The following is a 72089-nucleotide window of genomic DNA, read 5'->3' on the forward strand; positions in this document are numbered from 1 at the left end:
CTTAGTTTAGGTTTAGTCAGATCCAGTAATGCAAATGTAGGGGTTCAAGTGTTGGGTAAGTTGAGAGGAGGTTGTCACTGTAAGCCTTTTATGATTTAATCTTCTAGGTTGGAAATCTTCTAGGTTGGAAATTGCAAGGTTGGATCTTCGGATCTGTAGTTTGGGTGACTTATTTCACTATAGTTCACCCTAGGTTCATGTGATGACTTTCGGAGTCATCATAGTTCAAATATGCATACTGTGGGAGACCCTTTAATTTAATTTGGGGCAGTTTCGACCTGTACCCATTTTGAGTTTTGGTCTTGTGAGACCAAACTCTGGTTACCCTTGCAGATGGTCAGAAGTAACCAATGAACGTGACTTTTTTGTTACTTCAATCAACAGAATACCAGGGTGCAAGCTTTTTCCGTTCAAGAACCTTGGGATTTATTATCTAGCAGACCTTGGTGTCTACTAGATGAGATGTGGCAATCCAGTTCTGATGATTTCTGATGATTGTCTCGTTTTCGTCTCTCAACCGATTCTCTCTCATTTTATATCTTCTAAAACAAGACATTCAACCAAACACTACCTACCATCGGTCGCAATAAGCTTAAGTTGGAGTGAAATGTAATATTTTGTTTTTTTCATAGAGGATGTAAAGAGCAAATGAAGCTCATTTAATTATGTTTGCTTTGGTTTATGTTTGATTATATTTACCTTAATATGTACTTCCTTTTTTTTAATTCATGCAAGTTTTCTCATTGTCCAAAAAAAACTCATAATTACTTTCCCTCTCAATCGTATGCAGACCTTAATTAAAAAGCGAGATAACAATTCATCGGTACAAAGGCTCTCTTAAGAGTCAAACAATTGAAACCTAACAATCTAACATACTAGATCCTCCTAATTGAGTGGGCTGTTGCAATATACTCACATTCTAAGAAGATCTTATGTGTTTGAAATCAAATACGGACTATTAATGCTGGCGCACTATCTTGCATCCAACAAAATCAAGAAGCAAATATAATTATCTTAGAACTTTCTCTCAAAATCTTACCCATTTCTTAGACAAAATAATATGAAGCAGCTACCTATGTTGTTATGTAGGATTTGAATTTACATCATTTCTACAATTGCACTCTACTAGAGTTAATAGGCTTTTACTTAATTGAGCTAAAGAAACACTTCTAAAAGAAAAAAGAAAAGTAGAAATTCATATTATCATCAAACCTAATTACCTAACTTTATGCTTTAAATTGCATTATAGCTATATTTAAGAAAACTCATTGATGAATGCGGTAAAGTTATAGATAAAGATAAAAACAAGCCATAATATATATATATATATATATATATATATATATATATATATATATATATATAGAAGTGAGTTCATATGAGGATGCATACTTATATGAGAAATGAGAATGAATTTTACATACTTTAACTTTTATAAATAAGTGATGTGCCTCTAATGAAAAAGTGATGTAACTCCAAAAACAAAATATTTGAAAAAAAAAATTCAAAAAAACAATTTTTTTTTGAATTCATAATTTTTTAGAGGGATATAACTCTAATGAATAAGTGTTGTAACTCTAAACCAATCGTGCGTTTGAGATTCATTCTCATTAGAGGCAAGATCACATGAGAATGATCCTTACATGAGAAATGAGAACGAATCTCAACCACACGATTGAATTAGAGTTACAACACTTGTTTATTAGAGTTATACCACCTAAAAAATTCAAATTTTGAATTTTTTTTCTAATATTATTTTTTTGGAGTTATATCACTTTTTCATTAGAGTTTCATGACTTATTCATAAGAGTTATAGTGCGTAAATATCATTCTCATTTCTCATATAAGTATGTATTCTCATATGAACTCACTTCTATATATATATGGGTACATTTATGGTAACTGTTTGTTATCTCATTGTGACACATTGAAAAAAAGTGGAATAATCATACCAATTGCCAAAACACGAACAAATGCAGTTTCAATCACAAAATTGTAGTCCATAACAAGTTGCAATATACTAGTTCTTAAAACATAACCAAAATTCACGAGGATTGTTAAACATCGCCCTAGAATTACTTAAAATCGTCATAAATATATTTTTATAGACCATTTCACCCTTTCCTCTTTTCCACACCACCCACCACCCCCACTACCACCAACCTACTGCTATTTCACCTTCTCCTCTTTTCCCCACCACCTACCTTCTCACTACCACCGTCGACCTCCACGCCATCGCCTAACATCCTCCATCGCAGCCACCTTCGCGTCGAAATTTTTTTATACTGGCGAACGTCCGGCCAGGACGTTCTGCCCATGGGGCGATCGTCCAGCCGGACGTTCACCAGTATAAAAAAATTTCGACGCGGGGTTGTTTTGTGCAACGTAATGCGAAGGTGGTGGTGGTGTGCGACGTTACGCGAAGTGGAGGTGAGGGTGAGGGTGGTGGTACGTAAATAGTGAAGGAGAGAGAGGGGTAATTTCAATGGAGGTGAGGGTGGTGGAGTGAGGTGCGTGGGTGGTGGTGGAAGGAAGGAGGTGAGGGAGATGGTGGTGGTGGTGGTGGCGGCAGCCAGGAGGTGAGGGGATGGTGTTGATTTAAGAAAAAATAAGGAAGGTTATAAATATAATTTCAATGTTTTTTTTGGCGATTTTAAGTAATTGTTGGACGATGTATAAAAGTTCAGAAATTCACGCCTCAATACCAAAATACACAGTTATGAACACACAACTACATAATCACAATATCTTTTTTCATGCATGGTGACCCTAATAATAACTACTCCCTCCGTCCCAAAATATAGTTCCCATTTCCCTTTTTTCACGGTAATTTATGCAAGTTGGGATAGTAAAATTTTTTTGTTTATTTAAATAAAAGTTGTATGGGAAAAGATGATTTTAGGAGAGAGAATGGAGATAATTGGTGAAAGAGCATTAACTGTAACATTTTGGTTGAATAAACTAAGGAAAAAACAAAATTAAGAAGCAAACAAATGATGGGACACGGTTTTTCTAGACAAATTACGGAAAAATGTGGAACTAAATATGGAAATGAGAACTATATTTTGGGACACCCAAAATGGAAATGGGAACTATATTTTGAGACGGAGGGAGTATAATAATGCAATTTACATATAGTAACTTAATTGGTAGCATAGTAATCATCAATCATGCCAGAATAAAGATCACGCGTGTCAATAATTATCACGAAAATATATAATTGATGCCAAAGCGCCAAGAAAGTTTACAACGATCGCGCAAGTTAGACCATAAATTGAAGAAAACAACAAATTGAAACTCCAATTCGCTATTTCTAACAAATCACACAAGCTCCAGCAAATTACGAAACCTTAATTGTGAAATTGGATTAGAGAAAACATCAAACAAACCTGAATTTCAAATTTTTAACAAGTTCATCCATTAACATTCTATCTCTTTCTCTTTCCTTCTTCTCCAAAAATTGACACTTCATAGCCAAAGTTTTTCGTGCCAAAAGAAATCACTGGGGACGGATTGATTTGACTTTGGAAAGCTCCCCCATCTTTTCGTCTTCAATTTTACTCTTTTGATAGTACTAGGGTTGAGCTGAAAAATTGAGTACCCGTTTCATACCCAAAACCAGTTGGACCAGGTGGGTCTGAAACTGGTCCTGCTAATTAAGATCGACTTTGGGTCCAAATCTGAGGATCCGGTTGTAAGTGATTCCAATTATGGATGGTAAAATTTTGGACCCAATACTCATTAGGTATCCGTTAAATCTAGATACTTGATGAAACAAGGTCTAGGACTAAGTGTAACACCCCCAACAATTCTCTATTTTCCAAAATACATTTTTAACATAAAATTTAGAGAATTAACAAAGTATTATCTCCCGTGTGATAACATAACAACTTATTTTAGAATTTTGCAGCGGAAAACATAATAAATAAATTTTCAGAAACAAAATTTAGTCAACCAAAAAGTCAACTCTAAAAGTCAAATTAATAAAAGTCAAAGTCAACGATAATAGTCAATGGCAAAAAGTCAAAAGTCAAATAAACTATATAGTCAACACAAGCTCTCCCATCCCGGACCGATGATGCATCATTTTCAAACCTGTAAATGACGATGCACTATTGATCCCTAAACACTGCTTACCAAATGGGTCATCGCAAGATCAATAAGGCATAGTCATGATCAACATACACACAAAGCACGTAATCAGCAAAATTGAGTACTACATACTAAATATATAAATAACAATCTTAACATGATACTAATAAATAATAGATAAATTTGTCAAAAACCACCTTTTATAATCACTTTTTTGTGAGAAACCACCTTTTAAAAAAATTTGGTTAATTAGCCACCTTTTTGGTTCTTTTTTTTTTGTTGGAAGCCACCACTTGTCGGAATCTGACGTTGACCTTGATTTTCCGGCGTTGACCATCAGATTTTCGCTGATGGAAACGATGGAAGGGAGGAAGACGACAACCTAACCTACAACGGGTGGTTAAAGTGTCGCGGAAAACATCGGCGGCAAGTTCACAGCAACCAGCGACAACCGGGAAGAGGGAAATGGGAAGGCGGGGTGGGGAAACCGGGGAACGATGCAAGGGATGGGGTGGACTCGACGCAAGTAGACGGGTACGGGGAACACTGCCTACACGAGCGTGACGGCGGAGGGTGTTGTAGGCTCGTCGGTGACCTGCGGCCACCAGCGAGCCTGCTGAGCGGCGGATCTATTTAGGGTTTTGGGGCTTTCTAGGGTTTGGGAAGTTGTGGGGAGCGTTCGAGAAAGAGAAAAAATAATAAAGAAATCAGGTTTTAGGTGGTGGAGTTAAGGAATTATGCGAGAGAATTAGCCGAAGTGTAGAGAATTTGTGTCGTGGAAGGTGAGTTGTTCCCTGAGATTTGTGAGAGACGAGTGTTATATAATGTATGTTATTGTGAACCATTAGAAAGAAAGCACGCTAGCCTGAGGTGAAGGGGAGTAGACACAATCTCATTACCCTGAAAGTATCAAACTGCTTAATTCAATGAGATTATGATGGTATCTGAGGAGCTGGATCTGAATTTCTTAAATCTTTCTGCTCTGCTAATATGGTAAGTGTGTTGACTTTAATTAACTACCGCAAGCGTATAGAGGACCTTCATATATATGAATAATATGTTGTGCAAATCTGCTAAAACTTAAACCCGTTACCTATACTACTCTAGGTACAATGCTTAATATTCTACATCTACACTGCTGATATCACTGATCTTTTGACTAACTGTAGTCTGTAGCTGTATCAAATTAACTCCTGGAAAAATGAAGAGTCAGGGGAGGAGTGCTTTTGAGGCATAGGTGGATGTTTTCACTAACATAATGAAACATGCTGCAAAGTTATCAGCTATCACCCAGTTTGACGAATTTTTCATCTTTTGGGGCGAAGAATTCTGATAGTGGATGATGGCTGAGCTTGGATGTGGAGGTGGGTATTGATATGTCCTTCCATTCAATGTTTTTCAAACATCAAGGTTTAGTTACGAGTCGTCTGCCATTGTGGTTTGAGCTACTTCAGTTGCGCATCCGTGAGATCCGGAATAAGGCATGCTCATATTGCAAGTTGAAATATTTGGGTCCATCTACTGAATCTGTAACTATAGGTAAATACAATCTCTTCACTGAGTATTAATAGCTATTATTCTAGTATGCTGGATGCTTGCATTTAGTATGTAGCTCTTTGATAATGATACAAAACATGATGTCTAACTAAGTTGCGCCTATTGTGCATTAGAATGTTGGAATTGAATTTATTGTGAGAAGCTTTTTGTAAAATCAATCTGTGATGATATTATAGATGAAATCACCCAGATGATACCATATCTTTCTTGCATGATAGAGCTGCAGACACTATGAAGGCCTTGTTGTGGAATGAATTATTTAGCAACACCTGTACTACTTCAAGATATGAAGCTTTTGTGAGGTGGTCGACTCTTCCCCTTGGATTGGTAAACTTAAACACAGACGTAGCTGCTAATGATGCACCTGAGTCAACAGGTGATGCGGGATAATTAGAGATCATGACTGGATCCTTATATTGGTGCAGGCTACGTGCTGCATACTGAGCTACTGGCTCTAACTAAAGGGAACTTGGATTTCGAGAAGCTAGTGCAAATGGATAGTGAAAGTGTAAAAATGCTGATGAATGAGGATGGGTGCTATGGTTAGTATATCCACTTAATCTATAACTGCAAGATGTTTCTGAAGAAGCAATAATGGGTGGGTAGAGAGGAAACTTGGCATGGATTGATTGGCTAACACTGGAGCGCAACAGGATCGCAAGATCACCATTTTCCAGCGTCCCCCACTGGAACCTGGTAGAATTCTGGATGATATTGTGAGAATGGCTAGACCACGTTTTGTTGGAAAATCTTTACTTACTTTTCCTGGATCTGCCCCTCGGATACACCAAAGAAGTTGAGATGATTAATCTAATCACCTCCTCCTGTTTTCTAGGATTCTTAATTTTGTAATGGATGGATAGAAAGAGAAAACTTAACCCACAGAACTTGGTTTCCACCACTCAAGAATTTTTGCCCAATGAACCTTGACGTTCATCAACTCCTTGAGATTCCATACTGCATGATCGGTTCTTGTAGCTATGCTGCATTCTTCTCTGTTTAAGTTTGATTTCAGTTGCTTCGCGGAGTGATTTGAGAAAACTGACCTTGATTATGTTTTTGCTGATCAATTTTAACAAAGGGATGAGTGGTGTATACTCTACTATAGCACCCAGGTGCCTCTAAATCACTTCATATGTGAAATTTCTTCTGATCAGCATCATTTTTTTACGATCCAACTAAAGTTGATTATCCTTGTGTGTTTTTTTTGTTGATTTTAGAAATATATTGGAGGATCTAATCTTAGGATAGATTATTAGACTTTTTATGCGTAGAGAAATAAAAAGTCAATAATAAGATAAATTTCTATGTGTAGAGAAATAAAATAATTTTAAAAAAGAAGTAATTAAATAATAAAATATTTAATCAAAAAGTATTAGAGACTTATGTGGCTTCCATCAGCTCAGTCTTTTTGGTTAGGATTAGCCCCTTGAGAATATTCTTCTATTTTGTCTTGGAATAAATATTGTTAAAATGGAGGCCAATTGCTGAGCTCAACTTGGCCTTGAAGGGCTTTGCCAAGCTAGTGTTATATTCTTACTCTTGTGCACTTTGAAGTTCCCTTCTCAATCTTCCAACACCCCCCAAAAGCCCCTCGACAGCTGCCTGAGCCGCCTCGGGCTCCTCATGGCGACTGTCGGACCCCTCCCCCTCTTTTCGGTTTAGATCTTTATTTTGCGGATTAGTTAGTTTAAATAATTAAGCGCCGCCTGAAGTGGTCCTTATGGGAATCAGTGAAGAGTACCTCTCTCCTTTGCTGCCGCCGGATAGCTAGTGCTGCCGCCGTATAGCTAGTGTTGCCGTCATTCAAGTGTGTGTTCTGTTATGAGTTTGGCGGTTACTTATTTAGTTTGTTTAGTTAACGCCCTTTGAGCCTTAGTTTAGATTCATCCAGATCTAATAAGTTGAATCAGGTCCAATCAGGTTTAATAAGTTCCAATAAGTTCAGTTCAGGTTCAATAAGTTCAGTTCAGATAAGTTCCAATAAGTTCAGGTCCAATAAGTTGAATAGAACGCACCCTTAGTAGTGATTGGTGGACAATAGGAGGATCTTTGTTTCCTATGACAATGGAAGATCTATGAAATTCGGACAATATGTTTGATAAATGCAACTTTAGGGGTTCGATTGTTGGATAAGATGAGATGAAGTTCTCAATTTAGGTTTGTTGTGTTTTGATCTTCTAGTTTAGAGTTGCAAGTTTGGATCTTTGGATTCATAGGTTGGTTGGATTACATCATTATAATTTGCCCTTATTTTTTGTGATGATTCTAGGAGTTTTTTTTTTTTTGGTTGCCCACTCGGTTCACCGGAGCTTTGCTCCGACTACATCCGAGTCCGACCCGGGTCGCACACCTAGCTTTGGTGGGTGAGTCTCCCAACAAGAGTTTCTGCATACGGTGAGACTCGAACTCGAGACCTCCCTTAAGCGACATCAAGCTGCTTACCACTTGAGCCAACTCTTGTTGGTGATTCTAGGAGTTATCGCACTTCAATAATGCATCTTGTGGGAGGCCCTCCAATTTGATTTGAGTAAGTTTTAACCTCCACGCACTTTGAGATTCAACCTCTTGAGGCAGAACTCTAGAAATCCTCGCAGAAGGGTCGTATATTACCAAAGGACGTGACTTCTTTGTTAGTTAAATCAGTAGAATCCCAGTTTGAAGTAATCTGTTTAAGGAGCTTGGGATTTATCATATTGTGATCGTAGGATTCTACAAGATGAGTTAGGGTAATCTATCTCTGAAGATCATCTCGGTTTAGTATCTCGATTTAGGGTTTGCCCTAATTCAAAAGTGGTTCTCAACAGATTCTTCAGAGTTTGGGCGCACAAGATCCGTTATGATAACACTAAATATAACTTAGGTTAATGATTAAGACATCAGTATATAAGTTTGAGGTCATGGGATCAAACTTTATATAATACATTTACTAATTTTTTATTGTACGTAGATACATGTAGTAAAACATTATAAGAGAGCTATGTGGCACTATTATTTGTTTAGGAACGCTATCTCTTCTTTGCATGTACTATTTTTAACTTGCTACATTTTATTTTGACACAAAATATAAGGAGCTATTGTTTCCATAAATTTTTTGTGAGGAGATTCATGTAGGAGAATTGGAAACCATAACTTTATTTGTAGTTGACGAACTTAATTTGTTTGAAATAACTCAAAATAAGTTTAGATAAGTTAAACCAAAAAAATCCCTTATTCTTATCTTGAAAAAACAATATCGATTGCATTTTGTATTAAATAAAAGAATTTTTATTATATAAGGCAACACATGGGGGACACCAAAAAATAGAAAAAGGAAAAAAAGAAAAAAAGAAAGAAAGAGGATAACTAACTGTTTCATTTTAACGAAAAAAAGGGGGGGAAAATAGGACATTTAAACTCAACATCAGTTTTTTGAGAAAATAAAATGTAAAGATAGTTTTTCTATCCAATTAATTTTATTTTTTCTACTTTATTTGTTATCACACATTCGCACCCATTGCGTGCATGTAAGACTAGTAAATTCTTGTATAGGAACCCATCTTCTGTTTACACTGTCTTTTATCTGTATTATCTCATTTTCTTGAATTTGCATCTCCTCCATATTGCAATAAAAATATATAAGAGCAGAGTTTTGCCCTTTTATTGACTTAGGCTATGTTTGGCAAAACTGACTGAAATGGAGCTGAAACTGATAAGGTGGTTGAAACTGATTAGGTAGCAGCTGAAACTGTTAAGGTGTTGAAACTGATAAGCTAGCTGATTGCATAACCTGTTTGGTAATATCATTTAAGACTGTAGCTGAAATATCTTTTTAGACTTAAAAACATAAAAAGAAAATATCTTTTTAGGCTTAAAAAGATAAAAAAAAAAATAATAATAATAAAATTTCAGCACCTGATCTCAGAAGCTATATTTTACTCCAACTCAATTTCAGTCAGATTTTGGACTTAAATTTTATTTAAGTTCCTCCACCAAACACCACTAATCATATAAGGTTACTTAAAATTGTAACACCTTATCATTTAAGTCACCTGAAATGCTTCCCCAAACAGAGCCTTAGTATTTTACTATTCTGTATATCTGATAGGCAGTCAGCGTGATTGTCTCTTGCTCTAGTATGGGAGAGTTGAGTTTGTCTAGGCAACCAACTGTTTGAGTCTCTTAGGGGACTCAAACGGGGGCAATTTGGTCATTTTAAGCCTTGGAAATTTCACACGCGTGTTGTTTGGTACCAATGCTAGGTTAGATTGGTACCATTGTCCGAAAATTTTGATACCAAAGTAAGGTTGCTTGGTACCAATCCTGATAACAATGTGATACCAATACCAGGTTATAATGGTACCATTATGTAACTTTTTGAGTGTTTGAGTCTTTTTTGGACTCAAACAGTTGGTTATCAAGACTTTCTCGGGAGAGTTTAGACGGTGATTTGCGATGATAACGTTATATTATAACAACAAAGTTGTTTACAAGTTCAACAGCAAACAAATTCTCTACCTTAGATATTTCGACAGAGATAGATCATAGAAGGGGACAGGATAGCTTATCCGTTCTTAAAAAAAAAAAAAAAAATACTTGCTTCATAAAGGAGAAGCTATCATAAAAAGTTGATCTTTATCCTCCCACGGCTCCCAGCATAACCAAAATTGAACTTTAGTAATATATATTCAGATTGGTGATAGAATACTGAATACAGAATACTGAATAGTGAGCATCATCATTTATAATTATCAGGCATGGCAGCTCGCAGGGTTTCCTCTTTACTTTCACGTACTTTGTCTTCTTCTCTTCCTCTTTCTCTTCGTAAGTTCCCCTCTTTTTCTTTCTTCGTACTTCTTTTCATTTCTGCTTTTTGTCAAACTTTTCATTTTTCCACCCTTTCTTTTGGATATCTATACCAATATACATAGGGAGTTTTAGTTCATGTAATTCATGTATAATAAAAAAAAAATTAGAAATTGCATAGTATAGGTTTTGATCCCATGACCTCAAGTTCATGTACCAAAGTTTTAACCATTAGACCAAATTGTATTTAGTGATATCATATCAAAGTACAATATTAATAAATGAAATTTTTCTTACCCGGGGCATAGCCCGGGCCTAATAACTAGCTTTTCTGAAATCTAGGATTTTTTTTTTTATGAGTGAAGAACTTCTTCGGACATTTTCAATAGAGAAGAACTTTGTAAGATAGAAAGCTGTTGAATAATTATAGGCCTATAGTAGTATATAGTTAAATGTTCAATTTTTGGCAAAGCAGTGTAATCAGTTCCATACATACTTGTACAATACTCCATCGATTTGAACTTCATTTTAGGGAGAAATAGAGAACCAAGAAAAAAAAGTGGAAAAGGATACAGAGGGAAATTGAAAAGGTGGGGGGGGGGGGTGAAACTGAAAAAGGAGAGCGAAATAACAAAAATGGATCAAAACATTAAAAAGTGAATGGTACGGGTGAAAAAAAAAATAGACGCGATATATTACCATCAATTGAAAAGCAACCTTCCAAAAATAACAATTGTAAAGCAATAGTGTATAGATTAAAAAGAAACAGAGTAAAAAGGTAAGTGTGTAGATTAAATGAAATGGAGGGAGGAGAAAGCTGTTGAATTAGGTAATCTGTTAGTCTGCTAATGGAGTTAATTGAATCAAAGTTGCCAGGATGTTTGTCTGTTAGTAATTTAAGCTCCGTTAACTTTAAGTTCAACAAAAAACATTTTCAATAGATAATAACTTTTATAACAGACAGAAAGAGGGTCAATAATGCCGTAATGAGGTGAAATATATGGGGTCCTTCCTTACAACAAAACAACAACAACTAAGCCTTATTCCCAATGATTTGGGGTCGGCTAACATGAATCGTCAACTGGAATTGTGACCAGAGGAGATGGCATCGTCAAGAGTGATAAATTTTTTTTTTTTTTAAGGTTTACACCAAAAAGTGTTTAGAAGAGGTTTTCAGCAAAAGGTTTTAATACCAACACAATTGAGAAAAACAAATAAATGCAGTAATCAGATCCATTCCTCCACATAGATACTGCCCCTCCACCCATTTCTATCCAACGTCATGCTCTCCTCAATCCCAAGTAACCTCATATCACTTTCAATTACCCTCAGCCAAGTCATCTTAGGTCTTCCCCTACCTTTTACAATTTGATTACTCCTCCACTCTTCAATTCTTCTCACCGGTGCATCTCCTGATCTCCTTTTCACATGACCAAACCATCTTAACCGATTCTCCCTCATCTTTTCTTCAATGGATGCAACTCCAACTTTTTCCCGGATCACTTCATTTCTTAATCAGTCCTTCCTTGTGTGGCCACACATCCACCGCAACATACGCATCTCCGCCACGTTCATCTTATGAACGTGGCATTGTTTCACCGCCCAACATTCGGTGCCATATATATGGGGTCCTTCCTTAAACAAGGAAAAATGTTTTTCACATTGGGGAACTGAATCCTTGAAGACTAAGATTCAACCTTTGTAAACCAAATAAACGAAAATGGAAAAACCACTCATGTAAGAAAATGTTTCCCTCCCAACAAAACACTCTTTAGTGGGAAAAGTTTGTTTTTGGAAGAAGATGATTTGATTTAATCTGATCACAAGCTTTTTCTCCTTGCTATTATTTTTTTTTGCTATAATTTCCTAAATTTAATTGTATACAACAGAAATTATGTGATGATAGTAGAATAATACTGATTGCTTATGTTTATCCTTCCCCTGCATAAGTGACATGCTTTTTCTTTTTGCCAAGAACTGTTTTAAAAGCCAGCCTACCGATTCTCTATTTGTTTAACACTAAAATGTGTGGATCAGGCAAAGGTTCAAGCTGTGGAAGAGGCTTAAGCCGATTTAGCAGTACCGCTTCTGCAATTGAAGATCCTATAATTCCGAATGTGGATATTAAGCACACCAAACTTCTCATCAATGGACAGTTTGTTGATGCTGCATCTGGTAACTACTTGTGCTAAAAGAACTAAAGCACTATTATTTTCTCTATGTCGGTTCATTTGTTAAACTTCTATATTGGTTTTTCAAGTGTTTGGCATTACATTAACTTGTTTCAGGGAAGACATTTCCTACATATGATCCTCGCACTGGGAATGTGATAACACACGTTGCTGAAGGTGATGCAGAGGATATCAATCGTGCAGTTGCTGCTGCTCGTAAAGCCTTTGATGAAGGTCCATGGCCTAAAATGACAGCTTATGTAATATCCTCTACCTCTTATTCTCTTTCTTGTCCAAGTTTTATGCTCAGTTTGACACTAGAACGTTGTTGATTTGACAATTATTTACATAATTTTGCAATTTGATTTTGTTGGGTTTTGTAGGAGAGAGCACGAATCATTTTGAGATTTGCTGATTTGGTTGAGCAACATAGTGAGGAGCTTGCTGCTTTAGAGACTTGGGATAATGGAAAGCCTTTTCAACAGGCTTCCAAATCCGAGTTGCCACTGTTTGTCCGCTTATTTCATTACTATGCAGGTATATTAGTGGAGCATCATTTATGACACCCTACTCTTATAAATTTTTGTGTGTTGAATGGTCAAATTTTAAGATTTTGTCATCCAAATCAATGTAGGCTGGGCAGATAAAATCCATGGTCTAACTGTTCCTGCTGATGGTCCATACCACGTGCAAACGTTACATGAACCAATTGGTGTAGCCGGGCAAATTATTCCATGGAACTTTCCCCTCATTATGTTTGCCTGGAAAGTCGGGCCTGCCTTGGCATGTGGCAACACGATTGTCTTGAAGACTGCTGAGCAAACTCCATTAACTGCTCTCTATGTCGGGAAACTCTTCCATGAGGTAGGCTAGCAGCTGCTGTTTGTTAGTATGCCTCTGTTACATACTGTGATCAAATCTTACTCAATTGTCATGCCTAATCATTTTTCTGTGCCGATTTTTGATATGATTCCTGTGTGCATATCAGAACTTCACGCCATGACTCATGATAATCAACAACCAGTAAAGAAATATTCTGATATCTATACATCCTGTTACGTCACTGGCTTGCAGGCTGGTCTTCCTCCTGGTGTGTTGAATATAGTTTCTGGCTTTGGTCCTACAGCAGGGGCAGCTCTTGCAGGTCATATGGATGTCGACAAGGTATTCTTTGGCGTTTGTTTATGTCCTCAAGGGGAATCCAAAAGAGGAAATGATCTATAATACTAATAATACTGCTGATGTAAATCGGAGGTCATGCTCAACAAGTGCAATTTTCTTCACAGATTGCTTTCACGGGATCTACTGAAACTGGGAAGGCTATACTTGAACTAGCAGCAAAGAGCAATCTTAAGCCAGCGACTTTAGAGCTTGGAGGTAAATCACCTTTCATTGTATGTGACGATGCTGATGTCGATAAAGCAGTTGAACTCGCACATTTTGCTCTCTTCTTTAACCAGGTATTTTCCAGTCACCCTTCTTTTATCAGTTGCGATTTAAAGTATGTTATCTTCTTAAGTTCTTAGGTGTACGTAATAGGGCCAATGTTGCTGTGCTGGCTCCCGTACCTATGTGCATGAGCGTGTGTACGATGAATTTGTGGAAAAAGCAACTCAACGTGCCAAGAGACGTACTGTTGGAGATCCCTTTAAGAGTGGCATTGAGCAAGGTCCTCAGGTATATTCCCTCCCTCTACCTTTAAGACCTATCATTTTGAGGAAGTTATGAGGTACATACAAATGAAACCGAGTCCTCAAATCTGGAAGTCATTGTTTTCTGTTGATATAATATGATGCTGCAGATAGACACAGAGCAATTTGAGAAAGTTTTGAGGTATATAAAGTCTGGTTCAGAAAGCACTGCAAAGCTCGAGTGTGGAGGTCAGAGATTTGGATCTAGAGGTCTCTTCATCCAGCCCACTGTCTTCTCAAATGTTCAGGTATCTCAAGAGTCAAGACTCAAGAGTCATCTCCCTTAAGTTGAGTTTGGGTTAACAGCAAACACACTGCTAATAAACAAAAGAGAGAAAAAAGAGGGGGGCACAAAAGGTTCAGTTATCAAATTGTTCTTCCTCACTCTCTTGTTTGCCATCCAAAAATTTGCTATCTAGTCTTTTTCTTTTAAGTGAACATTTGAAAGTACCTTACCCATGGCAGTTCTGACTCTCAGTGTTCTTGTATCAGGATGACATGCTAATCGCGCAGGATGAAATATTTGGCCCAGTACAGTCTATTTTGAAATTCAAGTAAACCTAAAATTTCCCTTATTACATCTTAGAATTTGTTACCTAGAGTTTTATCAACTCTTATAAAGAAATTAAACATGCTTTTCTGCCAAGGCAAATACATTTATTGTACTAAATATTTACAAAAAAATCAGTATGAGTCCATTTTTGCATTCTGCACTATCTGATTGATTTCCCTACATTAATTTATATCTTCTTCTCACATTGTAGGGAGCTTGATGATGTTGTTCGTAGAGCGAACACCACTCAATATGGGCTAGCAGCCGGAGTATTCACTAACAACCTCAACACCGCCAACACATTGTCACGGGCACTGAGAGCTGGGACTGTGTGGGTGAACTGCTTTGATGTATTTGATGCTGCAATTCCTTTTGGCGGGTACAAGATGAGCGGTATAGGAAGGGAGAAGGGTGTTTACAGTCTGAGCAACTATCTGCAGGTGAAAGCTGTGGTTACTCCTTTGAAAAACCCAGCTTGGTTGTAACTTGTAACTAACTTGTAAGGACATTTATGCAGTCCTTGATTTTCCGTCTTCTTTCATTTTGTGAAGAATAAGGAAAGAAAATAGTCTCTTGTAACTTGTAAGAATGCTTATTCCCGTTTTCCTAAAACAAAATTATAGTTTTTCTCAAAGATAAAGTTCATTAATGGTTTGATGTTCATATATGCAGTGAGTATTCAACTCTCATAAGCTGTATAAATGGTCCAATAAGAGATTCCTTCTGAAAACTATTTACGAATAATAGATACTATCATAAAAGGTTACAGATTCAGTGAACAATTAGAGGTGTTGTATTATTAGATTTGTTCATCATTATAGTAATTGTATTTTAGTTATTGTAAAAAAATAAATTTAGTTTCCTTGCGGTATGGTAGCAAAAAAATGCACGCTCGGTGGGACTCGAACCCACAATCCTTTGATTAGAAGTCAAATGCCTTATCCATTAGGCCACGAGCGCTCGTTGTATAATAAATCACATTTTAGATTCTTAATTAAGGAGGCAAGCACCACGGAGGCAATGTGGCATTCATGCATTCTTTTTGCTTAAGAAGTTGTCTTGTGTCAGAACTCAGAACATTCAATTTCCCTCCTTATCTTAATTTTGAGTTTTCTATTGATAAATATTCAACTCTAACAAATCTAATACTAATATTTAACTAACCTTTTACCTAATTATATTTACAACTACAAGAGCATGGCCAATGGATGATCCCAAATTTGACATTACCAATTACTTTATTTTTATTTTTTATTTTTTTTGAGGGGACCAATTACTTTATTCATTTCTCACTCTTTCACCTCATTCATAATCTAGAATTGATTTATGATCTCTTGACCCCCAGTTGATGATCTATAATTTTAGATCTTCACATTCTCTTTCCTACTATCTACCATACTCCACCATATATTCTCTCTCCTCAATCTCCTTCCGATCCCATCTTTTTTATTTATTATGAGTTATTTAAGAATTAATTAATAATTATTGAATGTAGATAATTTTTATGTTAGTGATTAAAAACTATTAGTAAAAAATAATTTCGTTAATGTTGTACATAATTGGATACGGTAATTAACTTAATATTATCGATTCAAGTATATAATCAGAAAAATGTAATAATAATAAAATATTGCATTAAACTATAGAAATCACAAATACATATAGAATTACATTACATATAAATCATATTTTGTGAGTTGTATCCCATACGAAAATTTGGATCAGTTTGAGAATTGAGATCAATTTGGGAATTAGGCGATTGAAAATTTGGATTAATGTGAGGTTGTTGAGGTCTTTTGGAGGGTTTTTTTTACTGGTTTTGGGATCCTTAACTAATACTCCTTCTGTTTCCTAAAGATCTTCCCTCTTTCTGTTTAAGTGCGTTTCCAAAAGATCTTCCCTCTTTTACTTTATTCCTTATTTGATTTTTTTTCCCTTTTTTACCCTCTCATGTCCCTATCATATGGTCCACCATTACATTATTAATTCAATTTTACTCTCTTTCTCTCTCATACTTTAACCTCTTTTTATTTGTTTATTTATCTTAACCTATTTCTCTCTCCTACTTTACCCACCCTACACCCCACACAAATTAATTGTCATTGGTATCCGTAGTAACTAGTAACGGTAACAGGGAAGATCTTTAGGAAACGGAGGTAGTATTTATTATGAGAGAATTTATTTTTGTGGGATGGTTAAATGATGAAAAGAAACAAATATGACTTTCAATAACAAAATGAGCTCAAAAATAAGATGTCTGCCATTGTTAGATTGGAGAAATGAGGAATTCTGTCCGTTGCAAAAATTTGCAACTTTAACAATTCTGTGCTATCCTAGCCATTATTAGATTGGAGAAATAAGGAAGGTTGGATGTCTGCCATGTAATAGAGGTGGGCCCACTTCATTTTCATCCCCCACTCCAATTCTTGTGCCATGTGGTGATGAACTCACATTGGCCAACTCCAATTGAGATCATTCTCACGGTCTGTGCATCCATCCTCTCTCCTATTTTTTCTCTCTCCTATTTCTTTAATGAATTTTATTACCTCTCTCCTCATGATCTATAAATTAGATCAACCATTGGCCAAACTCTTTCCTAAAACTTTGTCATCATCAAGATTGACTTGTCTCTTTAGACTAAGTTTGACAATATTAACTAATACTTCTATATATGAAGTTTAAATCAAATTGTTATAAGTTTGAAATTTGATACCTAATCCCATGTGTTCGGTCTTATTTGGGAACGAAAGTTTTTCTTTTATTTGATACCTAAAAGTATTTGTAATTTGATATGAGTCATACCCACCTCCCCTTGACTATCTAAACCCCATACCTTATGAAATTGAGGTATGAATTTTAAATCCATCAATTTATTAAATAAATATTAGGTATGAGTTCTTATCATTCTAAACCCATACCTCATACCAGAATCATAGTACCGAGGGTGTTTGAATTTTATAGTGAAGTAAACACTTTAAAAAGTAATATATACAATGCACAAGTAGAAAATTAAAAGAAAAACAATTTGGCTTAGAGGGATTTTTGTGGTTATAGATATCAACAACGCATAAAGCTGGGATCGGAGTACTGTTTATGCATATAGATCTTATATTAAAATGTATTAAGTTCATTAAATAATATATTAAGTTCTTTGCTAAACATGACTATTCATTTAAACAACTCAAAGATTTTATCATGTTATTATTCAAAGTTCCTAAAATATATTTACACAATGTTTTTGTCAAATAGAGTCTTTTCATAGATATATATTGCGTTTTGATATTAAGATATAGGGAAAGGAGACCGTACTCATTTTTTTGTTTGTTTTGGAGTTAATATAATCAAAATACTAAAATTAAAGTTGAAACAATCTTGTGTCAGCTTCGTCACCATAACCAAAAGATATATAGCTTATCAGAAAGCAGTGCCAAATTAGGGCCAAGACAACCTCAAACATGTAAAACAAAATTTATGTCTTATTTATTTCTTTCTCAATAATAACAAGCTGTAACTTAAACAAAATTAAACTACGTAGACTTATAGCTAAACCTTCCTAAAATTTAAAAACAATTAAAAAAAAGTTCTTGAGACTATTACATAATAGATAAATTAAAACTGCATGCGATCGATGAGGTCAACAGCGTTAGTAGCAAGCTGAACAAGTAATTTAGTAGCATCTTGAACCCTACTGATGACAACATCTCTAGCCTTTGCTCCTTGAAGATTAGTGATGCATGTGTTGGTAGCACTCACCACTGTTTTGACGTTGTTTTCCATGCTTAGCCTCTTCGACTGCTTATCATTCTTATCACCACCACCCAAGTGATCACTTGTGTCCATTGCAGTGTTCAATGCTGTCACCGTGTTAGCGATCGATGTATCACAATCGTTGAGCGAGTCGAGTTCGCGACTCCACATCTGAGGCTGTTTTGAGAGTTGAGTGATACCGTCAGTTGCCGATTGAACTGCTGTTATGGTGGCCATGATGGCGAGGCGAGTCGACTTTTTCGGGGTGCTGTTTATGCGGTCGACATCAGGCAAGAGGGTTTGGAGGCATAAGTCACCGTAAGTTGCGTCGTTGCAGGTGGAGATCAAGTAATTTGTGGCTGGTGGGTAGCTTGCTAAAGAGGAAGTTATCGAGAGAAAAAAGATGACTGATGTTAAGAGAATTTTATGATATGCCATTGCTTTGCTAGAATTTTATGACTGATGTTTTCTAATTATTTGATGGAAAATTGAGATGGTATGGACCTATATTTATATAGATTTTGAGGAGGTGGCTAGTGATTTCGTATTGGCGTAGGATTACCAACATAAGTCGGATCGGATTATTATTCCTCGAAGAGAAATAAGAGTCATTAAAAGAAAGGTTCCGACTGTTTCTTGATTTCGGATTCTATGTATGATAGGAGTCTAAGACTATAGGAGTTCGTACATGAATTCGATAATCAAACTTCAATTTGCGGGGAACCAAAAATCAATCAAAATTTTAAAATTTTTTATGTTATCAAAATTTATTTTAATTTTTTATGAAAATAAAATTTTAAATAGATTTAAATACACCTAAGAAGTTCTAGATAAGCTAAAATTAGAGTTTGATTTTGCATGAACAATCTAAATTATTATATTATGTAAATTGTGTATAACTTTTGCTACGTAATTCAAAATATTATAATTTTTGTTCTATTGGATAATGCTCGAATTATGCTTTGAAATAAGATCCATTTACAATATAGTTCTACAACTTATGAAATAGAGAGTGCCACATAGACTTGTCATGTCATTAATTTTGATTTTAAATATTTTTAAAAATAGAGTTTTACTTAAATTTAAATACACATAAGAAGTTACAGATAAGCTAAAATTAGAGTTTGATTTTGCATGAACAACCTAAATTATTATATTACTCCTTCCGTTTTCTAAAGATCTTCCCTCTTTCCGTTTAAGTGCGTTTTCAAAAGATCTTCCCTCTTTTACTTTATTCCTTATTTGGATTTTTTTTTCCTTTTTACCTTCTCATGTCCTTATCATATGGTCCACCATTAAATTATTAATTCAATTTTAGACCTTTTCTCTCCTACTATTAACCCCTTTTTATTTATTTATTTATCTTAACCCCTTTTTATCTCCTACTTTACCCAGGCCACCCCACACCCCAAATAAATGGATCCTCCTTGGTATTTGTAGGAACAGTAACAAGGAAGATCTTTCGGAAACGGAGGGAGTATGTAAATTGTGATAATTTTTGCTACGTAATTTGAAATATTATGATTTTTGTTCCATTGGATAGTGCTCGAAATATTCTCCGAAATAAGACCCATTTACAATATATTTCTACAACTTATCAAATAGAGAGCGCTACGTAGGATTGTCATGTCATTAATTTTTATTTTGAATATTTTTTTAAAAAGTCCTACATGTATTTAAATACATAAAAGGAGTTGTGGATAACGAGAACTCTCTTACAAAAATAGAGTTCTACATAGATTTAAATATATAAGAAGTTCTAGATAAGCTAAAATTAGAGTTTGATTTTGCATGAATAACCTAAATTATTATATTATGTAAATTGTGTATAATTTTTGCTACATAATTCGAAATATTATATTTTTGTTCCATTAGATAGTGCTCGAAATATGCTCTAAAATAGATCCATTTACAATATAATATTCTACAACTTATAAAATAAAGAGCGCCACATAGAATTATCATGTCATTGATTTTGATTATAAATATTTTTAAAAATAGAGTTTTACATAGATTTAAATACACATAAGAACTAGATAAGCTAAAGTTAGAGTTTGATTTTGCATGAACAACCTAAAATTTTATATTATGTAAATTGTGTATAACTTTTGCTACGTAACTTGGAATATTATAATTTTTGTTCCATTGGATAGTGCTCGAAATATGCTCCGAAATTAGGTTCATTTACAATATAGTTCTACAACTTATGAAATAGAGAGCGCCACGTAGGATTGCCATGTCATTAATTTTTATTTTAAATATTTTAAAAAATAGAGTCCTACATATATTTAAATACATAAAAGAAGTTGTGGATAACGAGGAATTAGAGTTTCGTTTTGAACAAACAACCTAAATTATTATATTATATAAATTAAATATAATTTTTGCTACCTAATTCAAAACATTATACTTTTTCACCATTTGATAGTGCTTGAAATATACTTCAAAATAAGATCTATTTACAATATAATTTTACAACTCATAAAAATATATTTAACTCGATGAATGATAAGGCATTATTTATTCTTTATTTTAGATAAATATAAATAATAGTTATAACTATATAGTGTACTGTATGTGACTATAGCATTTTATCATAGGTTCAACTTACATGATTAAACATATTATCTTTCAAAACCTCAGTCTTACGAGTCCGGATCCTCTAGAGTTTTAATAAAACTGTATAAGGTAGATTTGTATATGAAGCATACATTTTAAAATCAAGAGCGTATATTGGTGAAAGATGGGAAATAAGGGGGTGGATTTTGATGAGAAAAAATAGAGTGGTCGGGTTTTGGAAAGATAATATATGAGCTATTGATTTTTTTATTTAATGTTGATATTGCTCAAACCTACATTGTAGAGTTCTTTTATAACTCTAGAGGATCCAAACACCAGCTTTACTCAAACTGATGAACCAAAACATACAATTTAGTATTCCAACAAAAATTATTAAGGAAATTTTGTTGTTACAACAAAAATTAAAATCTATAGCGATATGATGAAAAAAAAATTAGAGTATGATTTTACAAAAACAACCTTAGAATATTATAGAGAGCTCCACCTAAGCATGACATGTCATTCTTTTTAACTTTTATTTTTTTTGAAAATAGTGTTCAACACAGATATAGATACATATAAAGTGTTTTTTATAAGTGAAGATTACACTCTTAATTTGAATAAACAACCTAATTATTCAACTATGTAAATTGAATATAACTTTTGCTACATAATTCGCAATATTATATTTTTTTTACCATCGAGAGTGTTTGAAATATGTTTCGAAATAAGTTCCATATACAACATAATTTTATAACTTCTGAAAATATATTTATTTAGATGAACAATTATATATTATATATTATTTATTTTAAATAAATATAAAATTAACTATAAAGTTGGTCCCTCTAATTTCTCCTATAATTTACTTGCAAGGAAACTTCATCTTATTATACAAAGACTATATATATATATATATATATATATATATATATATATAAAATTGAGTTCATATGAGAATGCATACTTATATGAGAAATGAGAATGAATTTTACACGCTATAACTCTTATGAATGAGTGACGTAACTCTAATGAAAAAGTGATGTAACTCCAAAAACATAAAATTTGAAAAAAAAAATTCAAAAAAAACAAAAAAAAATTGAATTCAAAATTTTTTAGAAGGATATAACTCTAATGAATAAGTTTTGTAACTCTAAACCAATCGTGTGGTTGAGATTCATTCTCATTTCTCATATAAGGAGCATTCTCATGTGATCTTGCCCCTCTCTCTCTCTCTCTCTCTCTCTATATATATATATATATATATATATATATATATATATATATATATATATATTAAAACTAAAAAATGTATAATCATAATCTATACTAATAAGAAACCACTCTCACTCTTTTTTTTTTCTTGGGGGCACATCAATTTCCCAGTTTTTCTCTTCCAGAGCTCTCGTTTCTTCGTCTTCTTTTATGGGGTTTTGCTATCATCAAAATAACAAAAAATCTATACTAATCTATATATACTTCTATACTAATATATTAAAAGGTATTCATAATAAAGTTTGTGTGTCACGAGACACTCTCCTCTAATGCTATAATACAAATGTTTTGTTTTCAAGTAAAACCCTCAACTAAAAAAATAATCATGTTGTACAAGATATTGAACACGTGACCTTTGAAACAAAAAGTGAAAGCTTAACCATTAATCCACCATAACACAATTGTTTAATTAGTATTTGAAAATAAAATATCATAAGATCTTATAATTATATCTCATTAAAAGATTTGCACAATTAGTTAGATATCTAACCTTTTTATGATAATAACAAGAGACTATTAATGACATAAACTCTTAATCTAATTCCTTGTAGAAAGAATTAAGCGATTGCTGTCATCCCTAAACTTTTAAGCTAAGCGTTTATTTTTCAAAAATCATGCAATACTTATCATGTCATTACGTCAAATTTTCCACACTTGACAAAAAGTAACAACCAGGGTGATTGCTCGGGAGACTCACTAGTAATATATTAAAAGGTGTTCCCAACAAGGAACTGTGTCACGTGGCGCTATCACTTAGAGTATTGACTTCATGTACTCCACTTACAACAAAAAATTATAAAATGCATAGTATAAGATTGATCTCATCATGACCTCAACTTGTATACTAAAGTGATCTAACTACTAAACCAACTAATTTTTGGTGTTATAATTTCAATGTACTAATAAATGAAAATTATGATTACTCGAGGCATAATCCGGACCTAAAAACTAGTTTTTATATCAAAAAAGGTCCTGAAATCCCTTTTAACCTGAACTATACTTTAGACCTAAATTAACTGAAAAAACCAAATATACTTTTTGAAGCTACAAAACTTTAAATTTTTGCCTTCTTATGATGATAATAAATATGATTATAAAATTTAATGATTTAGAATAGTTTAAGCCCATAATTTAAGACCTAAAATTATATATATATATATATATATATATATATATATATATATATATATATATTATATATATATATATATATATATATATATATATATATATATATATATATATATATATATACACACACACACTAGGTTTTAGGCCCGTGCATAATGCACGGGAACAATTGAGTATAATAACAATGTTTATATATCAGCTACAATGAAAACATGTAAATGATTCTTACGTTAACTTGATAAAAAAAAACTTTGTGTTTAAGAGATATGCACCTTTATATTAATTATAAAGTTGTTTAACATATACATGATACTCATATGTTTTGGAAGACTTCTTTTTAATGCAAAACGAAATTTATTAAGAAGTTACTTCCTCCGTTCTATTTCTATAATATTGCAAAATGAGATTTTTACACTGTCCATTCACCATCATAACCTTTCACTATTTATTACGATTTTTATGTAAGGAAAAATATTGTCATGTGGGGTCTTGTTAGATTCGTCTCGATATATATACTTTCATAATATCAATTTTGTATAATTTTACTAAAAAGTAATTAAAGATATTAATAGTTAAAATAGTGCATTGGCAAACGTGAAAGCTCAATTGTTGCAGTAGAAAAAGAACAGAAGTTGTATAACATAGTCATAAGCAAAGTCAACAACACCTTAAGAGGAACTTTAGAATTCCATATTTTCTCCACACTTTCGATGTAATTGAACCGCTAACAACTTATGTATGGGAATTCTTTGAAAAATTAATAAAGTGATGACATGATTTAATATAATATACCAATTTTGGAGTACAGCCCCACAAAGCCATCATCTAAGAGTTGAGATGACAAAGGTACATTAATGATCTCAACTGCTTCAAAAAGGGAGAGAACTTGCACGAACTTGGTCTTATCCCAGTAACCACTTAGGGGTCAATTGTCTTAAAAACCCTCTCCACATTACAATCTTCATTTTTTACTCGAAATGGCCTTGAAGTGTTGGACTTTCCATGTTCTTTCTCATAAATTAATAAGTACTATTAGGCAATTTTTACTCGTGATTGAGAGATGGCTACGTAAAATTAGCCATGACTAAGAACTGGTTTTGGGAGATAAACCTACCATGTAATAGGGATTGTCCTTGACTTTTAACACAGGGCCGAAAAAACTGTCTTTTTTGAAACATCATACGAAATTAAAAGGCGTGTGTAAACCAGAAACGGTGCCACGTGGCGCTCTCCCTAGAGAGTTTTAGTTCATGTAATTCATGTACAAAATAAAAAAATTAGAAATTGCATAGTATAGGTTTTGATCCCGTGACGTCAAGTTCATGAAGTAAAGTTGTAACCACTAGACCAAGTTGTATTTAGTGCTATTATATCAAAATACAATATTAATAAATGAAATTTTTCTTACCCAAGACATAGCCCGGACCTAATAACTAGTTTTCATATAAATCTAGAATGTTTGAAATAAATGTACACATCTCTATTAAGACTAGTAGATTAGTAGTCCGGTAAAATACCACTTGATGATACAGACCACTCCCATAAACCAATTTTTTATTTTTTTTAATAGAACACTTCCATGAAACACTGGCAGTGACTTCACAATCAATGCGACATGAAGATAAGAAAGATGGAGACACAGCCATTAGCCAATCGGCATGTGCATAAATACAAATAGCATGGTTATTAGTCCATGTGTTCACACAATCACACTAGCTGGTGGCTGCTTCACAAACTTTGTCCGTAGACTACAACCGACGACCATCACATCACATTACACAAAAATCTTTCACAAACTTTGATTACTATTACGCTAATACAAAAATCTTCATTCTTCCATAGATAAGATTAAGATTTTAAGTTAACGTAAAAAAGAAAGAGTTTAAGCTTTGATGTGAGCAATGACTATGAGCATTTCTAAAGGAGGAAGAAGAGATGGCGGGTGGAGCTTAGTTTGAGGCCTTGGCTACTCCTTGAGATATAAGCCCAACAGATTACTTGTACCCCACCGTAAAAAAAAGTTTTATTTTCACTAGTTTTAATTTTATAATTAGTAATTAGGTCCGAGTTATGTTACACGTAAGGAAATTTTTTTATTTATCAATATTATATTTAAAAATTATAGTACTAAATATCACTTGGTTGAATGGTTAAAACTTTAGTATGTAAACTTGTAATTATGGGATTAATTAAACTTTATATTATGCAATTTATAATTTTTTTTTATTATACGTGAAATGGTAGATTGCATGGAGTAAAACACCCTTAAAAAGAGCATTATGTGACACCGTTCTTTGTTTAATAACTCCTTTAATATATTAGTATAGATCTTATACTCCATCTCTTCCTTATTAATGTACCTAGTTTCACTTGCACTTCTATCAACGCAATCTGATTATTAATCATAAGTAATTATATGATAATAAAAGATATAAAAATGTGAAACTATTAAAGTATTAATTCATTGAAACGAATCAAATAAAACTCCATATGACTATATTTTTTTTTATATATTAGGAAAATTTTAGAAGATTCCACATAATTTTAAATAGTACCAATATTTCTAGTAGAACATTGTTATGGACGGAGAGAGTAGTTATTTGGCTTACAAACAAATATTTCTACTTTCTTTCTTTCTATTAACTATATATCCATCTTGGTTATAGAAAATCCCAAACAAAAAAAAGGGTTTTTTTCACCAGGTACGAACCTCTGTGGTTTTTCACTAATTTTTTTTATGCACCAAGTACCCTTATCATTTAAGTAAAATGCACGAAATGCCCTTAATGACTAACAGTGTCAAGTTTCCGTTAGTCATTAGGGTTAATTAACCCTTCTAACTCTAATTAAACCCTAATTAACTAACTAAACCCTAACCTAACCCCATAACTTGAAAGCCTAACCCCACAACCACCACCCACCCCCACCCCCACCCCCACCCCGACAACATCCCCCCTCCCCTAGCAGCAACCACCACAACCTCCCTATGCTGTAGACCGAACCACCACCACCTCCCCTCTAAAACTGATTTCGAAAATCAATTTCAAAATCATTTGCGAAAATCATTTTCGAAAATCATTTTCGAAAACATTTTCGAAACCATTTTTGAAAACATTTTCGAAAACCATTTTCGAAACCATTTTCGAAAACCTTTTGCGAAAACCATTTTCGAAAACCAATTTTGAAATCATTTTCGAAAACCATTTTCGAAACCATTTTCAAAATCAGTTTTTGAAATAAAAAATCAATGAGGAAGAAGGAGAGAGAAAAGGAAATGAAGAAGAAGGAGGGGGATTTGACAGGGGGTGGGGGAGGGGGGATTTGATGGGGGTGGGGGAGCTACTGGAGAGGGGAGTTGCGGCTACCTGGGTGGGGGAAGGGTAGAGGGGCTGTGGTGGTAGGGTTTAGGGTGGGGGTGAGGTGTTAGATCAGGGGTTAGGGTTAGGGTAGGGTTAGGTTCAGAGGGTTTAATTTGGGTTAGAGGGGTTAGAAGAGTTAATTAACCTTAATGACTAACGAAAACTTCATGCTGTTAGTCATTAAGGGCATTTGGTGCATTTTATTGAAACAGTAAGGGCACCTGGTGCATTTTTTAAAATTACGGGTACCTCATGAATTTTGAAAAACCACAGTGGTGCCTGGTGAAAAAACCGGAAAAAACGAAAGAATAGAAAAATGTCAGGTTAGCAGTCGATCTCGTAATTAACCACTCCTATGCAGATTTCCTAATCGACCATGGGACTACTGTGCTACAAAGAAACTGTAAAAAACATAAAAACACAGAAAGTTTTACTATGATATAGTGCAAAGACTCAAGACATATAATGGTTAGGTGTTATTTGATATCCATGTCTCTTTTAATTGGTACTAAAAATAATACTATTAAGTATTGGTACTAATAGTTGGATGAAAAATATTTTTTGAGTATCAATTTAGAGAGATGTGAGTACCAACGAAAAAGTGTCCAATACACTTAATTCTTATACGCGTATGAGACGCGCGCAGGGCCGGCCCAATACCGGTACACCCGGTTCTGTGGAACAGGGCCTCACAAATTTGGGGCCCAATTTTGGTTGACTAATGAAAGGAGAAAAGGAAAAAAAAAAAAAAATTTACAACTGTACAATCTACACGCATGCAGCAAGTTTTAAGAAGAGAAAGATTACTTTCCATCTTCTTCATTCTTCTGATCTTCTCCACCGTTCTCTCTCCTCTTCAATCTTCATAAATCAAAATCTCTAAAATATTGCTGAAATTATTCTAACTTCCCAAATTATAATTAAAATACACTCTCTTTATTCAGAAAATATCTCATTTCCATAATTTTAGCCAAAAAATTCTGAATTTCATTACTCCTTCCATCAAGAACACCACCTAAAATGGAGATATCTAACGGGAAGAATTTTTTTTGCTATTTATTTGCGATTCATATTCAAACCACTCAACTCCATATCCAAGAATTCAATTTCTTTTATCCTCAAAAAAAAAAAAATTCGAACAAAGTCGCGAATTTGATAGTGGGAGTTCGTCAGTTCGAAGGTGAAAAATCAAGAATTTGTGGGCTAATTTATCATCAAAGTCTTCACTTTTAAGGTAAATTAACTTTTTTATGGCATTTTCGATTTCATGATTTATGTGCTTTGTTTGCAATTCTGATTTCTGCTTGCATTATGTAATTTTCTGGTTCATTATGTAATTCTATAATGCGTAGGACCTCAATTCTGTAGACTGTAATTCAATTCTGCCACATTTGATTTAGCAATTCTGAATTTTTATAATTTGAAATTAAAATTTATAATATGTACTTCTTAATGTTCTTATAATTTTAATTTTCTGCAATTTCCGATTTCATGATTTGTGTGCTTTGTTTGCAATTCTGATTTCTGCGTACATTATATAACTTTCTGGTTCATTATATACTTCTATAATGCGTAGGACCTTAATTGTGTAGAGTGTAATTCAATTCTGCCAGATTTGATTTAGCAATTCTGAATTTTTATAATTAAAATCAAAATTAATAATATGTACTTCTTAATGTTCTTATAATTTTAAGTTTCTGCAATTTTCGATTTCATAATTTGCGTGTTTTGTTTGCAATAATTCTGTAATTTTCTGGTTCATTATGTGATTCTATAATGCATAGGACTTTAATTCTGTAGACTGTAATTCAATTCTGCCAGATTTGATTTTCGGTAGACTGCATTGTGTATATTCTGTTATCGGTAGACTGTAATTCAATTATGTGTATCAGCGTATTGCCGTATTTGATTTTTCTGTATTGCCGTACATTCTATTATTCTATAATGTGTAAGACTTTAATAATTTCAATACAATCTGAAATTAGTTTGCTTGGTTTTTCTTGCTAAACCAGATTTTTTTTCCAAGAATGAGATTGCAAAAAGGAAATTGAAAAGATTGGAGTACAGGTTGTTTCTTTCTTTCTTGTCGCATATCATTTAATTTAATTATTTCTATCATGCCTCCCAAAATTAGGAAGTATGATTGTGGCTATGAAAAACGTAAAAAGAAAAAGAGAATTGAAGAGCTTACTCAATCACAAAGAGGAGCTCTTGATAAGTTTGTTGTGAAAGAATCACATGTAGGTACTCAAAGTAATAATAATGTGGTTGTGAATGATGAAGTAGCCTTGGATGATTGTGTTATTCCTAATGATAATGTGCCTTTAAATAGAGATAATGTACCTTTTGATGCTAATGTGCCGAATGAGAATGATATTGGTGGTAATGAAAATGATGTTCATGCTAAAAGTGATAATGGTCCGAATAAAGATAATCCCATTGAAAATGATAATGTTGTGAATGAAAATAATCATGGCTTCAATGAAAGTAATGACAATCAATTTGGCCTTGATGTATTCGATCCACGAAATTGGGATGCTCTTAATTCTAAAATGATCGAAGTGTTAGTAGAAAAAAGGACCCAAAAGAGACTTGTCTATTATAAAAGGTCCTAAAGATAAGTTATCTAAGCGATTTTCTATGACTTTATATACTAGAATCTTGTCCAATGGAGAAAGATGTAATAGAGAATGGCTTGTTTATTCAAAAGAGCTTGACAAAGTTTTTTGTTTTTGCTGTAAAATTTTTAAAAAGGGTCATGGAAGAGGTCAATTAATTAATGAAGGTTTTGGTGATTGGTCTCATATTAGTACAAGACTTAAAGAGCATGAGACAAGTATGGAACATTTTAAGAATATGGCAACTTGGTATGATTTGCGTGTAAGACTTCAAAAAAATGAGACTATTGACAAAGTGACTCAAAAACAGATTAAAAAAGAGAAAGAGCATTGGAAAAAAGTTTTAGTAAGAATAATTTCAGTTGTAAAATTTCTTGCAAAACATAACTTAGCCTTTCGTGGTTCAAATGAGAAAATATACCAAAAGAGTAATGGTAATTTCTTGGGCTTAATTGAAATGCTGGCAGAGTTTGATCTAGTTGTTAATGAACATGTTAGGCGCATTAGCAATGATGAAATACATATTCACTATCTTGGTCATAACATTCAAAATGAGATTATACATTTGCTTGGTTCTGCCATTAAAACTGAAATCATTAAGAAAATAAAACAAGCAAAGTATTTCTCCGTAATCCTTGATTGCACTCCTGATATTAGTCACCAAGAACAAATGTCATTAATATTAAGATATGTTGACTTTGCTTCGAGTTCTATTATAATTGAAGAGTCTTTTTTAGGGTTTTTGAATGTGAATGATACAAGTGGTCAAGGACTTTTTGATGTTTTACAAAATGAGTTGAAAGATCTTAATCTTGATATAGATAATATTCGAGGACAAGGCTATGACAATGGATCTAATATGAAGGGAAAACATCAAGGAGTACAAAAAAAACTTTTAGATATAAATCCCCGGGCCCTTTATACTCCTTGTGGTTGTCATAGTCTTAACTTAGCATTGTGTGATATGGCTAATACTTGTGTCAAAGCCAGAGATTTTTTTGGTATCATACAACGTATCTACACAATATTTGCATGCTCTACAAAAAGATGGCAAATTTTAAAAGATAATGTAAAAGGATTGACTCCTAAGTCATTGTCATCCACTCGTTGGGAGAGTCGCATCGATAGTGTTAGAGCTATAAGGTTTCAAATGCTCGAAATAAGAGAAGCTTTAATTCAAGTAGGAGAAAATGATAATGATTCTAAAATAAGAAGTGAAGCTAAATCTCTAGCGACAAATGAGTTGAGTGATTTTGATTTTTGATGGCAATTATTATCTGGTTTGACATATTATATGCTGTTAATTTGGTTAGTAAGAATTTACAATCAAAGGATGTGCTTATAGATGTTGCTATTGAAAAAATAAAAGGGTTGGTTTTGTTTTTTGAGCAATATAGAGAAAGCGGTTTTCATGATGCCTTGGAAATAGCAAAAAAAATTGCAATTGAAATGGATATTGATCCTATTTTTCGTGAAAAGCGTGTCATTAGAAGAAAATGTTTTTTTGATGAGAATTCAACTAATACTTCATCTGTTGCTTCTCAATCTTCCCAATCTCCAGAAGAATCATTCAGAGTCAATTATTTCTTATATATTGTTGATCAAGCTCTTGTTTCTCTTAATAAGAGATTTGAACAATATCAAGAATATGAAAATATTTTTGGATTCTTGTTTAGTTCTAAAAAGCTATATTCTTTTGATGATGAGAGTCTAAGGTCTTATTGTAGAGGTTTGGAAAAAGCAATGGAAAAAGATGGACAATCTGATATTGATAGGGTTGAATTGTATTTCGAGTTGCAAATGATTAAAGAATGCTTGCCCAATGAAGACTTGGGTCCTTTAGATATGTTAAAGTTTGTAAAACATCTTGATTTTTTCCCTAATTTAGTTATTGCATATAGAATCATGTTGACTATTCCTGTTACTGTTGCATCTGCAGAAAGAAGTTTTTCAAAGTTGAAATTGCTGAAATCCTATATGCGTTCTACAATGTCACAAGAAAGACTAAATGGACTAGCCTTGATAGCGATAGAGAACGATATTATGGAAAAAGTTGATTACGAAGATTTGGTGGACGATTTTGCTTCAAAGAATGCTAGAAGGATGGCTTTGTTTAAATAAAAGATCCTACTAGATTTTTTTTTTAGTTTTGGTTTATTTATCAAATTGTAAGGAACGATTTATGATAAATAATAATAAAAAAATTATAATTTCTTCATTATAATTTTTTTTGAAGGGCCCCATTTTGATAAATAACACAGGGCCTCCATATTCCATGAGACGGCCCTGGACGCGCGCTCAAAACTTAGCTTGTTCATATAACTCTAAAGAAATATCTAGCGCCAACTTAGACTTTGATAACAAAATCCAAAAATTCCATGACTTCATATTTATTTCTTCTTCAGCAAGCTAGTATTAGAATTATTGGAACACAAAATTCCTTGGGTATAAAATGCCTCTTATTTCCACAAAACTCACCCATTTCGTCTGATCTTCTTCTCGTATTCTTTAATCCCCGAGTCCCTTTGAGCTAGTTATTAACCAACTAGAGTACGTTCAAGAAAATGTCGGACGATAAATCCACCCAGAATATAAATAGAACCCCGTCTAAAGCGTATGTTAAGGCCACAATCTCAGTACAAAAACCATCTCTTCTTGAAAGCCTGACAACCAACGTTGTCGACAAACTACGTGATACTTATGCTGATTGCATGGAAGAAGCCGTCCTTGTTTTGGACCTTGTTAGCGTTGATGAGCTCCAACCAAGTAAGCGTCTGTTCTCTTCAACTTATTCAATAAATCCTAATTCGTATGTAAGAAACTTTCTTATGCCTAATCATTACTACAAGTTCATTTTAGTATAATCTTTGAGACGAGTATATAAATAACTAAGACCTACCTTTTATATGTCTCACGTTTATATTTTTACCCTTATCGAATTGAAGATACAGGATCCAAGAAGCTGAAAACCAAATACGCGTATGATTTTGATGACAGATCTAGTGAGGGGCTTTGGCGGTACATGTCCCACCAATTTAAAAAGTTTTGGTATAATGTAGTGAAGATTCATTCAATCTTTTTTAATCAGACATCGTCTGCAAAGGTTGAGTTGTTGAAATATGTTGGTTACATAGAAGTGGAGGCAGATTTTGGAGAGGTAGGTGCTGTTCTTGTTGAAAATGAACACCACGTAGAGATGCACCTCATCGATATAGTTCTAGAAGGCTTACCTTCTGGTTCTGGCTCACTTAATATTAGCTGTAATTCGTGGGTGCATCCCAAAACCATCAATCCGGACAAAAGGGTCTTCTTCACTAATAAGGTACAGAAACTTCATAAATGTACTTGCATGTTCATTCTAAAAGTACGTACTTGTAGTCTTGCTTGATCATCAACAACTTGTATTTTAGAGCTTGTCTTGGCAACCAACCGTTTGAGTCTCTTAGGGGACTCAAATGGGGGTAATTTGGTCATTTTAAGCCTTGGAAATTTCACGCGCGTGTTGTTTGGTACCAATGCTAGGTTAGATTGGTACCATTGTCCGAAAATTTTGATACCAAAGTAAGGTTGCTTGGTACCAATCCTGATAACAATGTGATACCAATACCAGGTTATAATGGTACCATTGTGTAACTCTTTGAGTATTTGAGTCTTTTTTGGTCTCAAACAGTTGGTTACCAAGGCTTTCTCTGTATTTTATACTAGTTTTTGGCTCGGATGATACTGCATGTACCTTTTTGGTGTTATGTGTAAGTGTTCATATGTTCAAAACACTAAGGTTATGTGTACTTTACCTTATTTTTACTGATATGAACTTATTTGAACTTATTTTTCTGATATAATCTAATTTGATCTGATCTAATCCGATCTGAACTTATCTTTTATAAAACATATTATTACAAATTTTATTATTACTTTGTATTTCATTACTAGCATTACTATTACTATCATTTTATTACTATGCACAACTTTTAATAATAATAATAATAATAATAATAATAATAATAATAATAATAATAATAATAATAACAATAACAATAATAATAATATAATAATAGTATAAATAAAATAAGAATAATATATTATAATATATAATAACAAATATTAATATAAATAATAATATAAAAATAATAATAATATAATAATAGTAGCATAATAATAGCATAATTAGTTTTTTCTAAAGAAGAACACATTAGTCTATGAACATATAATTCAAAATAAAAAAAACACATATTTTAGGTTAAAAATAAAACATATTGTTCATGGTAAAGAGAACATATAATCCATGTTTAAGGTTCATTTATAATAATAATTTAGATAGTAATGAAATGAATATATAATGGTAATTAAAAAAAATATTGAAAGAGCATACAAAATCTATTTAAAGAACGTATTATAAAAATAGAATATAGATGTTATTTTTAGATTGATGACATGTTTGGAGTTAATCAACAACATGTTCTTTGTTATATCAATTAATTGTTTTTTTTATTATAAATAAACCTATAAATACGTATAATCATATGATTTTGAACAAAATTGTTAAATACTCTTCTTATATTGTTATCTTGTTTTATATAAACTTTTTTTAAAAAAGATAATTAAGTTGAAATTCCTTGTATGGAAAATTTTGAATGTGATGCCAACACTAGTAGGTTATCCCATGCTATTCATGTTTTATATAAACTAGTAACATATACTTTATATTATTCTACCAAAATTGCTAAAAAATAAATTAAACATCATATCTTATTGTTATATTCCTTACATGTACTCCCTCTGTTTTTTTTTATCGTTCTCACTTAGAATCTTGACACTATTCATACTTGGAGAGAATCTTCTCAATTTTTCTCAATTTATAAGAAAAAATATAGTCATGTGGGATCTTGTTTGATTCGTCTCCATTAGTACATTATTAATATTCAATCGTTATAATTTTTATAGTAGTAGTAGTAGTAGTAGTAGTAGTAGTAGTAGTAGTAGTAGTAGTAGTAATAATAATTTTTTTAAATAAAAGTATAATTTGAACTTTTCTGATCTAATTTGATCTGAACTTATCTGATCTCAGCTTATTTTTTCTAATTTGATATGATATGAACTTATTTTTGCTGATACGATCTAATCTGAAATAAGTAAAAATAAGGTGAACTGGACATAGCCTAAATCCATTCCATATTCACCGATACAATTTAACTTTCACACATGTCAGTGCATAACTTTGACCATTAATGTCTTTAAATTCCTATCAGCAAAAATTACAACTTGATATTTTTAAAGTATATATTAAGAAAAATCAACAATATCTTATATACTAACATTTAACTTTATATATTGGTAGATAAATATGGTCAAAGTAGGTTATATAGATAGTGCACCGTGTTAATTAATATGTGACAGAGGTAGTAATTTTTCTTTTTATTTGATTATATATATATTATGACACTCAAATTAAAGTAAGTGATCAAAGGTTCCAAACCGCGCACATATAGAAATCTTCTGATCATATAAAGGAAATGCCATACTAGAAATGAATTGGCATCATATCGTATATGAGATGAGGGATAGCCTAGTGGTTAGAGCTTCTCTCTCAATTTCAGGAGGTTCTTGGATCCATTCTCACTTTTGGCAAGTTGGGATTCCTTTTATTTCCCTCTACTTGTCAAGGTTTCTCCTTACCTTATTAAAAATTTTAAAAAAAATATAAGTATATGAGATGGGATGACAGGTGATGACTTCTATATTCAAGGAGTGTTTGGTTCATATGATTTTGGTATGAAGTATGGGATTAGAATGAGCAAAACACATACCTAGTGTTTGTTTAATAATTTGATAGATTTAAAAACCATACCTCAAACCCATAAGGTATGGGGTTTAGAAACCCAAGGGGGAGGTGGGTTTGGCTCGTACCAATACCTCTAGGTATTAAATAGAAGAAAACATTTTATTCCCAAATAAAACCAAACACATGGTATTAGGTATCAAGTTCCAAACCTATAACACATTGATTTCATTTCTGATTCATTCCAAACCCATATCACTATGCGAACCAAACGCCCCCTCACAAGTGTTAAAAATTCTAATGGAAGATGGAGTAGTTGTTTAGTAGTTGCTTGGTTTATTATTTGACTTATTGAGCTAGCTAATTATACATTTATACTGGTTGAATTAATTCATTTGATGTGATTATATCGACAATTTAACTTTCATTGATATAATGTTATAGTCGTACCTGGCATCACAAACACCAATTGGTTTGAAGAAATTGAGAGAGAAAGAGCTTGAAACTTTGAGAGGCAATGGAAAAGGAGTACGCAAGAGCTCTGATAGAATCTATGACTATGACATCTACAATGACCTTTGTGATCCAAATGATACGAAGTTGGAAAGACAAGCCTTGGGTGGTACTGAAGGATTTCCTTACCCAAGACGTTGTAGAACAGGATGTCCTATTAATAGAGGTAATCCCCTTACATACTTTCATCCATTATTTTTACGTTCTCAAGTCGATTGTATTATACAATTGGTCGACATTATAACTTACATATGTCACATGATATAATATTATGTTCGGTCCGCTTTTAATAATCTCAACTATCGATTGTCTCGGAGTATTCCCAATTATTGTAGGTTTTTTCCCAAAATGTTTCAATGACCTACTTATACTTGTGCAATTCCATGTGCAGGCATATTTAGCAGTGTATATGTACCTAGAGATGAAAGATTCTCAGGGCTGAAACAGGAAGAGTTCGGGTTCAGCACTCTGCATGCGAGGCTGCATACTGTTGTACCTTCATTATGGGAGAAGTTCCTTGATCCTGATCTAGGATTTCCATACATGACAGCGATAAACTTGCTGTTCAATGAAGGTTCTGATGCTCCTGAGATGGTACACCATGGGACATTGCAGGATATACTGCCTAAGATTATCAGAGAAGTGTCTGATCATACACAGCAAACTATTCGTCTTAAGCCTCCCCAGACATTTCAACGTATGAACATCACTCATTAATTAAGTTTTCACTAAGCTAACTTATTAACAAGCTAAGGTTTGTTAATTTTTTTTGACTTGTAGGGGATGGATTTTCTTGGTTTAAGGATGAGGAGTTTGCTCGTCAAACTCTTGCTGGCATGAATCCTTTAAGCATCAAGTGTGTCAAGGCCGGGGTAAGATCACTTCCTCCGTCCTTCAGTACTAGACTTCTCATTTCTCCTTTACACGTTTACTTTTGTATCATTAATAACTCTGATTACATATTAGTAAAAATTATAAAAGTTTTATTTTCATGGTGTGTTCAATAAGACGAATCAAACACGACTCCACATAATCATGTTTTTCTTATATATTGGAAAAAATATGGAAGATTTGTTTCCTCATGAATAGTGCCAAAAAAATTAGATGTGGGAAGTTTATTGAAGGACGGAGCGAGTACTTTTTAGTTATATGGCTATATCTTGAGATGTTGTGCATTATTTAAATTCATCTCTATATAAAGTACCACATTTATTCTAGATCACTAAAATTAAAATTGTTTGTTATTCTAGTATGAACACTAGACTAACTACAAGAGGGAGGGTGAAATGTAGTTGTGGGGAAAAGTTTTACTTTAAGTTACGGAATATAAATTACTTAGAATGAAAGAGAAAATCCACACATGATTTTTACAAGGAAAACTTCCTAGGCCTAATAGGAAGAAAAACCTTGATCTCAAGGGATTTAATTTGACTCAATACTTCTAGCAATATAATAGGCCAAAAGACTCTATCTTTATAACTTATTATTAGACCTTTCTCTAGTCCTCTAGAAACTTGTTCCCAGTCACTCAATTTCCCTTGAACTGATGACACTCACTTGACTTCACTCGAAGTCTTCTCTTTTCTCTCTTTCTTTCTCTCTCTTGATTACAAGAATATTCTTAGAATTTACTCTCACCCAAACACTAATAGTATTACAATGATATGTGATCAAAAGAGGAGAAGAAAATACATAAAAATTAAACTTATTTCTTAGTAAAGATAAACTTTGTACGCTTGAAAGTTGTTTTTCGAACAAGTATTTTCTTCCTTAAATAGCTGCAGTGGCTTCTTTCATTTTACTCGCTCCACGATCTCCATGTTGTCTGTTTGCTAAAACCTAGGGATAGTGACCCTTTACATGCTGCACAAACTCCTCGATTCTTAGAGCAGATTTAACCGATCTACTAGCCGTTGTGTGCCAACAATTGATGAGTTTGTTAAAGAAAATCTCACCCCAACTACTCCTTTGTAGCCATGATTTATTCAAACCTATTGCACGCACCAAGCAAACAACTTTGCATCTAATAACATAAAATCTTTTTCACAAAAGATTCTCAATTACTAGATTTATTAATCATACCATATAATATAAATCATAGTTTCGAAAATAAAATATCTTGACTAGATTAAATAATTAATCTCCTCCACAAAATATATAAAAATTCACTTGACAATATTTTTGGAATTTCATATTTTTCAAAATAAAAACTATACAAGACTTATTTATTTGGCATCATCAAAATATGGATTACAACACTGTTGATTTATTAATTAATCGAATTAATTTTTGGACAACATACCCTTAATGATATGACTTTAACAATAATTAAATGCTAAAGCATTTTGAAAAATGACTACTTCCTCCGTCTCATAATATAATGGAATTTTTTCCTTGGATAATGCAAAAGTGGGTTTTAATTCCCAAAATGTGTCCAAAAAAATTAAAATTCCCTGTGTACCGTCCACGTAGGACGGCACGCGAGATTTTTTTTTTTTAGTAAAACCGCTACTCGGAGTAGCGGTTTGCAAGTGTCCAGAATTTTTTTTTTTTTCAACTTAGGTAAAACCGCTACTCGGAGTAGCGGTTTATAAAAAAAAAAAAAAATTTTTTTTTTTTTTTTTTTTTTTTTGTAAACCGCTACTCCGAGTAGCGGTTTACTATGCAAACTGATATCTGCTTACCATATTTTGTGCAGGTAAACCGCTACTCAGAGTAGCGGTTTATATTTATACACCGCTACTCAGAGTAGCGGTTTATATTTATACACCGCTACTCAGAGTAGCGGTTTATATTTATAAACCGCTATTCAGAGTAGCGGTTTATATTTATAAACCGCTACTCAGAGTAGCGGTTTATTTTAAAATTAAACCGCTACTTTGAGTAGCGGTTTCTGTGAGTTAAAACAAAGAAAAAAACAATTTTCTCGCGTGCCGTCCTACGTGGACGGTACGCAGGGAATTTTAATTTTTTTGGGCATATTTTGGGAATTAAAACCCACTTTTGCATTATTCAAGGAAAAAATTCTAATATAATGCTTCATTTATATTTTGGGTGTCCCAAAATATAGTGCTTGGTTCTACATTAATTCCATAGTGATTTGCTTAGAAAAACCGTGTCATCGTCATTTCTTTGCTTCTTGAAATTAGTTTTTTGCTTTGTTATTCATCCCAAGGCTCATTTATGCTCTTTCACCAATTATTCTCAATTCTCTCTCCTAAAACCACTTTTTTCCATACAATATATATTAAAATAAATAAAAAGTCTTTACTTTCCTCTTAGATTATGTTTACCTTAATTCTCGTGAAAAAATGAAATCAAACACTCTAATGTGGGGTCGAGGGAGTAATAATTATGATATTCCAAATGAATCTGGTAAAAGTATTGTTACACTATCAAATGTATGTAGCATATACTTAGCTTCACCTGTTTCTTTTAAAGTGCAATACTTTGACTTTTACACTATTCACACACGTCACCTTGACCGTATGTTTACTAATATGTAAAAAAAAATGATCCTATAAAATGTTGTTTGATTTGTTTCAATGAATATTTTCATAATAAATTTTTTTATAACTTTTACAAATACATAATTAGAGATATTAATGGTCAAAGTTGTGCGTCGGCAATCAAAAAAGTCAAACTGTTACACTTATTTAGTAATTGAGGTTAGTATATTATAGGAGTACTTTGAAGGACAAATTCTTATCTGAAATGGAGTGACAATTATTTTATTTTAAGGCGTTTAGTGTATACCAATTTATGCAGGATTGGCCACTGATGAGTAAATTGAACCCCGAAACCTACGGTCCACCCGAATCAGCTTTGACGGAGGACTTGGTGAATAGTGAGTTGAAAGGTTCCATGACAGTTGAAAAGGTAAATCACTTAATTAGTTAGTAGCATATTTATGTATATGGGTATATAATGATATCTATACAAATATATTAAAAGGGGCGTTCCTAAACAAGAAATGGTGTCATGTGGCACTCTCCATTAGAAATATTTCAATCCATGTAATTCACATACAATAAAAGAAATTAGTAAATGTTTTTGTCTAAGATTTGATTCCGTGACTTCAAGTTCATATATTAAAGTCTTAACCAACAAACCATATCATATTTAGTGTTATCATTCTAAAGTAAAATACTAACAAATGAAAAATGTCATCTCGTCCGGGAGTAAAAATTAGTTAATTATCGTTAAAGTCAATTCATATTGCATGCATTGGAAGACAAGAGATTGTTCATAATTGATTACCATGACGCATATTTGCCATACGTAAATAGAGTTTCAGAGATTGATGGGAGGAACTTGTATGGATCTCGAACTTTGTTCATCTACGACGATGAAACATTAAAACCTCTTGCTATTGAGTTAACTCGACCTCCTTGTGATAAGAATCCTCAAGGGTGGAAGCAAGTATTTAAGCCAAGAAGCAATGCCACTGATGGCTGGCTTTGGAAGCTTGCCAAGGCTCATGTCCTTGCTCATGACTCTAGCTATCACCAACTTATCAGCCACTGGTAATACTTCACTAATATTTCATCTGTTTCTAAATTTAGTAAATGCGTAATAATTTTCACATTTCATTACTAGTTATTGTATAATTAATGAAGAGATAAACAAAATGGAAAGGCTTGGAGTTAGCTCAAGTGGGTAGAGCGCTCCCCCTTGTCCTTGAGGTCAGGGGTTCGATCCTTATCCCCAACATTATGTTGAGGCTAGTAGCCTTGTAGGGGTTAGCCCTTGAGCTGACTTAATTTTCCTAATCAAAAAACAAAATAAAAAAAAATGGAATTTAGTGGAGTACATGATATATAAATAAATATGTTTGTTGAATGGTTAATTTTCAGGCTTAGAACACATTGCTGCACAGAACCCTACATAATTGCAGCTAATCGACAGTTGAGTGAAATGCACCCAATATATAGGTTGTTGCATCCTCATTTCCGGTACACCATGGAGATCAACGCCCTTGCTAGACAAGCTTTAATTAATGCAGATGGTATCATCGAGAAGACATTTACCACTAGCAAGTACAGCTTAGAGTTATGCTCCACCATCTATGGCTCCGAGTGGCGCTTTGATCATGAAGCCTTACCAGCTGATCTAATTAGCAGGTACGTACTCTAAGTTTTAAATCAAACCCCTAATAATGTACATTCCAAAAAAGAATATTGCATGGTACATATATATATCTCTATTATATAAGCCAAGGGATGAGGTGTGGTGTCCTTTTTTGAAGTGACTAAAATACCCTTAATGATCTAATTAATGGAATGAAATAATTACTAAAGCAAATCATTTAAAAATTCTCATTCCAACTTGCCATTTAAAACAAGTTTAAAATGGTATGTGCATCAAATACTTCAATCAAAAATTAAATGGACAAAATATTTATACCTTATAAAAAAAGATGGAATAACGTGCACATGAAAAGTCTGAACATTCACTACCTTTGATACTCTTTAATCCAGTTAAACCAACTCATTATTTTTGTTCTTTCTGTTCAATATTCATTTACAAAAAATTAATGTTAACAATCACTCACAACCTTTTTATTTTTTACATTAGCGAATTAATATATCTAAATTCATCTAACTGTTGAATTTTTCACATTTAAGTTTAATCATAAATAAAGTACGAATGGAGTATCTAATAGAATAACAAATTTTCAAATTAACGCACGCATCGCGTGCATATGAAGGCTAGTATATATATATAACAAGACAATGCCATTTTTTAAAATCGAGTACGTACATAATTACTACATCCGTCCTTTACCGAATATAATCATGTGTGATATTGTTTGATTCTTCTCAATATGTAGTTTTGGAATATTAAATTTTTATAATTTTTACAAATACATAATTAGAGATATTATTACTCAAAGTTTTACATTGATAAATATGAAAAGTCAAAAGGGGTAAACTAATAAATGACGGAGGGAGTAAATTACTAATAAGTCTTGTCATCATATTGACATATTCTATTATATATATATTAGGGGAATGGCTTATGAAGATGAAGATGGAGTATTGAAGCTCACAATAGATGACTATCCATATGCGAAAGATGGCTTAGACCTTTGGTTTATCATCAAGAAATGGGTTACCGATTACGTAAATTACTACTACGATGAAGATCATCATGGAGATAATGAACCAAACCAAGTTGTTGAATCAGATGAAGAGCTTCAAGCATGGTGGACAGAAATAAGAACCATAGGACACGGTGACAAGAAAGATGAGCCATGGTGGCCAACCCTCAAAACACTCAAAGATCTAATTCACATTGTGACTACCATAATATGGGTGTGTTCAGGGCATCATGCAGCCGTCAACTTCGGACAATATGCGTATGCAGGTTACTTCCCTAATAGACCAACTATCACTAGGACTAAAATGCCTGTCGAAAGCTCAACTAAAGATGAGTGGAACTCCTTCATAAAAACACCCGAGAAGACTCTTCTTGCATGCTTCCCATCTCAGAGACAAGCAGCTACAGTTATGTTAGTGTTGGATGTGCTTTCAAGTCATTCAACTGACGAGGAATATCTGGGACAACATATAAAGCCGTCTTGGGAGGCGGTACCTAAGATTAAGCAAGCTTTCAAGGAGTTTAATGATGGATTAACAATTTTAGAGCAAATCATTGATCAAAGGAATGATAATGAAAATTTAAAGCATAGAAATGGAGCTGGTCTTTTACCTTATGAGCTGTTGAAACGTTATTCCGACCATGGAGTTACTGGTATGGGAGTTCCCAACAGCATCTCCATCTGAAGATTTCTGAAAGTTTGATTTGCTAGCTACAGTACTATATAGAGTTTCATATTTATGTTTATTACTTTACTTTATTAATATTACTAGGATCCACACGGTTTTACCATGGCTCATAAAGCGTGGGTTTTACGTGTAGGGCTTTGTTTGCTTCCACAGTTATTTAGCTTTCATATGTTGTAGGGCTTCCATTCATAAATTAGGCACTACGTTTTGCCTTGATATGTTGATGTGTTTATGTTTGTATGTTACTCTCAGTTGTGCATGTGCATGTTAAATTTTGATGATGAAAAATAATACTCCTTCCGTCCTATAATATAGTGCTCACTTCTCATTTTTCACAAGAATTAAGGAATATGGAACGAGTTTTAGGATTTCACAAAAATATATATATTTAAATAAATATTTATTGGGTATTTTTGTCTTGGAACTAGTTTTTTTCTTCTTTTTCCTTTAAAATAAAATGAAAGAGCAAGAAATATTCCTTGGAATGGTGTAAAACAATAAATAGGGGCACATATTAACAGAAAGTAGGGGTATTTTGGAAAGTTTTATGTAGAAATGAAGGATAATTTAGTCTAAATAAATTGATAAAAAAGAAATAAGGCACTACATTTTGGGACATCCAAAATGGAATGCAAGCACTATATTATGGGATGGAGGGAGTATAATATGTTATAGTATGAAAGTTTGTAACAGATGATTGAGAAAGAAATAAATAAATGAAGAGTTTGAAAAAATGAAGAATCAAGATTGAAGTCCAAGTTGATATTCTTAAGTGTAGTTACTTTATGCAAAAGTGTAATGTACTTGAACTAGGTGATATACTATGTGCTAAATATAGGAATATAAAATTAGTATAATTATTATTTTCTTAGAGTTAAGGAAATAAATAATTATATTAATATTATATGTCTATATAAAAGAAAATTAATATTCGAAAAACAAGTTTATTAAAATGATAAAGTTTTAATAAGAACGTTTTGTAAAAGAATTTTTCAATAAAACGTGTTTTGTTAAAAACGTGTAAAACAGTTTTTATAAAATATAAGATTTTCGAATATGGTTTTTGGAAAAAGAATTTGATATAATAAAAGAGTATGAGATAAAAAGAAAATCTATTGGTTAGTCAAAATATAGATAAACATTGATTTAAGAAACACTACTTATCTTTTTAGAATTAAAGATAAAAAAAAGGATAAAGTTTATTTTCTAAAAAGAAAAGGTTTATCCCTTAAATTAAGGAGTAAAAGATAAATATATATTTTGAAGGATTTTCGTCCAAGTCATGTACTATAAAAGGGTTTTAAAATTCACTTTTATAACTCACGTTTTCAGAGAGAAAAATCGGAGATATTAAGAGCTGAAAACGATTTCCTAAGGCACAAAGTATAGCAATGTTCGAGTCAGTTTGAGTTACTATTCTACGATTGTAATTGTCCTCTAAATTGCTTGAATAAGAAGCACACGTTTGAGGATCTTATCTTTCTGTAATTTCTACATTATAGAGAGTTGCAACACTTAGAGTTAAGTGTTGGGGAGCACTACTAGGGTTAGTGGTGGGGAGTCTCATTGTATCAAGAGGTTGGTATTTTAGGATTCAAATAAAAGAGTTTGGTTCGTGTGGACGTAGATCTCAGAGGTGAGATTGAACCACGTTATATTTGGTGTTTGAGTGATTTATTTTCTATAGTTTTCGTTTTAATTTTCATAAAAACTCAAATCAGAAATTTACGAGCATTTCACACAGTATCTGGCACTGTGCCGACCTAGGTTTTGCGAAAATTGATTAGATTTCGTCACTCAGTTCAACCCCCCCTTCTTGAGTGTCACCTTGTGTTCCAACACTCCCTCCATTTTTAAATTAATACAATGTTTGTTTTTTCACTATTTTGAGACATATACTCAATGTGACCATGAGTATTTATTTTTATGTTAGAAAAAATTAGAAAAAAAAATTGATATTTACAAATTATATATTTAAATTAACAAAATCCATGCATGCATCATGATAATGTGACTGTTTTTATTTAATACATTAGTATAGATGTTATGGTCAAAGTTAGTGATGTTTTAACCTTGGAAAAACGTATGAAGTTGAAATCAATAAGGGGGTGTTTGGTTACAAAAATAAGGTATGCGGTATGAGTTTAGAATGACTAAAATCTATACCTAGTCATTGTTTTGCAAATTTTGGAATTTCTAAATTCATAAGGTATGGGGTTTAGAAATCCAGGGGGGTGGGTATGACTCATACTAAACTTTCAGTATAAAGATAAAAAGGAAAAAAAATATTCCAAAACATATCCAAACACATGGTATCAAGTATCAAGGTCCAATCCCATACCGCCCCGATTTCATTTCTTATTCCAAATCTATACCACTTCGTGAATCAAACGCCACCCAAGTTAATTCAAACAGATAAAGTAGCTATACAAAAAACTGAAATCTAACACGTAGTTGATTGTATAATTCATTTGGTAAAACTAATTGAAAGTTTGTAATATAGTGTAGTTGATATTCTATACGAGGATTGTTAAACATCGCCCATAAAGTACTTAAAATCACCCAAAATATATTTTTATAGACCAATTTACCCTTTCCTTTTTTCTATGCTACCCACCACCAACCCACTGCCATTTCACTTCTCCGCTTCTCCCCACCACCCCACCACCACCTACCATCCCACTACCACCATCGACCTCCACGCATCGCCTAACGTTCTCCACCACAGCCACCATAGCCACCACCGCGCCGAATTTTTTTTATACTGGCGAACGTCCGGCCAGGACGTTCAGCCCATGGGGCGATCGTCCGGCCCGGACGTTCGCGCCATGGAGGGAACGTCCTAGCTGGACCGGTCGCCCTATGGTCGGAACGTCCTGGCCGGACGTTCGCCCAAAGATAAATAAATTTCAACTGGCTTTAACTTGTGGTGGGAGTGACGCGAAACATCATCGTTCTTGCTCAACATCATTGCCATCCATCATCGCTGCTACATCAATTCATCAACGCGCAATAATTTCGTTGGGTTTTTTAAATTGGGTTTCGGATCTGTATTTTTATTCGTATTATATATCTTCGTTGGGCTATATGGTGGTGGTGGGGGCCGGTGACGCGAAGGTGGTGGAATTTGGTGGTGGGGGTGACGCGAAGGTGATGGTAGGGGTGGTCGGGGTTGGCAGGGGGTGGTAGGGGTGGTGGGTAGTGTGAGAAAAAAGAAAGGGTATAATAGTCTAAAAAAATAAACTTCGGCGATTTTAAGTAGATTTGGGGGCGATGAATAGAAGTTGAGATTCTATACATATCCACTGTTAAAACTTTATAGAACTAAAAAAGTATCTCTTTTGATGGGGAATAAAAATCTGCCTAGAAAAGTGAGGGTGTGTTCGAATTTTATAGTAAAGTAAACACTTTAAAGAGTAATCATAATGCATAAGTACAACGATTTTTTCACCAGGTACTTCTGAGGTTTTTTAATATTTACCTGGTACCCTCGTGTTTTAATTAACCCTAACCCTCCCACCACCCCCTCCCCACCCTCGTCCCACCAGCAGCCCTCAAGCCCCCGCAAATTTAATTAATTGATTGATTGATTTTTGGTTCCCCGCAAATTGAAGTTTGATTATCATATCGAATTCATGTACGAACTCCTATAGTCTTAAACTCCTATTATGCATAGAATCGGAAAGCAATAAATAATCAGAACTTTTTCTTTTAATATGACTCTTATTTCTCTTCTAGGAATAATAATCCGATCCGACTTATAACCATAATCCTAAACCAATACGAGATCACGAGCCACCTCCTCAAAATCTCTATAAATATAGGTCCATACCATCTCAATTTTCCATCAAATAATTAGAAAACATCAGTCCTAATAACAAAATTTCCCAAGGTACGTAATTTTTAGTTCCACAGAAGCAATGGCAGATCATAAAATTCTCTTAGCATCAGTCATCTTTTTTCTCTCGATAACTTCCTCTTTCGCAAGCTACCCACCAGCCACAAATTACGTGATCTCCACCTGCAACGACGCCACATACGGTGACTTATGCCTCCAAACCCTCTTGCCTGATGTCGACCGCATAAACAGCACCCCAAAAAAATCGACTCGCCTCGCCATCATGGCCACCATAACAGCAGTTCAATCGGCAACTAACGGTATCACTCAACTCTCAAAACAGCCTCAAATGTGGAGTCGCGAACTCGACTCGCTGAATGATTGTGGTACGTCGATCGCTAACACGGTGACAGCATTGAACACTGCAATGGACACAAGTGATCACTTGGGTGGTGGTGATAAGAATGATAAGCAGTCGAAGAGGCTAAGCATGGAAAACAACGTCAAAACAGTGGTGAGTGCTACCAACACATGCATCACTAATCTTCAAGGAGCAAAGGCTAGAGATGTTGTGATCAGTAGGGTTCAAGATGCTACTAAATTACTTGTTCAGCTTGCTACTAACGCTGTTGACCTCATCGATCGCATGCAGTTTTAGTTCATCTATTATGTAATAGTCTTAACTCTTAAGAACTTTTTTTTAATTGTTTTTAGGAAGGTTTAGCTATTAGTCTACGTAGGTTTTAAGGTATATATACAGGATTGCTTCTTTTTTTTCTCCGTCAAAGATCTAAGACTTAAGAGTTCAATTTATTTTAGTTTACAGCTTCTACGTTATTATTGAGAAAGAATAATGAATAAGACATAATTTTTGTTGTTTTACATGTTTGAGGTTGTCTTGGCCCTGATTTGCACTGCTTTCTGATAAGCTATATATGTATTTTTGGTTATGGTGACGGAGTCGACACAAGGTTGTTTCAACTTTAATTTTAGTATTTTTGTTAATTATGACTTGAAATCTTGTGAATGGCATAAGGCTAACTTTGAATGCACATATCTCTCAATCTATAAATGATTTTGATGTGATTCAAATTGGAGGTGATAGCTTGTTCAAAGAGCTTTCCAACTATAGTTCATATGCCCAATTTCGATGAGAAACGAGAAAGTTATGACTTTTTTACGAAAAACTGACGAAGCTGTTTCGTCCTGGGCCCGACCGGGCGGATTTCGGTCGGGCGGTGCGCGATTTTGAGCGCTGAATTCATTTATCGATATATTTTTCGTTTTAAAGTTATCTTTTAGGGTTTGTACGGGGTTCCTTACATTATAAAAGGGCTTCCTAGTGTTCATTATTATTAACACAACTTATGAAACACTTTTAGCCTCTAGATTTAGGACTCCTTGTATTATTCTCTCTGATTTTCTCCATTATAGTGAAGAAGCTCTAATCCCCCACATGTGGATGTAGGTCAAATTTGACTGAACCACGTAAATCCTTGTGTTATTTGTTTGTTCATCTTTATAGTTTTCTCACCTTCATTATTTCATTGATTTTCTGTTCCGCATTGATCAAACTACAACACCGATTTCCTAACAAATTTGATTATATTAACTCCAAAACAAACAAAAAGAATTGAGTACAGTCTCCTTTTCCTATGTCTTAATATCAAAACGTAATATATATCTATGAAAATGCTCTATTTGACAAAAACATTGTGTAAATATTTTAGGAACCTTGAATAAGAACATGATAAAATCTTTGAGTTGTTTAAATGAATAGTCATGTTTAGCAAAGAATTTTATAAATTATTTGATGAACTTATCTTGACTTAAAGTTAGATGCTAGATATAGGTACATTTGAATCTAAGATCTTTATGCATAAACAGTACTCCAATCCCAGCTTTATGCTTGTTGATATCTATAACCACTAAAATTCCTTTAAGCGAAATTGTTTATCTTTAACTTTCAACTTGTGCATTGTATATGGTTACTCTTTAAGGTGTTTACTTCACTATAAAATTCAAACACGCTCGGTCCATATGATTCTGGTATGAAATATGGGAAAATGAGCTGAACTCATACCTAATGTTTATTTAATATTTGATAGATTTAAAACTCATACATCAATTTCATAAGGTATGGGGTTTAAACACCCAAGGAGAGGTGGGTATGACTCATATCAAATTACCAATACTTCTATGTATCAAATATAAAAAAAAATCATTCTCAAATAAAATCAATATAATATTAGGTATCAAGTTCCAAACTTATACCAACTTGATTTAAACTTCATATATAGAAGTATTAGTTAATATTGTCAAACTTAGTCTAAGAAAACAAGTCGATCTTGGTGATGACAAAGTTTTAGGAAAGAAGATATGATGGCCAAATAGTTAGTTAGTTGAATAAAAGTAAGAATAGTTGTAAATATAATTAGGTATAAGGTTAGTTAAGTATTAGTATTAAATTTCTTAGGAGTTGAATATTTATCAAGAGAAAACTCAAAATTAAGATAAGAATGAAAAATTTCTAAGGTTGTTTTTGTAAAATCATACTCTAATTTTTTTCATCATATCGCTATAGATTTTAATTTTTTGTTGTAACAACAAAATTTCCTTAATAATTTTTGTGGGAATACTAAATTGTTTTGGTTCATCAGTTTGAGTAAAGCTGGTGTTTGGATCCTCTAGAGTTCTAAAAGAATTCTACAATGTAGGTTTGAGCAATATCAACATTAAATAAAAAAATCAATAGCTCATATATTATCTTTCCAAAACCCACTCTATTTTTTCTGATCAAAATCCACACCCTTATTTCCCATCTTTCACCAATACACGCTCTTGATTTTAAAATATATGGTTCATATACAACTCTACCTTGTAGAGTTTTATTAAAACTCTACAAGATCCGGACTCGTAAGCCTGAGGTTTTGAAAGATAATATGTTTAATCATGTAAGTTGAACCTATGATAAAATGCTATAGTCACATATAGTATACTATATAGTTATAACTATTATTTATATTTACCTAAAATAAAGAATAAATAATGCCTTATCATTCATCGAGCTAAAGATATTTTTATGAGTTGTAAAACTATATTGTAAATAGATCTTATTTTGAAGTATATTTCAAGCACTATCAAATGGTGAAAAAGTAAAATGTTTTGAATTAGGTAGCAAAAATTATATTCAATTTGTATAATATAATAATTTAGGTTGTTTGTTCAAAATGAAACTCTAATTTCTCGTTATCCACAACTTCTTTTATGTATTTAAATATATATAGGACTCTATTTCTAAAAATATTTATAATAAAAATTAATGACATGGCAATCCTACGTGGCGCTCTCTATTTCATAAGTTGTAGAACTACATTGTAAATGAACCTTATTTCGGAGCATATTTCGAGCACTATCTAATGGAACAAAAATTATAATATTCCAAGTTACGTAGCAAAAGTTATACACAATTTACATAATATAAAATTTTAGGTTGTTCATGCAAAATCAAACTCTAACTTTAGCTTATCTAGAACTTCTTATGTGTATTTAAATCTATGTAAAACTCTATTTTTAAAAATATTTAAAATCAAAATCAATGACATGATAATTCTATGTGGCGCTCTCTATTTTATAAGTTGTAGAATTATATTACAAATGGATCTTATTTCAAACCATATTTCGAGCACTATCTAATGGAACAAAAATATAATATTTCGAATTACGTAGCAAAAGTTATATACAATTTACATAATATAATAATTTAGGTTGTTCATGCAAAATCAAACTCTAATTTTAGCTTATCTAGAACTCCTTATATATTTAAATCTATGTAGAACTCTATTTTTATAAGAGAGTTCTCGTTATCCACAACTCCTTTTATGTATTTAAATATATGTAGGACTTTTTTAAAAAATATTCAAAATAAAAATTAATGACATGACAATCCTACGTAGCGCTCTCTATTTGATAAGTTGTAGAACTATATTGTAAATGGGTCTTATTTCGGAGAATATTTCGAGCACTATCCAATGGAACAAAAATCATAATATTTCAAATCATGTAGCAAAAAGTATACACAATTTACATACTTCCTCCGTTTTCGAAAGATCTTCCTTGTTACTGTTCCTACAGATATCAAGGAGGATCCATTTATGTAGGGTGTGGGGTGGGTAAAGTAGGAGAGATAAAGGGATTAAGAAAAATAAACAAATAAAAAGGGGTTAAAGTAGGAGAGAAAAGGAGTAAAATTGAATTAATAATTTAATGATGGACCATATGATAAGGACATGAGAAGGTAAAAAGGGAAAAAAATCCAAATAAGGATTAAAGTAAAAGAGGGAAGATCTTTTAGAAACGCACTTAAAGGGAAAGAGGGAAGATCTTTAGGAAGCAGAGGGAGTAATATAATAATTTAGGTTGTTCATGCAAAATCAAACTCTAATTTTAGCTTATCTATAACTTCTTATGTGTATTTAAATTTATGTAAAACTCTATTTATTTTTAAAAATATTTAAAATCAAAATTAATGACATGACAAGTCTATGTGGCACTCTCTATTTTATAAGTTGTAGAACTATATTGTAAATGGATCTTATTTCAAAGCATGTTTCGAGCATTATCCAATAGAACAAAAATTATAATATTTTGAATTACGTAGCAAAAGTTATACACAATTTACATAATATAATAATTTAGATTGTTCATGCAAAATCAAACTCTAATTTTAGCTTATCTAGAACTTCTTATGTGTATTTAAATTAATCTATTTAAAACTTTATTTTCATAAAAGATTAAAATAAAATTTGATGACATGACAATCCTACGTGGTGCATTCTATGACCTCGAAATCTTGAGAAGCGAAAAGTTATTCTTTATAATTAATTGATCGATTGAATTTTGGTTCCCCGCAAATTGAAGTTTGATTATCGAATTCATGTACGAACTCCTATAGTCTTAAACTCCTATTATGCATAGAATCGGAAAACAAGAAATAATCAGAACTTTATCTTTTAATGACTCTTTCTGTTCTAGGAATAATAATCCCATCCGATTTATAACCATAATCCTAAACCAATACGAAATCACAAGCCACCTCCTCAAAATCTATATAAATATAGGTCCATACCATCTCAATTTTCCATCAAAGTATTAGCAAACATCAGTCCTAATAACAAAAATTTCCCGAGGTACGTAATTTTTAGTTCCACAAAAGCAATGGCAGATCATAAAATTCTCTTAGCATCAATCATCTTAATTCTCTCGATAACTTCCTCTTTAGCAAGCTACCCACCAGCCACAAATTACTTGATCTCCACCTGCAACGACGCCACTTACGGTGACTTATGCCTCCAAACCCTCTTGCCTGATGTCGACCGCATAAACAGCACCCCGAAAAAGTCGACTCGCCTCGCCATCATGGCCACCATAACAGCAGTTCAATCGGCAACTGACGGTATCACTCAACTCTCAAAACAGCCTCAAATGTGGAGTCGCGAAATCGACTCGCTGAACGATTGTGGTACGTCGGTCGCTAACACGGTGACAGCATTGAACACTGCTATGGACACAAGTGATCACTTGGGTGGTGGTGATAAGAATGATAAGCAGTCGAAGAGGTTAAGCATGGAAAACAACGTCAAAACAGTGGTGAGTGCTACCAACACATGCATCACTAATCTTCAAGGAGCAAAGGCTAGAGATGTTGTGATCAGTAGGGTTCAAGATGCTACTAAATTACTTGTTCAGCTTGCTACTAACGCTGTTGACCTCATCGATCGCATGCAGTTTTAACTTTTAATTCATCTATTATGTAATTGTCTTAAGAACTTTTTTTTAATTGTTTTTAGGAAGGTTTAGCTATAAGTCTACGTAGGTTTTAAGGTATATATACAGGATTGCTTCTTCTTTTTTCCGTCAAAGATCTAAGACTTAAGAGTTTAATTTTGTTTAAGTTTACAGCTTGTTATTATTGAGAAAGAATAATAAATAAGACATAATTTTGTTTTACATGTTTGAGGTTGTCTTGGCCCTAATTTGCCCTGCTTTCTGATAAGCTATATATCTTTTGGTTATGGTGTGATGAAGCTGACACAAGGTTTAACTTTAATTTTAGTATTTTGATTATATTAACTCCAAAACGAACAAAAAAAATTGAGTACGGTCTCCTTTTCCTATGTCTTAATATCAAAACGCAATATATATTTATGAAAAGGCTCTATTTGACAAAAACATTGTGTAAATATTTTAGAAACTTTGAATAATAACATGATAAAATCTTTGAGTTGTTTAAATGAATAGTCATGTTTAGCAAAGAACTTAATATATATTATTTAATGAGCTTATCTTGATTTCAATTAAGATGCTAAATTTAGTTGCATTTGAATCTAAGATCTTTTCACATAATCAATACTCCCAGCTTTCGCATTGCTGATATCTATGACCACATAAATCCCTTACGCCAAATTGTGTATCTTTAGCTTTGTACTTATGCAAATAATTATAAAATTAGGGTTTGAGGGCGACAGTCGTGGATCGCGAGTTTGGTGAGTCTTTGGTCCCTTCTGAGGGATCTGTAATACGTCTTCCGAGATGGATGGTGAACTTTTGGTTTGATGCTCCGCGTTAAAAATCAGAGGAGGAGGAGACGGTTGTGGTTGTCGATGATGCCCCGATGAATGTGAGTACCCTTAACTTGAATTTTGCTAGGAAAGGTAATGACTTTGAGACCTTATAATTTCGACGCTTTTAAGAGAACTATGAACCAGATTTGGGCTATATCAAAAAATGCTTTATTTCGTTTGATTGAGAATGGATTGTTTGTGGTACAATTTGCTACTGTTATGGGTCCAACCCAAGTTAGTAACATGTGTTTTTTATTTGGGTCCTTTTATTTGGCCCAATATTATACCATGTTACTTGTTTATTTTTAAGTCCAACTTTGAGCTTCTTATGTGGCTTATTTAGTAAGCTTTAGGAGGGTTTATAAGGTGAAAAATAAGAGCAGCAGCAAGAGAGAGAAAAACACCCGCACAAACAAGAGATTGAGGGGTTTTGCTGATTTTCGTATTTCAGCCTGCCCAGTCCTGATCAAGTGCTCGATCGGAGGTGTTCCCGTGGTCCGATTTTGCTGAAATTTGGACAGATTATTCCTGACATCTAGGGCTTCATTTTGGTCGGTTGGATCGTCGTTGTGAGGTCTGGTTTGGTCGGAATTAAGATCTGGAAAAAACTGCTGTTTTGGTGATATTCTTTCACTTTATTGTTATACTTTGATCTCTTATTGTTCTTGGTGATTGTTGGTGGGTGTATGAACCTTTGTAGACTGATTTGGGTTCTTTTTCCCTCAATTTATCAATAAGAGAAGTATAGGGTGGACTCCTTAAACGGTCCTGTGGTTTTTATCCTTCACATCGAAGGGGTTTTCCACGTATAATTCGTGTGCCTTGTTTGTTATTATCTCTTCCTGTTATCGTTGCATTTTGTTACTATTTTATTGCTGATTATATATTGCAATATTGTTGGTTATCTTGGTGAATTGGTTGCGTGACAAATTTTGGGTTGATTGGATTCAATTATTGGTTGATTGTCTAGTGTGTGACATTGTGGGTGTCGTTGTGACCCCCTTACAATCCCTACAGCTACTTCACGGGATAAAACAAAAGTAATGGAGGGTAGACCATGGACTTTTGATCAACATCTGATAGGAATGGACAATATTGAGGATGGAATTCAACCATCTGAAATTACCCTATCTTGGAGCCCCTTCTGGGTTAGATTATATAATCTACCTATGAATGCGAGAACAGAATACCATGTGAGGCGGATTGGGAAGAATATTGGGACGGTTATGGATGTTGATTATGATGGTGTTTGCTTGGATAAATCTTCCTGGGTTAGAGTTATGGTGGACTTTTCGAAGCCGCTTAGGCTTATAATCAAGATGAAAAATAGTAACGAGATAGTGGTGGTGGTGGAAGTGAAGTATGAGCGACTCCCTATTTTTTGCTTTTCGTGTGGTAGAATTAGGAATATGGAGAGCGATTGTGAGTATTCAGTTGAAAATGACAGAGAGGGAGAGAAGCAGTGGGGCACTTGGCTTAAAGCGTCGCCACGTAAGGGATGCTTGAAAAAGTTGGAGGAAGCAAAACAATTTCTGTCCTGCTCAAGGGCCCTGAATTTTTCTCGACATGCATGGAAGCAGTGGGGTTTCGACGAGTCTGGAGGTGGAGGTGTTGGGGGCTAGACAAGGTGAGGTGCAGAAGGGGACTGGAGAGCAAGCTGGGGAGGTGATGTCGACATGGACAGGATGTTCGAAGGAGGGGGGACGGAGTGTCTCGCAGGCAGTAGTGTTGAGCCTCACATTATCGATACAACTTCACATGTGTGGAGGGCAGTGGGGAGGGGGAAGGAAAGGAAAGGGAGGTATATGGGTCTGGTGGTGAGCATGGGTCGCTGAGGGCAGAGGAGGGGCAGGTGGAGGGAAAGGAGAAGGAGGTTGTGGTGGATGCAGGTGAGAAGAACAATATGGGTACTGGGGGAGAATTCCCCACTTTTTCACTTGGGAGTAATGTGAGTGTGGCTCGAAAGCTCAAAAAAGGGCGGGCGAAAATCAAATGGCCAAGGCGCAAAAATCGGTAAGGGGGGCAGAGTATGGCGAAGGCTCCTACAGAGATTTTAATGACTATTTATGATACTCCGAAATATAGTAGCACGCATGGAGGGAAACAAAAGTGTACAATGGGAGACGAGGAGGGTATGGATGGAGATGATGTAGATATGCGAGAAGTGTACGATGCATGAAAACGTTTGAAAACATGTAATGGTGATGATGGGGATCGTAATCCCTTGACATTAGTAGAGGTTGGTAGAGTCCAACCCTGCGAAGGACAATGAAAATTTTAAGCTGGAACTGTCAGATCCGTTTGACATATATTCCAACATGATTAACGCTAGCAAGCAGTGGCATGAGAGGTTCTCAGAGACGTTGATTAAGCATTGTAATAGGAAGTTTAATTCTGCGGCATATAGCCTAGAAAATTTTTGTAGCCTGTAGGGCTGTGGATGTAGAATGTGTGGCAACTAGGATGTTTTCCCATCCCCCTAGTTGTTGTGTGGAGCATCTAATTTTGGATTGTAATTTGTTGAATGCTAATACGTAATATTTAGTTGCTTTGTTTACCAAAAAAAATCATCAATATCAGCGATTTAGTGAGCTTCATGAGCCTTTTAGCCCCCAAAGACCAAGGTTAGTTATGCCAATTTTAATTTCGTCTGAGTTTTTAATTTTTTAAATAATTCCATCTTCCTTTTCTTTCACTTGAAACCAATAGGTTGGTACATTAATTAAAGAAGACGAGAGAAAATTTTGGTTAACGTACACCAGGTTTCTTTGTTTTCTCACATCACAACAAGAATCCGCACTTTTAGCGTCTGAGTTTACCATCCGTCCCAATCAGACGCAAATTAGCGTCCGTTTTTGTAAAATTAGCATCCGTCTTTAAACGGACGCTAATTAGCATCCGTTTTTTTAAACTTAGCGTCCGTTTTGGGAGCGGACGCTAATTAGCGCCCGTTTTACAAGTTTACCGTCTATTTTGACGGACGCTATTGAATGGTCATAAACAAAAACACGACCCACCTTATTTCCAACCTCTATCTATCCTTATTCTCTCACCTCTTTCTTCGTTTTCTTTCTCGCTCTTCTTTTCTTCTTCCTTTCTGTTTTTTTTTCTCTCACCGTCGAAGGTATTCAATGGTCTGCTACCACACTTTCTCTGATTTGAAGGAGGTTCAATCGATTTCTGAGCCAATTCACCGTCGCAGGTTTTCGTTTTAGGGTTAGTGATTTTTTTGGTTGTTTCAGATCTAGTTTTTTTTGTTAATTTCTCAATTCTCCTTCAAAACCCCATATTTATCCTCTCTTTTTTTCGATTTTTATTTTCGTATGTTTTTTTCATTTTCTCGATTTTTATTTATCCTCTCTCTTTTTCGATTTTTGTTTCAGATCTGGTTTTTTCTTGAGATTTTCCTGTTTCCAGAACCCCAACCTTTTTTATGTTACATAGTATTGTAGTATTGGAATTATGTTGCATCGTCTTTGAAGGAATGAATTGAGGGGAGAAAAATATTTTTGTATTACACTACTTCTGATTTTATGAAGGATAGTTTTCAATTTATATGAATGAATTGTGTTATACTTGTGTTTGTTTATGTCGACGTGAATGTTTCAGATATTTGCTTAATTTTTTCTGTGTATAAATTTGTAATTGATTGGTTGTTGCAATTTATACATTAGAGCTTTGAAAATAAGAACAAGTCTGTAATATTTTGCTGGAAATATCGTATGACATGTAGAATAGTGAAGTTATCTTATTTATCTGTTTGATCTTATAAATCTGAACTTTATATATTCTGTATTTAAAGAACTTGGTAATTATTCAAAATTTCATTTGATTTATGCATTTATGCTGTAGGACTTTGTATTATGTGATTGATCTTTTTGACTGTGTACTTTTACCCCCATGTCTAACAAAGTTTAATTTAGTACATATCATAAAAAAGGTTTTGGTGGTTGTTGTGGAAATTCAGGTATGGAGCTTTGCAATCATAATGCTTATCCTTCTTTGGTTGTTAGGGATTCTGTAAGCATCTACTCTCTTTCTCTCTTAATTTTTTTTTTTCTGTTTTTTTTTGGTGAAACTCTTAAATTTATCCTCTTTTGCATATAATAGTAACTAATAAGCGCTAATTTCATTGAAGATTTAACTACCATCACGGAATTCAATATTTTGATGCTTTATTATTTCTTTTCTAGGGTGTTTAACTAATATGCACGATTGATTTTGGTGATATTGGAGCTGAATTGATTGCTTAATATAGGTTTATGAATCAATCAAGTACATGGTTTAACAAGAATGATATGAAGTTTTGATGAATGCAAAGTGTTGTTTTGGTGTGTTTTTGAAATTTGGAGCAAATTGGCGACGGTTGTATCTATAGGATTATTCTTTCTATTTTGCATCAATTAGAAATTATGATCTAGAATTATTCATTTTAGCGAAAGAAAAGTTAGACTTGTACATGTTGTCAGATTCATCTACTTTTTATGGTGTTCTTGATAACTCTGTTATATTTTTTTCGATTAAAGGGTGCAGTAGATTAAAATACTAGAATGTTCTTACAAATCGCTGAAGTTAGCTAAGGAGTCATCAGTTCCAATGTTACTGCATTTACGCGATGTAAAAAAAAAAAAAAATTACTGCATTTACGCAAAAATTTCAAAGGACAACTCCGTTTGTCTATGATATCTGACTTTTATTTGCCTTCTTTTTACTTAGGTTGTCGGCTACTCTCTCCGCGATTTATTTCTCACTTTACATTAATTTCTTCCATTATTGGTAGCCTTTTCCTCTTTTACGCTTTCTTATTAACAATCAGATTATAATTGGTCCATTAATATACTAATGTTTGAATATAACTTTCTTTCTCCTATATAAATAAGTTAAAAGGAAACCAACTTTTTACAAGCTAATTCAATTCATGTAGTTTGTTTTGTTACAATAATAGAAAAGAATGCAAGGATGTAGGTTGTGTATCTGAGAGACTATTCTTATGCCACACATATGATTTTTGGTTCACCTGTTTTTTCTCTCAATTACTAACATAATTGTTGGGTATTTCTTTTGTAAAAGGGTTCCATTTTACGGAGAGCTGAAGTTGGCATTTATCATCTACCTTTGGTATCAACAAACAAAGGTAACTTGCTTCAGAGGCAGCACAAATCTTTGATAAAAAACCTCCAGTCCAGCAGAAGGTATAGTTTTTGAAATACGGTCTTGTCTGTAATGCCTTGTCTATAAAATGGTTCTATATCTTGGTCAATTGTTGCTAGCCATTTAGTTGGGAACAGACAGCCATTATGGTGATTGGTAGGATACGACTTGTTATAGTGATAGATTGGGGAATATGAAATGGGGTATATGAAGATATGAGATATGGTGATTGGTAGGAAACATTTACTGAAGCTTTTCTTCCCTTTGCAGGTTCATATTGGCTTCTGCATCTTGGTTGCAGTTGCTCCACCTATTGTCTTCGAGGGGAAATCTCTTACGTAAGTTTACATGTCTATGAGTTCTTTTCTGTACACTTTGATCTTTATGTTTTCCGTTAAAGTAGAGGGGGTAGGTAATCCTCATAATCTTTATCTTTATCTTTATCTTATGTTTGTAGGGAGGAGGGGTTTGTTTTGATGCTTTACTGCAGTGAGGGTGCATATTTTTTCCATACCTTTGATGCATCGTAATTTATGGTTTGACTTACATCATCCTGTAGCATATTTTAGTTGTGTCACTGTGTTCCCACATCGATACTTATGCCTAATTAACATACTTTGACATGATTATGCTAGCCATTGTCCGTTCATTGAAATTGACTGAGCTCACTTTATGTGCCACTTGTTTTTGTTAGAATTTTTCTATGATGTCTTTTCATTCGAATCAATCTACTTTTCGCTGAAAGGCCACAGCTGGTAGGATATGGTAGACTAAGAAGTACTTGATGGAGTAAATGACAATCAAGAAGAAACCAAGTGAGCACTATGAGGATAAATCTAGCTTTAGTTTTGAGACTGGAAGGAGGTTGGGAGCACTCCCGAGTCTTTATCCTTGGTTGTGTGGGTGATGGGTGGCTGGGTCGTTGGTTGTGTTAGGGTTTGGGTGGGCTGGGTGGTGGGTTAGGCTGGCTCGGGTGGGGGTTAGGGGCAAAATAGGTTCCAGATTTATTTAGTTATTCATTTAATTCTTGTTAATAATTGTTTTTTTTCTGGTTAATTTCATTAATTTCTGGTTAATTTCATTAATTTCTTTGTTTTTGTTGATTTGCAGGGTTATGAGATTTGCGTTTGAGTTCTAGATTTGAAGTTGGTTTCGATCCAGATACCAGATTTGAAGTCTGTTTTGGTTCCAGATTTTTATTAGTGGAGTTTAAAATGTACATGTAATTATATGAGATTTGTATTAGATTTTGTTCTAAGTATATTAGAATTTAGTTCTAGAATTATTTTCACTTGTAATTACATTTATTATCAATAATAATTGAATTGATTAATTTGTTTGCCTTAATAAAAGAAGTATGGTATTTGCATCATTCCATATCTTATTACATTTAATATCAAAAGCAAAAAGCTATTACATTTAATTAACCAAAAGCAAAAAGAAGTGCAAATGGATATATGAGGACACGGTCGCTAATTAGCGACTGCCAAAGCTAATTAGCGACCGCCAGGGCAGTCTCTAATTAGCGACCGTCAGAGACAGACGCTAATTAGCGACTGCCCTGGCGGTCGCTAATTAGCTTTGGCAGTCGCTAATTAGCGACCGTGTCCTAGGCGGTCGCTGATCTGCGACTACCCAGGAAACGGTCGCTAAATACGAAATATCGGACGCTAATTTTTTAGCGTCCGCTTTTCGGACGCTATTTGGAGAATTAGCGACCAAGGGTTTTGCGTCAGCTGTTTAGCGTCCGTTGGCGGACGCTAATATATTTAGCGTCCGATTCCGCGTTTTTAGCGTCTGATTTTGTCGGACGCTAATGGCTGACATTCTTGTTGTGCATAAACTAACAAGATGGAACTTATTATTAAAGTCCCTAGCTAGTTATCGAAGTACTTAGTCATGAATATTTATTTATTTTTGACATCGCAGAGAACGTACTAAATTAATTATAAATTTGTAAAAGAAACATTGTTGCTGCTACAAAGGATGGCCAACTCGTGAGCTTAGCTTAGCTTATTGGACCCTATCACAGAAAACTTTTATTACCTAACACCAAGCAAAGCCTTTAGCAATTTCTTTAATATCGTTGATCGTGCATCTGAGGTGGACTTCAGGAACTTGCTTGTAGTTCAAGAAGCGGACCAGGTTTGCTGAGACGGTGTGTAGAGCGAACGCAATGAATGTGGTGTTGTTTATCCCACTCAACCGCTAGCAAACAAGCTGTAGCTTCCATTAAGAGTGCTGATTCTCCATGTGAAATTGTCCCTTGGCCCTTCCCTTGCATACTTGTGGGGTGTCTAATCACCCAGGCGACACATCCTAAGTTGGTCTTTTTGATGAGATAAGTATTCATGAATAAATTAAATAAAAAATATAATTAACCCATAGCATAATTCGAGCATAAAAACTAGTTACAATTATGAATGGCGGGATAACGTACACATGCTAAAATACAGAAGATATCCCTTAAATAAGCATTTTGATGAGAGAAGTATTCATGTTGTTTTTATTTTTATAACTAATAGTTCACGAATTTAATAATCAATTTATCTAGTTACATATTTATAAAAATTATATGAAAACAATTGATATTTCAAAATACACATTAAAAAGCATATTTTATAATTCATATATTAGTGTTGCATGAACCTTGTCCATACTGATATTATTTTAGACCAAAATCATTCATGTGACATATTGAACTTTTTTTTCATATAGTCACCTGTTACAATCTAAATTTATACTAATCTATCATTATCTAACATAGTGACTATTTTTATACTATCGTTTCTTATATTAGTTCATTATTATGGTAGCTACACTTTAAAAACATAGCTACTTCTTTTTTTTTCACATAGTCCACCCTAATAATAAATAATTACTTTTCTTTTATATCTATTGTATTTTAATATGGTGACTTTTTCAATAAATCACGTGTACTAGCATTGAGTCTACACTAAATTTATTGTGTGAATAAGCTCCATAAAGATTTTTTACATAATTTTTTTTGGGGAAAACATATTTAGTGTTTTTAATTACGCTTACCTGCATTATTAGTCGGATAAGAATGAGCTGCCTGACATGACATGGAGTTCCTTATCGATCTACATCTACTTATCCCCATTTTAAGCTTCATACTAGTTGATAAAAATGACATGTCTTTGGTCCCAATTCCGAATCCGAAAGGTGGTTAGACACTCGAAATTATGATAAAATGTACCTAAACCTGCTAAGTTGTTTGAATAAGTTGAGCCACAAGTTTTTGAATATGTCGTCGTAGGCCACATAACAGGACATGTACGCAAACGCTGACATCATCCTTAATTATGTTAAGTGCATTTGTGCATTCATACATGCATAATTGCTTATATTACTTGTTTAGAACCATAGAAGTATATAAATATTATCTGTATATGATTGTTAAAATTAATCAACGAGTCTCTTGATCAAATGCACAGATGCATGTTTAACTTCAGATACTCATCCCCTTCAGATCATAAGTATTCAAGAACTGCAGAAAAGCCACAAAGGTTTGACCAGCTAAAAAGATCTAGAACAATGTTGCGGTTGTGGTTGCCGTGGTCATATTAGTAATGAAGCCAGATAGTAGATAGAGTACAAGTAGAGGTGGCAAACTGGTCAAAAGGGTTGGGTCAAAGGAGTCGGTCATCATCGGGTCAACTTTTTGTTCGGGTTACATTCGGGTCAGGTTGGGTTAGTTCGAGTACGGGTTAATATCGGGTTAAAATGTGTCGGGTTAGAACGAGTCGGTTAAAACGAGTCGGGATAGATCGGCTTTTCAATCTCCCGAATAAATAAAACATATATAAAACTAATGAGAGTAGATTAAATAATTCATGGACAGTGGCTAAATTATATATAATATTTCAATATAATTTCCTTAAATTTGTTTAAAAAGAAACTAATATGACAACTTTTCGGGTCGGGTTCGGATTGTGGTCATCATTATCGGGTCAATTCAGGACGGGTAGATGTGGGTTCGGGTCATATTCGGGTCTATTTTAATTTGGGTCGGGTTTGGGCCGGATCGTGTTGTTGCGGGTCATATTCGGGTCGTTATTTTCGGGTGAAAACGAGTTTCAAATCGGGTCAACGAGTACGTGTCAATTTTACCGGCTATAACTACAAGCATACTAAAAGCAACATATGTGATGGCTAGCCTACTGATGTTGGTATGATGGTATCACCTCTGACACAGAGTTCATGGGTCGAGTATCGCCCTTTGCAAGAAGAATCTCAAATACGGGACGTTAACTTAATTACCTTAAAACATACAATATTCACACTAAAAAATTTCTATTCAATATCGCTATATACTTTAGGTGGCACAACTGTTCAACCAATAACCTTTCAAATAATGTGATTTAATTCCTTTTAATTTAATTTAATTCCCTAAACACCCCTATTTTTGAGAATTGTGAGAGGATTGTATACATAACTATTGAATAGCAAATGTTTCAAAATCTAGCAACATGACGATTGGCCGAGGAGACGTCAAAGCAAGAAACCTGTGCTTTTATTCAAAAATTGTTGTTGATACTTGATATCGTTGTATAATGATGTGAACCATTGTTAGAACTCAATTGAATAAAGATTACGAGATGTTTAATTCGCTAATTAATTATTGTTTGTTGGTTGTTATACTTACTGATTTGTTGTCTAAAATTGTATTTGCGGAAACTAGTTGTTGGTAGCGATTGTTAAATGCAAGATAAAAGAAAAAGACAAAAGGCCAAAGGCAAAACAAAGCTGGTAAATTTTTTTGGGAAATGATATATATAGCCTTAAGGGTTATGTATAAGGTGCTTAAAATGGAAATAAAAAATTGAATCAAGCATTCATTACCTCAAATGATGTGAAATATTATTATGAATTCTTAAATTATTTCCATCCTAAGACATGCATTTAATGCTTATATATAGCTCTAAGGGCTACATATAACATTACCCAATTTTTTTGGCTAGAACGTTAATTTCTCAATTACCCAAAAAAATTCACCAAATACCTTTTTAATTGTGTTTGACCATATGAGAAAGTTACCAAAAAAAATCATTTACTACACACGCCTTGTATCTAATTCGTGATATATTAACACCCTCATTATGGAAATAGGCAATCAATTACTTCCTCTGAATTAAGTGAAAGATTTCTCTCAAAAAGTTTTCACATAAAAGAGAGAAGTGTTTAACTTATTCTCGTAATGGAATAGATTAAGTCCACATGAACTATTGTATATAGGGTTTTGATAAAAGCAATCCTAAAATTTACTTTAGAAATATATGACATAATCACGCGTCAATCAATGTATTAATGCTGATTATTATAATTATAATTAATATTTTCATTTTTAGCTTCTTTTAAGGATTGCATATATCATCTGCCTTACTAAATGACAGCAAATTAACCTGCTTAATTACTGAATTATGCTAACTGATCTAATAATACATGTCTCCTTGTAAGATATTTTCTTCATGTCCTTTTCATCTATATTTGGAAAAACCCTTTTCACTCGAAATTAAGGAGAAAGAAAGGTCGGTTACTCTACTAATAGTAATTGATTGGGTTGATTTGGTGGGCCACATCTGGGTTTTCATGGTTTTTGGGCTTTACGTGTGTACCCCATTGGGCCATGACACAGACCACTTTCATACAAGTTTGGAAGTGACCTTGACAGATAACGGTATAATTATATTATTTTTATCTCATTTGGTGACAAAAATTTGGAATTGATTGAATAAACAAGTTTAAGATTAAGCAAGAATATTTGTTTCACATTGAAACATTAATTATAATGCGACATTAAACTAAGAAAGATGGAGATTTAACCAAGCGCGTAATACAAGTCGCATGGTTATTGGTCCATCCATTTTGACGTTTACACGCTAATTTTTCAACCAATGCTCATTTTCCACGTCTTTGATAATGTATTTAGACCAACAATTTAGTTATTTATTGTTGTTAATTGAATGATGAATTTGTTTTGAATGGAATTCAGTCAAAATATAAAGTCTATGTATATGCGATCCATATAAAGCCACGAGAATGTGAGAATTCATATTTTATTTTGCAAATCTAAATTATATTGTGAGAATAGGAGTAGTTAAAATTAGTAGTAAAAGAATCTATGGTTTTATACTTGTATTGATAAGGATATTTTACATCCATTGTCTCTTTAACGAACATCTGTAAAGTTTCTCATGAGAATTTTTGTTGTGAGCTTTTTAAAAATATAAAGAAAGTTTGCCCCATTTAAAATTTAAAAAGATCATCATTTTACCAAATCGTTAACTACAAATGACATAATCCTTGTGCATCACTAGAAATGTCATTCAAGACGAAAACATTTGTATGAGTTTTAAGTACGTCATGTACTCGTGTGTGCACAGGCAGTTGCCCCAAAACCTTCTGATCTAAGTAGGGGTGAAATTTGGATTTACGGTTTGAAGTTAGGTCTATTCCAATCTGAATGCAATTTAGATTTCAATTTTGTAATTTGAATCCAATACAATTAGAGTTTGAGTCCAATCAATTCAATCTGAATTTTCAAGCGCTGGATTATATTGGATCTGATCCAAAATATCCAAATTTTCTAAACTTCATTTTTTCGATGAAATAAATTAGGCACGAGCATCGACATAAAGTTTCGATAGGCATGAGCATTATAATAAAGTTTCCAATAGTTATTAGGAAGTTAGGCGATTCAAGTTTCAAGCTAAGGGAAAGGAAAGGTCGCCCGACCATTTGGTTTTCTTTTTAAAAGAATTTGTTAAACTCAATTCTAATTATTCGGAGTATTTGGTTATTTTGAATGTTTGGATCCAATCACCCTCAATTCGATCCGATCAAAAAATTCAATTTTTTTGAAAAAAAAAAACTCAATCCGAATTCAATTCGAATATAGTTTGAATTTAATCCAAATTACTAATTTGATTTGAATTAGATTAGATTATTAGATTATTAGATTATTAGATTTCAGTTTTTATCCGAATAACTTTTATCCCTACCTCTAAGATAAACATGGAGAGTCGTGACATTTGTTAGGGAGCTAGAAATAGAATGGCAAGATCCAGGTTGCAAGCAATTATTTTATACAATCACCTCTTAGATGTACACACTAGGGGGAAGAAAAAGGAAGGGTTGCGCTTTTTCAACAAGCGCAACCCTACTAATGAAGGGTTGTGCTTTTCTTCAAAAGCGCAACCCTACATTACAGAAGGGTTGCGCCTTTGAAGAAAAGCGCAACCCTTCACTTAGTAGGGCTGCGCTTGTAGAAAAAGCGCAGCCTTTTTTACATTCAGAAGGGTCAACGAGTTCGTTTAAGGCTCGAAATAGGCATTTTAAGTATTTCTGAATTTTATTATTTCCTTAATTATGTATTAGGGTTTTGTTTTACGTATTTAAACATTATTAGGTCAATGTTTGGAGGCAGTTTTTGACTTTTCAGATCTATAATTTCTTAGTCTTTGTTTTGATTAATGTTCTTGTATTTTCAGATCTATAATTTCTTCTCTTCTGTATATTAGTTTTTGTTCTTTTTTTTCATTTTCGTTTCGTTCTTTTTTTTTTGTTTTGCGTTTAGCTGCATTGTAGAATTCTCTATGTGATAACATTTTTTGATTTCCTGTTTTAGTTTTAGTTTTCCTGATCATATTTCCTATTCCCCTTTTGGATTTGGATGGTTTACTTTAAAGTTTAATGCAAATGTTAAAATTCAGAAAATGTGAGATTAATATATGAGTAAAAAAATGTCAAAAAAATTCTTTTTTTTTTTGGTAGGAAGGGCTACACTTTTACCAAAAAAGCGCAGCCCTTCGTTGTGAAGGGCTGCGCTTGAAAAGTGAAGTGTTGCTATTGAAAGCGCAGCCCTACTCAAAAAGTGAAGTGCTGCTATTGAAAGGGCTGCTGTCAAAAAGCGCAGCCCTAAGGGTGTTTTTTAGCGCAGCCCTTACTTATTTTTCCACTAGTGACAGGAAGTCATGAAGTGAGTTTAGTTCACTAGCGCTGCCCAATACATTTTCTTTTTGGCCCTCACTGGGGATCTCTTGGCAAGAAGAACAACCCTATTGGATAAGCACCTCGCTGAGGTAAGTCAGCCCAGCTACACAGGTTAACGTTTAATTGTAGGGGGACATAAGAAAATCCTTACTCCCAAGCACAAGTAGGTAGTGAGGTTCGAACTTGTGACCTTCAAGTCACAAGGTGAGTTCCCAACCACCTCCACCAAGCAAACTTGGTTAGTTGGTTAGTGCTACCCAATACATGGGTCGGTTATGTTAGAAATACACTAATACTAGTACCCCAACAAATGAATTACAAAAGTTCTCGATGTTGATGGTGATAACAAGTACATAACCAAACTTTTAGTGGAGGTGGTGGGGAACTCATCTTGTGATTAAGCTCACAAGTTCACACTCCATCACCTACTATGCTTGGGAACTGGGATACTTTTATATTCTCCTACTCTCAAGCGTTGACCTATGTAGTTAGGTGGCTGACCTGCAAGAGGTACTGGTCTAGTAGGGTCATTCTTTTTACCAAAAAGTTCCCAATAGGTCCCCAAAAAAAAAAGTACATCGTACACATGCCTCATGTTAGGTGTTATGTCTTCAATTGATACTTTCTTAGTCTTAAAGAGATGCTTCATGTTGACTTGCATACTTGACAATGAACAGCTTTGATTACTAATATCTAAAATATTCATTATTTAAAATTATAAAAAATTAATATGTTTTAAAAAAAATACAATGAGACTAATTCAATATCTTACATGCTAATGATTTTTTTTTTTTATATCTATAGAGAAAATTGAGTTTGTAAATAGCGCAAAAGGCAAAACAAATAAAGCATCTAGTTCAAAAAAAGAGGAAATTGTAATAAAACTACAGCAATATAATATGTCGAAAAAAATAGAAGTATGATTATTACAATTATACCTATCCAAATCCAAAAATTACCATAATAGCAATAGGTCACAAGTTCAAATCTTGTTGCAAGCTAATTTTACTTTTGTTAATTGACACGACTTATGTACATATTGGACAATTCTAGTGGAGTAACAGCAATGCCACGTGGCGTATATACATTGTCACGCACGCCTTTTAATATATTTGTATAGATATTAATAATAATAACAATATTAATAGTAATATTGAAAATAAAAAATAATAATTACAACATTAGACAAGACTGAACTGAACTTATTTTGGCTAAACTGAATTGAACTGAACTTATTTTGGCTAAACTGAATTGAACTGAACTTATTTTGGCTGATTTGAACTTATTTTAGCTGAACTGAACTCAATTATACTGACTTGTACTGAACTGAAAATAAGTGCAAAATAACATGGCTTTATTAGATCTAGAACAGGATATGTTATTTTTAGATGGCAAAAAAGACTGAATTGTTAATTATTAATATTAAGAGTTTGCCAGTGTATAGAGAATAGCTAGTCATCTAGTGACATCAAAAAATTCCGATGATGACAAAAACACTTACTATAAAACTTTGCGCTTACGCTGTTCTTTATCCTATTTTCCAACCGTTTCAATCTGAAATTGAAAAAGAATTGTCACATGATGTGGAACACTGTGAGAATTTACTTAAATCTATGGGCATGCAATAGTATAAGGTAGGTGATCCATTAAAAGCTAGGCCTGAAACTTATATCAGTCGAGTGGCTTAAATTGGCACCACATCTCCACATTCCAAATTCACCCCTTCGTATTTCTTTGATCTGCGGTCATAACTCATAAGCTCATTTATGGTGTATACATTTGGTTTAACCACGCAATTTGATGGTGATACATGAAGATGTAACGACCATAAAGATAGAAATCAAAAACAATAATCGGTAGGGACGATAAATATTTGTTTCCAAATTATGTCCCAAGAAAAATGATTGGTACAATTGTTGTGTGTCGTTCACTATAGAGTTAGACACAATTACACAAACATAACTGCCATAGTTAAATACAAATCCATCGCAGTACAGTATTCGGCACATACATTATTATTTAGATTATCTCTATTAACTCTTTGCACATAAATTCTTTTCCCTTTTCGTTTTAATTTTTACTCATGATATTTAACTCGAAAATTATGTGGTTTATTGGTTTCCTCATTTTACAAAGATTTTGCTCGTTTCAGAACTTTTTTGCTCTTTTTATATTTTGCTTATTTAACATTTTTATGCTAATTTCGCAACGTTTTTGCTCATTATTTTACGTTCTTTCTCATTTAACTTTTTTATGCTCAATTTACGTTTTCTCATTTCATATTTTTGCTTATTTTACATCTTTGCTCATTTAATGTTTACTCATTTTATAATTTTGCTCTTTCTTTTTCTTTTTACTTATTTTGCTCATTTTATGTAGTTCTTGCTGATTCTAAATGGTTCTCACCATAAAAGAGTTATCATTAGAACCCAACCCTATGGTGAGAATCATGGGAACCACCTATTATTTAGGAGGAATTAAGAGTAGATTACAGACCTCCATACATGTGCCAATACTAGTTTACGATGTAATTAAAAAGTTTATGCTAATCCTCTCTACTTTTTTTGGTATTTTTTTCTTTTGCAATTAAAGACTAAGGGCCTGTTCTCCCCAGCTTATTTTCAGTTCAGTTCAGTTCAATTCAGTTCAGTTCAGTTCATATCAGTTCAGTTCAATTCATATCAGTTCAGATCAGTTCAAATCAGTTCAGACCAGTTCAGTTCAGCTCTTGACAATACTTTTACTCTCACATATCACTATTCAGTTCAGTTCAGTTCAGTTCAATTCAGTTCAGATCAGTTCAGTTCAGTTCAGCTGTTTTATGCCGAAGAGAACATGCTCTAAGAGTTTTCTACACACATCCAACAAAATAACTCTTAATTAATTAAAGAAATGAATACTTCTCAGAAATTGTGTATGTTTACATCTAACCAAATGACCTTATATATACAGATAATATAGAATTATTGATACCAACAAAGCGTGCCTCCAAAGAAAGTTGTCTCTTCAGGAGAAATGTATCTACAAGCTAATTAATTATAACTATTGAACTAATATATAATAGGCAAATTGAAGACAAACTTTGGCCATATATAAACATCAATATGTTGGTGCACATAATTTATTCTCTCTTAAATCATAGGATGAGGATTAAACTTGTCCTGTTTACTGTCTACCAACATGCTATGTCTTTTTAATGTAATAATCTCCTGCAAATTGGAACCTTATAATAAGTAGAAAATTAAATTAGGAAAGTATCCAATGAAACCTTAGATTGTGTTTGCTGTTTCACGTACTGAAATCGAACTGACATCCTATACTTAATCAAATCAACCCAACATGCATGCCAAATTTTCACCAATAAAGAATATGCATAATAGGTACCAACAGCCAAACAAGCACATGCATCTGTAGTTCCTTAACTCTTCGTCTCTCAATTATGGAACATTTCATTTTTCGTTAATAAGCTTTTCTCTTTTTGAAAGGTTAGTTAATGAGGCTTTGATTTATTTGAATGCATGGTGATTGGTGGACCTAAAATTACAGCTCATTGATCTGATTTAAGTGAATTTATTTGAGTTAAAATTTCTAAATGTACTATCTCTGTTCTTTGACATTTTACACTATTCACAAATTGTACTTTCACCCTCGTGTGTAGTTTATACGTGAATAAAGATATAGTCATGTGAGATCTTGTTAGATTGATCTTATTATGTAGTTTATGGATATGTATGTCTTATAATTTTTACAATACAAAAACTAAAGATATATATTTTTTCAAAGTTTTGCATTGATATGCGTAAAAAGTGTAAGTGTATAGATTAAAAAGAAAAGGAAGGAGTATGATATAGTGAAATTTATGAATTTTTAGGGAGGATGGTGATGATGATGAAGATTGCAAAGGTTAATTTGTTTTTGGGTGAAAGAGAGGAGCAAAACCCCTAATTACAAAAGGATAATGATAATAGTAATAATCACCTTTATACCAAAAAAAGTAGTATTACTTAGGATTTGTTATTAAGAATAATCCCTAGTTTAGCAAGGTTGCAAAGTCCAAATCATCCTAAAGTAATTTAAATGTTGGGTAACATGCTTTGAATATATACACCAAATAATAATAATAACAATAATAATAATAATAATAATAATAATAATATACAAATTCTATATTTAGTACTACATTTGTTTCATAAAGGTTTACACATCTTTTTGTCTTTTAATTTCAATAATTGTCCTATTTATTTATAGATTTATTAAATAAAGAGTGGGATCATATAAATTTTTTTTATCTCCTTAAATAAGTTACTCATCCTAGTCACTTCAATTTTATCATATATCTCTATTCACACCTATTTTCAACACAACTAACAAAAATATGGTTCACTAGCTACCTTATTTTCTTATATAACTATGTGCTCAATAAAGCATGTAAAAGATCTTTCAATCCTCTTCATCTTAAACATAGACAAGTATAGTGATATTATATCCTAAAACTACTTGACAATAGATAAAGCTATCTTGCAATTACACCTTCAATTCATGTTTATATTCAATCTAAGACTAAACTCATATGAGTGGGAATGTCTATTGATTTCCATCCACACAAAAACAACAAAAAGAAAATCCCACTAATACTCCTCTTTCCTTTTAACCCTCACTATTTTTTCCCCCACCATCACCATCAACATCCCCTTCACCCTTCTCATTCCATCACCAATTCACCATCATCATCATATAATCTCCTTTTTCATGCAGGTCAGTCTCACATTCACCACCACCACCATCTATGTTGAAAATGATTAAGAATTAAGGTGCCAAGGTCCAAGGTAGGAGTGGAGGGAAGAACTCTTTTTTGTTATTGTTGTAATCATTCTATAACGAAACATTTTAACATCCTTTTATTTATATATATACATTTTCTGAAAAATTCCTTTCAGTATTCACATTATATTACTAAAACTATAAAAACATAAATAATTATAAAAGACTGACCAAACTTGAAATTAAAGCATACTAATTAACTTTCATTTGTCACTAATCTTGAATTTTTTTTAAACATATTAGATTAATAAGATAAGATTAGAGTTGAACTACTCCATATTTCACTATGTACTTTTCTTTGATAAGAACTTTGTTAAAAAAAAAAAGTCAAACTTTACAATTGTAGGAAATTCATAGTCAATTTCAATTATTAGAACATTAAGACCTAGAAATATTATAACCATGATGAACTTTCAGTTAAGCAAAAAAGTCTGCGTGTTTGACATCCAATAATATGCTCCCACAACTTCTTATCACGAAATTAAACTCAACCTTCCTCTATGCTTCTTCCCATGACCCTTTTCCCATTTACTAGTTTCCTCCTACGAACCATTTATGCAACTTGTCTCTATGTAAAACACCCACGTGTCACATTGTGGGTCCAACCCCTACATCATCATTATAAAACCCAGTAAAACGGCATCGTTTACGTGATCCTAGAAATAAAACTCCCCGCCAATATCACCTCCCCACGTGTCTACTCACACGTGTCAGCTCGTTTTCAGCGTATTTGACGCATTGTCGGTCGCCACGTGTACTAGGAAATATCCGACGTAATTCTGTGATTTTTTAATCTAAAAAGGAACGGATAAATTAACTACCTCGTTGGCCTAAAAATACCGCCAACACAAGATTTCACTCTCTCATGTTTTGCTTTTATATCTTCCTTTCTTTAGCTATTATCAAGGAAAAATAAGAAAACAGAGCACCTCTGTTTTTTTCTTTGTTTCTCCATTCTATCTCTCGTCTTCTCAACTTGTAAACTCAAACAAATGATTCGAAAAATCGATCCGGATAAC

At 33.4% G+C, this 72089-nt stretch overlaps 5 protein-coding genes, 1 long non-coding RNA gene, 1 other non-coding gene and 1 pseudogene across 9 annotated transcripts in view; 7 read left to right on the top strand and 1 right to left on the bottom strand.

The window, feature by feature from the left end:
* Positions 1-4620: 4620 nt before the first annotated feature.
* On the top strand, positions 4621-6876 carry LOC125497983 (uncharacterized). Its single transcript, XR_007274760.2, has 3 exons — positions 4621-5085; positions 5262-5631; positions 5868-6876. It is a non-coding gene; the product is annotated as an uncharacterized LOC125497983 (long non-coding RNA).
* Positions 6877-10258: 3382 nt separating this feature from the next.
* Positions 10259-15516, top strand: LOC104894249 (benzaldehyde dehydrogenase, mitochondrial). 3 transcript variants are annotated; one of them, XR_007274100.2, is made up of 11 exons: positions 10259-10452; positions 12472-12609; positions 12723-12865; positions 12989-13142; positions 13240-13469; positions 13680-13769; positions 13892-14065; positions 14145-14282; positions 14407-14653; positions 14789-14850; positions 15061-15138. XR_007274100.2 is itself a non-coding variant. In XM_048644131.2 (11 exons), the coding sequence occupies exons 1-11, from the start codon at positions 10386-10388 to the stop codon at positions 15332-15334; spliced, it is 1608 nt and encodes a 535-aa protein (XP_048500088.1). In that variant the 5' UTR covers positions 10263-10385; the 3' UTR covers positions 15335-15516. The 3 variants fall into 3 exon arrangements, 2 of the variants coding, with proteins under 2 accessions (XP_048500089.1, XP_048500088.1); XM_048644131.2 differs by having other exon boundaries at positions 10263-10452; positions 14407-14544; positions 15061-15516; XM_048644132.2 differs by lacking the exon at positions 14789-14850 and having other exon boundaries at positions 10260-10452; positions 14407-14544; positions 15061-15203.
* Positions 15517-15736: 220 nt separating this feature from the next.
* Positions 15737-15809, bottom strand: TRNAR-UCU (transfer RNA arginine (anticodon UCU)). Its single transcript has one exon. It is a non-coding gene; the product is annotated as a tRNA-Arg (tRNA).
* Positions 15810-29037: 13228 nt separating this feature from the next.
* Positions 29038-31659, top strand: LOC104890905 (uncharacterized; annotated as a pseudogene).
* A 287-nt stretch (positions 31660-31946) lies between these two features.
* Positions 31947-42839, top strand: LOC104894250 (linoleate 13S-lipoxygenase 2-1, chloroplastic). The gene is made up of 9 exons (XM_010680437.4): positions 31947-32304; positions 32484-32860; positions 35762-35996; positions 36222-36527; positions 36611-36702; positions 39599-39709; positions 40055-40356; positions 40687-40953; positions 41841-42839. Exons 1-9 carry the CDS (start codon positions 32103-32105, stop codon positions 42616-42618), a joined length of 2670 nt encoding a protein of 889 aa, XP_010678739.2. The 5' UTR covers positions 31947-32102; the 3' UTR covers positions 42619-42839.
* An 8837-nt stretch (positions 42840-51676) lies between these two features.
* On the top strand, positions 51677-52252 carry LOC130591475 (uncharacterized). Its single transcript, XM_057394804.1, has one exon. The coding sequence runs from the start codon at positions 51677-51679 to the stop codon at positions 52250-52252; it is 576 nt and encodes a 191-aa protein (XP_057250787.1).
* Positions 52253-54125: 1873 nt separating this feature from the next.
* LOC125497458 (uncharacterized) lies at positions 54126-54704 on the top strand. Its single transcript, XM_048644393.1, has one exon. It carries the CDS (start codon positions 54126-54128, stop codon positions 54702-54704), a length of 579 nt encoding a protein of 192 aa, XP_048500350.1.
* A 17197-nt stretch (positions 54705-71901) lies between these two features.
* LOC104894251 (U-box domain-containing protein 19) overlaps positions 71902-72089 on the top strand; it is a 2504-nt gene continuing 2316 nt past the window's right edge. Inside the window, exon 1 of the mRNA XM_010680438.4 lies at positions 71902-72089. This exon is cut by the window's right edge and continues 2316 nt beyond it. Within this exon, the coding sequence (XP_010678740.4) occupies positions 72063-72089 (27 nt within the window). The 5' untranslated portion in view covers positions 71902-72062.

The sequence above is a fragment of the Beta vulgaris genome, chromosome 5, assembly GCF_026745355.1.
Source record: "Beta vulgaris subsp. vulgaris cultivar EL10 chromosome 5, EL10.2, whole genome shotgun sequence".
NCBI lineage: Eukaryota > Viridiplantae > Streptophyta > Magnoliopsida > Caryophyllales > Amaranthaceae > Beta > Beta vulgaris.

Excerpts from the sequence above, each read along its gene's own strand:
- LOC104894250 (XM_010680437.4), top strand. The coding sequence starts at position 32,103 with ATGTCGGACGATAAATCCACCCAGAATATAAATAGAACCCCGTCTAAA. Across the intron at positions 35,997-36,221 it reads AGGATGTCCTATTAATAGAG|GCATATTTAGCAGTGTATAT; the intron begins GTAATCCCCTTA and ends TTCCATGTGCAG. Across the intron at positions 36,528-36,610 it reads GCCTCCCCAGACATTTCAAC|GGGATGGATTTTCTTGGTTT; the intron begins GTATGAACATCA and ends TTTGACTTGTAG.
- LOC104894249 (XM_048644131.2), top strand. The coding sequence starts at position 10,386 with ATGGCAGCTCGCAGGGTTTCCTCTTTACTTTCACGTACTTTGTCTTCT. Across the intron at positions 12,866-12,988 it reads GGCCTAAAATGACAGCTTAT|GAGAGAGCACGAATCATTTT; the intron begins GTAATATCCTCT and ends TGGGTTTTGTAG. Across the intron at positions 14,283-14,406 it reads GCATTGAGCAAGGTCCTCAG|ATAGACACAGAGCAATTTGA; the intron begins GTATATTCCCTC and ends ATGATGCTGCAG.
- LOC125497458 (XM_048644393.1), top strand. The coding sequence starts at position 54,126 with ATGGAGGGTAGACCATGGACTTTTGATCAACATCTGATAGGAATGGAC.
- LOC130591475 (XM_057394804.1), top strand. The coding sequence starts at position 51,677 with ATGGCAGATCATAAAATTCTCTTAGCATCAATCATCTTAATTCTCTCG.